Below are 60948 nucleotides of genomic sequence, written 5' to 3' on the forward strand. Positions count from 1 at the left end.
CAAAACAGATGCTTTTATGAGATACTAAGTTTCTGTTAAAGATGAAGTTGTATGTAAACTTTATCTCTCTCTCTCTCTTTTTTTTTTTTTTTTTTTTTTTTTTTTTTTTTAAAGTTGAGTCTCAACTCAAACGTCACCTCCTCAGAGAGCCCTTTCCAAACTACCTGGGCTTTAATAAAACAGCCCTCGGCCCTGTGCCAGCTACTCTCTCTCACAACTGACTGCACTTCCTCACAGCATTTTCCCTTACCTATTTTCTGCTCTTAATTGTTTGCTGTCTGACTTCCTCCACTAGAAGGGCAGCTCTGTGAGAGCAGGGATCTTGCCTATACTGTTACCCTGAATCTCCTGTGGCTTGAACAGTGCCTGGCCCTTGTCAGTGGCTGTATTCGTTTCCAAGGGCTGTCTTCTCCAAGTACCACAAACCAGGGGGCTTAAAACAACAGAAATGTATTCTTTCTCCTTCCTGGAGACCAGCAGTCCTAAGTCAAGATGTTGGCAGGACTAAGCTCTCTCCAGCAGTTTCCTTGTTTCTCCTTCCGTCTGGTAGTGGCCAGCAATCTTTGAGCCTTGGATTATAGCCACATCACCCCAGTCTCTGCTTCCGGGGTCTTCCTCCTTGTGTCCATCTCTCCTGTGTCTGTTTCTAAAATCTCTCTCTTTATAAGGGCACTGGCCATTGGCTTTAGGGCCCACCCTAAGGCAATATGATCTCATCTTGACTTGATTACATTTACCAAGACCCTGTTTTCAAATAAGATCCCATTCATCAGCACCAGGGGTTAGGATGTCAACATATTTTTTTTTTGGGGGGGACACACAATTCAACCTACAACAGTTGCCAATAAACATATTGAACAAATGAGGTAATGTTATCTGAAAAACTGGTATAACATGATGAATTCTCAGATGGGTTCAGGCAAAGGCTCTGGAAGGCATTGTTTCCTTCAGGTTTCGCTAATGATCAAATAGTACATAAAATGTCTTTTTGCTGGTTGTAGTAACCAAAGCAGAGTGTCCAGGTCAAGAAAAATAATGGCTCCAATGTTCTAGGCACAGATGTGACCTCGGGTGGGATATCAAGGGATAGATGTCATTTTCTCAATGTTCTTATATATTTAATTTAGAAGAGTAATTTAATGACATTATGAATAAAGTGTAGAAAACAGAGAAAAGAAAATCAACCATAATCCTAATTCCCTAATGTACTTTGGAGGAAATGTAGGAGCATTATTTCAGATAGTGGGAACAGCGAGTACAAGAGCCTTGAGGCATAAATGAGCTTTGGTGTGTTCAAGGAGCAGAGAAGGCAGTTTAGCTGGAGTATTGATGTCACACTGGGTCTCATTCTGGACATCAGCTCCCCAACCAACAGCCTTCCTTCTTCTGGTAATCCTCCCCCAAACACACTACCTTCCACACCCACTCCCCAAACACACTGACCCAGGAGGGGGCTGTGGTGTGGACCTGGTGTGTGTGTGAGGAGTGGCAGGGGTGATAGGTACAACTGGATCCTCTCTCCATGGCATCTGGAATTGGGACGGATAAAGGTCAGGCAGTCCCTGTGAAGCTCTGTGACCCGGGAAGCTATGGGGAAGGTGATGTGTTCTCCACTTCAGCCAGATACAAAGGAGGCAGGTCAGCAAGGGCAGCAGCAGGGATTCAGAGCTGAGTCCTGCAAGTTAGCTTCCTGGTCCATCCATCACGGAAGCCAGCTGCATTCCATCCTCGGGCTCCAGGAAACTTTCCTGTGTCCCTATCATACATTCTATTCCTTTAGCTCAAGCTGACCTGGGTCACTAGAGAATGCGTTGAGGAAAGGACTTCTATGGCCAAATAATTTGGGAAACAGTGGGTTAAATAAAATCTTACAGCTTTTTATCTTTAGGACGTCCTTTAATAGGATTATGTACATTCAAAAAGGAACTCTCCAAAAAGGAACTCAAGAGAGACACATTTTCTGCATTAATGTCCCAGGTTACACCGGGAAATGTGGTGCAACAGAATGCTAAGCTGGGAGGTTTCGGCTTCCACTTTTTAGCTGAGTCCTGAAAGACCAAGAACAACAGAGGACAGTACAGCTATTTTGACCACCAGGAACACATGTGCTGTTGAAAAACTCATCACAGCCAGTAATTTCATCCAAGAGAGAGGAAGGAAGAAAGAGATACCTGAAGATAGAGGGGAAGGAATACAGTTGCCTGTGCTTCCTGTCCATAGGGTCTCGCCTTTCAGTAAAACTATTGAAAGAATGTAGAATCATTCTGAATCATTTGTCAACTCCAAAAATCACATTCCAGTCATTCATGTGCCCATTCAGGTGAGCCGCCTTGTAATCAAAAGATGATTTACTCTCTGAACTTGGAGATTCAGACCTCCACCTGCTCTAATCATTCAGAAAAGATTAGATTTGGAAACCATGGGCTTCACGACTGACCCCCAAGCGTCCCAGAGCTTGCTCATCATTTTTGTCATGCACCATCACCTGCTGTACTGGGCGCCCTGAGATGAGCAGGACTGGCCTGGCCCAGGAAACTCCCCGCATCTTAGGATGCAGGGAATGGAGATCCTAACTTACACCTGGCAGAGTCCCAGAGCTTGACCAGGTGAGGGGAGCAGGGGGAGTGGGGTTAGGTCTAAGCTTTATAGAAGCAAGAGGAGGGGGGCAGCGATACAGGGCTCTGGGGTCCACCTAGAGGTCTCAGATACAGGATCAGGCCCATCTGATTAATTACACCCACCTGCATATTGCAGTCTGAGTGTAAGAAACAGGTTTTAGGTGATGTTTACCCATGACAAGCCGTTTGTCTACATGCCTTGGTGAGTCATAAACTGCCTAGGGCAGCAGCCTATCCGGGTTCCACTTGGGTGTTACAACTGCAACCTCCGCGGACGCCTGCGCGGGACGTTCAGGTCCGAGGGCGCCCTACACACCTCGTTTCTTTTCGGACGGGTGCTGGCTCCAGCCAGGCAGCCTGACCCCGCCCACTTCTGCCTGGGGCCGCCCCCGGGGCGGAGACACCCGAAGCTGCAGGCTGGGCGGGGAGAGAAGCGCTGCGGCTACGGCTGCGCCGCGCATTCCCAGGCGTGGCGCTCCGTGCGCGACTGGGAATCCCGAGTTCGCGGCTCTGGAACTGCGCGGGCGAGTCCGCCAGGGTTGGTGAGGCGCAGAGAGCTGGTCTCGCGCTCGAAGGACAGATGTGCCGGGGCGTCAGGGCGCGCGGACCCGAGCTCAGGTGAAGCTCTTGGAAAGGACAGACGGAGACGACCAGATGCCAGCAGAGGAGCCCTGCACTCCCGGCGCCCCGGGTGCCCAGCGGAGCGAGCGCGCGCCGGGCCGCGAACCGCGCGTGCCCAGCCAGCTGCTGCCGGAGCTCTACACCTTCGTGGCGCGCGTGCTGTTCTACCTGGCCCCTGTCTATCTCGCCGGCTACCTGGGGCTCAGCATCACCTGGCTGCTGCTCGGCGCCCTGCTGTGGATGTGGTGGCGCAGGAACCGCCGCGGGAAGCTCGGGCGCCTGGCGGCCGCCTTCGAATTCCTAGAGAACGAACGCCAGTTCATCAGCCGCGAGCTGCGGGGCCAGCACCTGCCCGCCTGGGTAATACGGGCCGAGTGGAGCGGGGGTCGGAATCTATTCTTGGAGGTTCGGAAAGAACCTGCGGCCGGCCGGGGAGCTGGGGCGCGCAGATCCAAGGGAGGGCGGGAGCCTGGGTATCAGCACATCTGGTCCCCCGAGGGGCTAGATGCACAGACTGTGGGGGCCGTGGCGCCCCTCATGCTCATCCCCATCTCTGGTCCGCCTGTGCTAGGAGCAGGAACCTAGGTTTCACCAGAGGGCCCAGAACCTGGGAGAAAAGTCACGGGTGGGCCACACCCAGGAGAAAAACAAGGGCTGCTGGGACTCAGCAAAGTTACTCGTGAGGGAAGCAGAAGACATTTCTTCCACCCGCCTGTTGATTCAAAGAAAAAACGGGTGCGACACTGACAAATAGAGCAGTGACAGAAACTGCAGACTTGTTGCCTTCCGCAGAGATCCGAACTGAGAGAGGGGGCCGGGCTAGAGAAGGGAGTGCGCGGATGGGGCTGCGAGCCAGCAGGCAGGGGAGAGGCCCAGCCGCCGCCACACTGGGTCTCAGGCTTCTCTCCCTCCCTCGCCTCCTAGAGGTACTCAGGCACAGCCAGACACACAAACACACAGACTTCAGCTACATAACCATCTCCTGGTGTGGAATGGCTTGGACTATGGCTTCTCAGACGCTTCTGGTCCTGAGAATCACTGGCCCGCTTAACAAGCAAGTTCTAGGCCTCACCTCATAACCTCCAGGTGGGACCTAAGGGGCCCAGGTGAGTCTTATGATCAGAGGAGTTTGGGAAACACTGATGCGGGAAGGAATTCAGCTCAAGATTTGGTCTACGGCAAACCTCCACCTCTGGGTGATGAACTGGTGTGAGTTGTCCCTGATTTCTTCCAGATATGTTCAGGCACTCTAGAGGTGAGACCCCTTCTTTCTTCTGGCTTGAAGCAGATGCATAGCAGGTAATTGCCAGAGAGGTCTTAGGAAAGCTGGAGCCGAAGTCCTGTCAGGATCCAGTCTTGGGCAAAGGCCTTGAGTGAAGGACACCCTACCTCATTTCCTGGATCAGATGGTCCCCAGACCACAGCCTCCCACCTCCTTGGCAGGGTCCTGGGAAGGGCCTGGCCTCAGCCTGCATTCTCCAGACCCTCCTGGCTGGCTTGGCTGGCCAGTTTGGGAGGCCAGGGCCTGGATGACCTTTTGGACTGAGGCTGTGGTACTGCAAAGGGCAGTGCAAGCAGAGTGGGCTCGAGAGCACACGTGGAGGCGGGTGTGGCCAGTATCTGAGGAAGCACTGTGCAGTTTGGCCAGGCTGACGGGTGCAGTATGGGCTGAAGGATAGGGCAGGTTTTGATGGAGGTTGGGGCTGATTCTTAAGGCTGAAAGGAGCCTGCGGAAGGTTTTGGAAAGGCCCTGTGAAAAGCAGCATGGAGGGAGAAATAAAGCTAGAGGAAAGACATCAGGTGAGAAGTTGACTTGAGCTGAGATGGAGATGGTTGTAGTGGGAACCAAGAGGAATGGCTGAGAGCTGGGAGTCTAGGTGCTTGGCGGCCCCCAGAGTGAGGGATCAGGGTCTTCCAGGATGCTGACTGGGGAGCTGGGTGCCCAGAATGAGAAGCAGGTCTGGGGAGGTTGATTGTCAGTGTGAACATCTGTGAAGAGCATGCAAATAGATGTAAATATGGGTTTTTGGACCCACCTTCCAAGCCCGGGGCTGCTGTGGAAAACCTGGAACCTACTTGGTTAAACATCCTTCTCCCAGTCTCTCCCAGCCTCCTGAAGACACACACTGTTTCTTTCAATTTTTATTGCAATATAGTTGATTTACAATGTTGTTTTAGTTTCAGGTGTACTGCAAAGTGATTTGCTTATACACATGCACACATATGTATTCTTTTTTAGATTCTTTTCCATTGTCGGTTATACGTATACATGAAATCAGAGAGAAGTGGTTCCTGTGTGGTGAGGACAGTGACCCTTGCACACAATTTTGGAGCATGGGTGTCTTTATCTTATACGTGGACCTTTTAGCATGCCTTCTTCCCTGTTTTGAGAATTGATTTTCTTGCAAGGAAGGGAGTTGATGGCTTATGACTTTGGTACCGGGAAATACTTTTTACAAATTCATAGATGGCAAACCAGTAGCTGGGGGGTTGAAAAAAACGTCCTGAGGGCCTTCCAGCCATTCAGGTGGTCCCCCACCACCTAGTGAGTGGGGGTAGATCCTGGCCCCCCTGCTGCTTGTTTGGCTTTGTGCGTCCTTTGCTCTAACTTGCACCAAGTCCCTGTGAGGGGACGGAGGCCAAGACCAGGCTGAGCCTGAGCAGACAAGTCATCACCCTCCCCTGCAGGCCACAGGGGCACTCTCAGTCATCCTTTCCTGCCCTTTTAGGCTCCTTCTCAACACTTAGCTCGAAGCTACTGCCTCCAGGTGATCAGAGAAGTTGCTTACCTTCGCTGGGTCCCCTTGCCTCCCCGCCCACGTAAAAGGAGGTTGTTTCTGGTCCAACCTCAGACAGACTGGCTCCTACCCTGATTCCCTTTCGTGGACAGTACAGCTGGAGGAAAGGATTCTTCTGCTTTAGAAGGAGTCTCGAGTGAAGATGCTGGACGTGGCCCAGCCCCATGGAGGGAAGGCAGGGATGTGGAAGAACACGGGTGTGGCTGCTGCCCGCTGTTCACGCACCAAAGTTCCTCATCCTCAGCTTTTAGATGTATTTTTCAAGGAATTAAGAGCCTTTGTGGTCTGCCCACCTTGCCAGGCCTGGGGGCTGTGGGCAGCACAGTGACAAAACTGGAATCCTTGATCCCACAGAGCTGGTGACACCCCAGCTCCACCAGTTATAGTGCTGTCACCTTTGAAGGCTCGATTTCTACACATGGTTGTGATGAGCTGAGTGTCCGAAAAGCTGCTTGTTTAGAGCAAGGCACAAGTGAGTGCTTAGCAGGCTGTCACTGCATCCTCCTCATTCTCTCAGGCCTCCAGAACCTCCCTTTTTCTGATAGGAAACTCATTACCCAGTGGCCCAGCAGCAAACATCGCTTTGGAGCTGGACGGCACAGTGGGCAGGGCATGTCAGAGGCTCCGGCCTGGCCCAGGCCATTCCTGGGGTTATGCTCATGGAATTCCCACTCTGCTGCTCCAGAAACTTCCCGCCTGGTCTTCCCAGCTGGCCCCTCATGATCTGAGGTCCTTAAGACCCTTCCTGGGGTAACTTTTGCCGTTTACTGCCCCCACCCCCTCTGAGGTCCCTGGCAGCTGGCTGGAGCTCTGTGGGAGCCTCCTGGATCCAGACACGACCGGCTCTTGGCTGCTCCATGGTTTACAGGTTGTTGATCGAGCCCTTGACCAGGCTCAAGTGGATGATTGGTTTGTTGATGAGGTATTTGTTGTGCCCCTGCCACAGGTGGTGTGAGGAGGAAAGTGTGGTGAGAGCCTCACCTGCTTCCAGGCCAAGCCAGATACGTTTGGGGTGAGGGCCTGGTAGACAAGGGAAGAACTGTCAGAATCCTTGCAGTCTGTCTGTCTGGTCTTAGGCCTGACCGTGCTCAGTCTCCTGCCAGCTGATAGCAATCAGCTGGCAGCTTCGTTAGAGATGATTAACTCTGTATCTGCTGGGGTGGAGGTGTGGACTTACAGTCTGAGGTTCATTCCCTGGGGGACCTTGAGACAGTCCACGGTCTTCTCTGGGTCTCTGATTCCCCCCTCCCCCCCAAAATATGGAGGTTCTAGGAGACGATCTAGAGCTTGTTTTTTGGGGGGTTTTTGGCTGCCCCTCAACATGTGGCGTTCCTGGGCCAGGGATCAGATCTGAGGCGCAGTTGTGACCTAGCTGTGGCAACACCGAATCCTTAACCCACCCACTGTACCGGGCTGGGGATCAAACCTGTGTTCCAGATCCAAAGATACAAGCAATCCTGTTGTGCCAAAGCAGGAGCTCTTAGAGCTTTTTTAGCTGTTAAGAATGTGCCATCATCGATTGGCCTCAACCTGGTTTTTCTTAGGGCCACACACCCGCAGGACCCTGTTCACCAACCTTTCTTGCCTCCCCACCACCTAACTGGTTGTGCCCTGGGGGTGCCCGCTGAGACAAGCACCGGGGAGAGGTGAACCATTCCCCCAAAGCAATGAGCGGTCCAGAGCTCACAGAAGCATCCCTAGGATGCTGGTCCCCTCGGATGGTTCCTTCTAAGCTCCAGGCCAGCTGTCAGGCTGACAGCCATGTGCTTTGCTTTCCTGGGGCTGAGTCTGACATACCTTCTGTGGGTGGAGTAGCAGTCTTCCAGAGCCCAGGCTCTCATAGTCTATCCTGTATTGATACTATTGTTAATTAGGGGAGTAAACACAGTGATAGCTCTGAGCTAGGCTGGACACTTGCAAATTAGATCCTAAAGCTCAAGTCTCAGAGTCAGTGCCATGGAACCTGTTTTTCAGCATTAGGACTGGTCGGGGGCTTCTTGAAGCCCAGCGGACTTCTTCCCCGAGAGGCCTCTCCAGTCCCGAGAGTTCATTGATAAGGCTTGGAGTTGGGCCTGTCCTCAGGAAGGAAGAGGCACAGCAGTTTTTAGTCAGGCCCCTTGGGTCTCTGCCCCACGCTTTTTTTTTTTTTTTTTTTTTTTTTTAGAGCTGCGCTTGCAGCCTATGGCAGTTCCCAGACTAGGGGTCAAATCAGAGCTGCATCTGCCAGGCTACGCCACAGCCACAACAAAGCAGGATCGAAGCCTCATCTGTAACCTATGCCACAACTGTGGCAATGCCAGATCCTTAACCCACTGAGCGAGGCCAGGGATTGAACTTGCATTCTCGTGGATACTAGTCAGGTTCTTAACTCGCTGAGCCACAGCGGGAACTCCCTCTGCCCCACATCTTAGTGATGCTTCATGGACTTATGTCCTAGGCTGGGATTGGGTAATAAGAGGAACAGAATGTGGGCCCAGCAAAGGGATCTTAAGCATCCATCCTTGTGTTCATTCCTTTACTCAGTCAATAAGCATCTATCGAGGGCTTGCAGTGTGTCAGGCACAGTGCTGCAGGCTGGCCCACAACATGAGTGACACATGGTCCCTGGCATCAAGGAACCCCTGGGCTGAATGGGCATTTTCTTATTTTTTTTTCTTAATTTAAAAACATTTTTTAAAATTAAAATGTAGTTGTTTACAGTGTTGTGGCAATTTCTGCTGTACAGCAAAGTGACCCAGGCATACATATATATATGTTCCCTTTTTTATATTATCTTCCATCATGGTCTGTCCCAAGAGCCTGGGTATAGTTTCCTATGCTGTGCAGTAGGACCTTGTGGTGTAGCCATTCTAAATAGCTGGCATCTACTAACCCCAAACTCCCACTCCCTCCTCCTCCCTCTTGGCAGCCACAAGTCTGAGAACGGCCTTTTCTGATGCAGTGTGCTCAGTCTTACAAGGTGGAGTCCAAGGCTTGGGCAGACATGGGGGAGGGGACCAACCCAGGCTGGAAGAGACCCAGGTGGCCTCCTTGGATAGAGGAAGAGGCACCCTGGTGTCACTGGTAGTTGGGCTGGGGGCACCCCAGGCACCAAGTGTCCCTCACGCTTGGTCACCTGAGCTCATCATCTCATCTTGGGGTGAGCAGATTCTGGACAGTAATTAATGACACCCAGACTCACAGGAAATGGCCAGGTACTTAATATACAGGGGGCTGAATGTTTCTAAGACAAGGATGTCCACAGCAGCCTTTTATCCTGGTCAAGGACCTGAGTCATTGGGAGGTCACTTGGTGGCTGAGGATTGGGGGCCAAGGGTGGGACAGCCCTGTTCTTCTCCTCTGCCCTGGACCCCTCTCCAGTGGGCAGAAAGGTGCAGAGAGTGGATCCCCAGCTTCCATTGGCCTCCTGGCCCAGAGCCTTGACAGCAGGAAGAGACGGTCCCTCTGTGGGAAGGTCCCCAGTGAGTTTGGGGAAGGGGACACCGGCAGGTATGAGCTACCCCGAACCCCCCAAGACCTGTGAAGGCCACAGCCCAGCTACAGAGAGGAGCAGGGGACCAGGGCCTCACCTTCCCTTCCTCCTGCCCCTACCTTCCAGACCTCTGTTCAGGGTTTCGTCTCCTGGCAGAGTCCCAGGGATTTTTAAATCTCAGAAAACCTGGAGCCCAAAGCCTCAAAGTGCTCCCACGTGCTGGAGGAAAGTATTTTCCCTCCTCCTCCTCTTCCACTGCAAATAGCAGAGAAACAGTTGTGTCCTGCCCCAGTGGGAGTGATTAAAGGGACAAAGCCCCATTCTCTTTACATACCTTGTCCTTTCAAGCCCAGAGCAGGAGACTTGAGTCCCTCAGGCCACAACGGGCCAGGGCTCAGCTCCTGCGCACCCCCTCTTTAGGTAAGCACAGGGGAGCTGAGAAGCCCTTCCCAGTGTGCCCGGGTCCCTAGTCCTCCAAACGCTCTGAGTGAAAAGCCAGCGAGCTCTTCCAGCACATGGAATATTTCAAGACCTCAGATTTGCCCATGCTGTTTACGTTTTAACATTAACTGGCTAAAAATCTCGTTTTTCTGGTTATCAAAGTACAACTATCCTCGTGGTAGAATATTTGGAAATGAGCTACAAGGAAATATTAGAGGAAGCATTTACAATCCCTTATTTACAAACATTCTTAAGGATTATGACATCCTTTGTATAAATAGACCATAAGTTACTTAACCATTTCGCTAGCCTCAGCTATTTTGGTCCTGTCCAAGTTTGCCCTATTTCTGCGGCTGTCGAGGTGGGTGGTGTTTCCTCTGTCTGGAATTTCTCCCTCTGATCTGCCAGTCTGGCTCCCTTGACTCCTCCTTCAAGTCCAAGCTCAGGCACCCACTCTGGGACCTGAGCGTGTCTCTGACACTTCACTTCCAATGTCCCTGTGCACCTACTTATTTTTATGTCTGATTTTTTCCTCCAGACCAAATGTTCTTTTAGGGAAGGTATGTTTCTTATCCTTCCAGTACACTCAGCTCCCTGATCAGTACTCCACCCATGTAGGCTCTCAGTAAAAATCTGGATGGGAGTTTCCTGGTGGTGCAGTGGATTAAGGACCTAGCATTGTCACTGCTGTTGGTGCAGGTCTCAGCTGTGGCACACGTTGGATCCCTGGCCCTGGAACTTCCATGTGCCGTGGGAACAGCCAAAAAAATTAACAAAATCTGTGGCATGAATGCTGCAGGGCACATCTGCCATGTAAATCTTAGTCCCTGTTTGTCACATTCCTACACATTAAACTGATCTGTCAAAACTTATGAACTTTAGGGAGTTCCTGTCATGGCTCAGCGGTTAACAATCCGACTAGGAACCATGAGGTTGCAGGTTCAATCCCTGGCCTCACTCAGTGAGTTAAGGATCTGGCGTTGCTGTGAGCTGTGGTGTAGGTCACAGACATGGCTCAGATCCCGCATGGCTGTGGCTGTGGCTGTGGCTGTGGCTGGCGGCTATAGCTCCGATTAGACCCCTAGCCTGGGAACCTCCATATGCCGTGGGTATGGCCCTAGGAAAAAAAGACCAAAAAAAAAAAAAAAAAAAAAGACAAAACTTAGAAACCTTAAAGATCTTTATTCCCATCTCACTGTGGCCTCCTCAGCATTGAGGAGGAAGAGGAGGAGAATCAGTAGTTTGATAAGCAAGAGGATAAGATATTTACCCTCCAAGTGATACCAAACCTAACTGGATCACTGAACTCTCAGCAACTCAGTGTTACATTCAGGTCTTCTTAAAATGATGACTCTGGAGTTCCCGTCGTGGCGCAGAGGTTAACAAATCCAACTAGGAACCATGAGGTTGCGGGTTCGGTCCCTGCCCTTGCTCAGTGGGTTAACCATCCGGCGTTGCCCTGAGCTGTGGTGTAGGTTGCAGATGCGGCTCGGATCCTGCGTTGCTGTGGCTCTGGCGTAGGCCAGTGGCTACAGCTCCGATTCAACCCCTAGCCTGGGAACCTCCATATGCCGCGGGAGCGGCCCAAGAAATAGCTAAAAAGACAAAAAAAAAAAAAAAATGATGACTCTGTGGACAGCTCAGACCTTATTCCTCAGGAAGGGTGACAGGCTCCTGGCACCTGCCTTCTGACCAATGACTGCCTTGGGAGTGTGAGCTTGCTCTGTCATCCTGCTGGGTCCAGCCAACCTAGGCCAGTTTGCAGGCTGGGTGTGCCTGTGGATTCTAGCACAGCGCTAGACAGAATCCCAAGCTGGCAAAGCAGTTATTTCCTTCCAGCACTTTTTAACAGGGTGGTTTTAAGCAGAAGAGTGGGCAGATTTAAAAGCAGTTTTCATGGTTAAATGTTTACCTCCCAAGAACAGAGGGAAAAAAGGACGAACGTCTGTTTCATCAGGAGAAGAGTGGGTGAAATGAGGGACCATTTTCTGGTAGAGGAGGAACCACCACAGAGGCACCCACAGAGCAGAGTCTGTCTCAGGAGGATGGGAGCCTAATGCAGCCTCCTTGTGGAGGGCATCCCCTCCCTGCAGGACACCAGGAAGAGGGCCTTCTCTCTTCTTTGAGGGAGGGGAGGGGTGGGTTGCAACAGCTGAGTCATCAGGAGTGCGTGTTTAAGAATGCCCTTTGGGAAGTTCCTGTCATGGCTCAGTGGAAGCTAATATGACTCGCATCCATGAGAATGCAGGTTCGATCCCTTGCCTCGCGCAGTGGGTTAAGGATCCGGTGTTGCTGTGAGCTGTGGTGTGGGTTGCAGATTCGGCTTGAATGGATCTGATGTTGCTGTGGCTGTGGTGTAGGCCAGCAGCTACAGCTCCACTTCAACCTCTAGGCTGGGAACCTCCATATGCTGTGGGTGTGGCCCTAAAAAGACAAAAAAAAAAAAAAATGCCCTTTGGGAGATCCCATTGTGGCTCAGTGGGTTAAGAACCCGACATAGACTCCATGAGGATGCGGGTTCAATCCCTGGCCTTGCTCAGTAGGTTAAAGATCCGGTGTTGCCGTGAGCTGTCGTGTAGGTCGCAGATGTGGCTTGGAGCCCACGTTGTAGTGGCTGTGGTGTAGGCCAGCAGCTGCAGCTCTGATTTGACCCCCAGCCTGGGAACTTTCATATGAGGAGGGTTCGTTCGGCCCTAGAAAGATAAAAAAAAAAAAAAAAAAAATGCCCTTTGGGCCAGAGCCATGAGGTGGTTTTGTTTTGGTTTTTTTTCCCCCTAGTAAAGAGGATATGTACCTAGTTCTTTGTGTATACCTGTGATTCTATGGATGTGTCTGTATAGTTCTGGGTGTGTGTCTCTGTGTGTACATGGTCTTTGTGTGTTTGTATATATCTTGATGTGTATTATGTATGTGTGTGTCCACCTACCTCTGTATGTGTGTCTCCTGTCACTCCCCCTGCCTCCAGAGGGTTTGGTGGCCAGAAGCTCCTGTCCAGGCGTCTCATCTCAACCCCAGCCCATCCATGGGCTCCCCCTACCCCCATGGGATGCAGCCATCACTCTGGCTCCATTTTCTCACTGCTGTGGAATCATTTTTCCTAAAGTGCTTAGAGCATAAAGCTAAAGACCACCTAAGGATGAAGTATCATCATGGGCCATTGTGGGTGGCCTCTGCTGGCCTGGAATTCACACTCATACTTGGTTTGATTTAGTCTATCTCTCCTCTATAAGCTCTCATTACCACCAGTCCCTTGACAATGTTTTAAAATCTGCTCTCATCAAACGATGAGCCCACTCTGCCCAGAAGGCTTTGGCCCAAGTGCACAAACAGCAGCGCGTCTGTGTTAGTTTAGGGAGGCCTCAGGTGGGGTGGGGGCCCAGACCCCATATGTTGAAACTTCCTCCAGGGCTTCAGCAGGGAGCATAGCAGGCATCTGAGATCCTGTTGACTTGACTCTGGACCTGGGGCAACTTTCACATTTTCCAGGCCAGCTTTGGGGAAATGCTTACACCTGTAATGTGTCTGTTGGGAGAGTGTTCATGTTTCCATGGAGACAAGCCTTCAAGAGCTCTGAATTTGTCTCCATCTGAGCAGCACAGGAATGCCCAGCTTCACGCCTCTCAGTCAGGAGAAACCTAAGGTCACAGGAAGGGAGCTGGGATCAGACACTTTTTAGAGGCAAGGGCAGTGGCTTTGTGTTTCTCAGCTACCTGTTAGCTCTAGCCTCCCTTTGCTCTTTGTGCTGCGAAATTTATTCCCTTTGTAAAAGAACTGAGGTCCTTAGGCAGCTGTTAAGAATTTGATGACAGGGGAGTTTCCGTCTTGGCGCAGCAGAAATGAATCCGACTAGGAACCATGAGGTTGCAGGTTCGATCTCTGGCCTTGATTAGTGGGTTGAGGATCCAGCGTTGCCATGAGTTGTGGTGTAGGTCACAGATGCTGCTCGGATCTGGCGTTGCTGCCGCTGTAGTGTAGGCTGGCAGCTGTAGCTCCAATTAGACCCCTATCCTGGGAACCCCCATATGCTATGGGTATAGCCCTAAAAAAAAAAAAAAAAGAATTTGATGACAAAGAGGTGTTCTCCCAGGAGTGACAGCTGGAGACACAGGCTGTGACTGGAGCCCTGGTCAGGAACCCCAGGGGACAGAAAAACCACTTTGCTCCAGGGCTCCTCCTGCCTTGGGGACCTGTGCCTTTGCGCTTCTACACCCTTCACTGCCAGGATTAGAACTAGCTGGTGAGCTTGTTAAAGATACAAGTTTCCAGGCCTTTCCCCCATACTCCTGAATCAAAATCTTATAGGGTCCTGACCAGGAACCCATCTTTCAATCAGATTTCAGGTAGTGTTTCATACAGAAGAGTTTGAGAACTGCTCAAACTGAAGAGTCTAGCCTTTTGCATTGACTGGTGGTGTCAGTGTCTCTCCTAGCTGGTCCCAGAGACTCCTGGCTACTCCCATCCTCATGGGGTTTGGAAAAGTGACTTTAGGACTCAGTCTGAGAGTGAGCCACTTGGCTTCTTTTTCTGCCTTCCTTTGTTTACCTATAAGGGAAAGACAGAGGCTCTGATTGGGCCCCTTTGCCCCGCCTAACTATGGGGTGCCCCCACTGGGCAGAGTTTCCCATGAGGCCCAGCTTGGGCGCAAATCTCTCAGCCATTCAGCGGAGACCAGGGAACCAACAATAGACTGTGGTCTTTCCACTTTGGCCACAGCCGCTCTCACTGTGCTATCTTGTCCTCATTTTCTGGTCTCCCTTCTCACTGGTCTCCCAAAGTACAAAGCTGCAGGCACTAGGAGACCCGGTAGGGGATTTGCTGAGCTTTTCAGTGGGACAGACCTAGACACACAGTACATCTTGTTCTCAGCATGTACCTGAGGTCAGGGCTGTCGGTGTTGGTACCTCTGAGGTTTAAACAGCTTCCATTGAGAGTCGCCATTTCTGGACATTTACACTGAGCCAGAAAGGGTACTGAGCATCTTATTTGCATTGTTTGCTCGGGAAACTCTATGAGGTTGGTAGTAGTGTCCCCATCTTGTGGATGAGAAAACTGAGTAACAGAGGTAGAATTTTATTTTATTTTATTTTTTTGTCTTTTTGCCATTTCTTGGGCCGCTCCCTCGGCATATGGAGGTTCCCAGGCTAGGGGTTGAATCGCAGCTGTAGCTGCCAGCCTACACCAGAGCCACAGCAACGCAGGATCCGAGCCATGTCTGTGACCTACACCACAGCTCATGGCAACGCCGGATCATTAACCCACTGAGCAAGGGCAGGGATCGAACCCGCAACCTCATGGTTCCTAGTCAGATTCGTTAACCACTGCGCCACCACGGGAATTCCCAGAGGTGGAATTTTAAATGCACAAGGAATAGATTAGAAAAGCCCTAAGAAATGGACTTCACATGCTGACATTGCAGTTGGAGGAGGGGGAGGAGAAGTGGAGGAGAAAAAGATTTGAAGGCTGAGCTCAGGTGAGAGGATCCAAGTTCTGGTCACCTGAGTGATCTTGGTAGATACTAGCCTCTGAGTCTCTCCCCACGTGTAAAATGGGGATAATTGCATCTTTGCTGTTCACTTTATACGACATGAGGAGGATCAAGTGAAAATGTCTGTGGGATGCCCTTTGTGATCTAGAAAGCATGGCCTCCTGATGAGGGCTCAGGTCCCATGAGGGCGGTCCTCTACCAAGTTAGAGTTTCCCTAAGAGAGGAAGACAGTGCTATGTAATGTTTCCTTCCTCTCTTTCTGTCTTTCTGTTTTTTCCTAAGGCCTCACCCATAGCATGTGGAGGTTCCCAGGCGAGGGGTCTAATTGGAGCTGTAGCCACCAGACTGTGCCGCAGCCACAGCAACTCGGGGTCCAAGCCTCGTCTGTGACCTACACCACAGCTCACAACAATGCCAGATCCATTAACCCACTGAGCGAGGCCAGGGATCGAACCCGCAACTTCACGGTTCCTAGTTGGATTCATTAACCACTGAGCCACGACGGGAACTCCTGTAATGTTTTCTTTTTTTTTTTTTTTGTCTCTTTGTCTTTTGTTGTTGTTGTTTTTGTTGCTATTTCTTGAGCCGCTCCCGCGGCATATGGAGGTTCCCAGGCTAGGGGTTGAATCGGAGCTGTAGCCACCGGCCTACGCCAGAGGCACAGCAACGCAGGATCCGAGCCGCGTCTGCAACCTACACCACAGCTCACGGCAACGCCGGATCGTTAACCCACTGAGCAAGGGCAGGGACCGAACCCGCAACCTCATGGTTCCCAGTCGGATTCGTTAACCACTGCGCCACGACGGGAACTCCCCCTGTAATGTTTTCTTAAGAGGAATGGGTGTGGTGGTATGGAAAAGCACAGACGCACCTGAGTCTGGTCCCAGCTCTAGCACTCCACAGCTGGTGATTGTAAGTAACCTCTGAGCCTTAGTTTCCTTATCTGTAGAATGAGGGCTAGTAAGGGAATAAGGTGAATATGCAATGATATGAGATAACATGAGCTCAAAAAGGCTGAAAATAGGATAGAAAACGATACAACTGGGCAACTTTGAAACAAAAGAAAGCTGTAATACCAATTTTCATATTAGACAAAATAGAATATACCTCAGATATGTCTTAATGACAGATGTTATATGCTCATAAAAGGAGCCATAATTAAGATGATATAATAATCATGGACATATGTGTACTACATAATATAAACTTGAAATATAAACCAACAACTGTCAGAACTGCATGGATACATCAGCATTTGGGCTTGACATTTTTCATATATTTCTCTCTGAAAATGGAAAATCAAGTAGACAGCAAGGATGAAAACTGTTAAAAGGAAATGATTAATAACTGGATCATACATGGAACAGTCATAGAAATTAATCATGTACCAGGTCACAAAGGAATTATCAGTATATTCCAATGAATTGCCATCCTACAGACTGTTCTGACATGAAGGAATGAAATTAGAAAACGATAATAAATAGCTGTAGGTATCTCATATGTCTGGCTATTTTTTAACATTACTATTTTAAAAAGTCATTGTTTAAGAGGAAGTCATAATGGAAATTACTAAAACTGTGACCTGAATAATGGTGAAAAAACTTTGTCAAAATAGTAAGGGAATTTATAACCAAATTTATCATAAAGCAAGAAAAATAGAAAATAAATGATTCAACTCTAAAACTCATAGACTTCGACTCTAAGAACATAAAAGAACAACAGATGTAGATCAAAGAAATACAAAGGAAGGAAATGATAACTATAAGGATGGAAATAAATAATTTATAATGTTAAAGGAGAAAGAAAACAACAAGTGAAGCTAGTTCTCTAAAAAGATTAATATGATAGGCAAGACTTAATCAAGCTTGATCATGAAAAAATAGAAAAAGATGAAAATAATATCAAATGAAAAAGGCAGAGAACTATAAATATAACAGATTAAAATAATAAAACAACTCTATATCAAAACATTTAAAAACCTAAGTGAACTAGATACATATCTAGAAAAATACAAATGCCAAAATTTCCATAAATAAGAGATCAGTAGACCTTGACTACAACATTAACCCCTAAAGAGAGACATGGTAATTTACCACCCCAAAAAGTCTCAGGCTCAGGTAGTTTTATAGATAAGATATGCTAAATTTCATTGATCAGATAATTCCTATATTTAGAAGTTTGTTTCAGAAACAAGGAGATAAGGAAAGCTGTCCTAGTCACTTTACCATTTATTGTAAAATCCTTATACCAAAACCAAATGTGAACTGTACAAGACCAACTATTACAAATATCACTTTGAATTATTAGTGTATAAAACCTAAAGGGCATATCAGGCTAGCTAAATATCTCAAGTGGGGTATATACCGAGAACGAGAGGTGGTTCTGTTTTAGAAAGAAACATCCGTTAAGGTGACCACACCAATGGATGAAAGGGGAAAAAATTACACAGTTATCTCAATAGATATGAGGAAGTACTGAATACAGTCCAATTCCCATTTCTAATAAAAGCGCTTGGAAATTGAGGAATTGGAAAGAAATTCCTCAACCTGATAGAGGCTGTCCTCCAAAAATCTGTAGCAAAAATTGAGCTTCGTGGAGAAACTTCCTTTGGTGGTCAGGAACCAGGTAGAGTTGCTTGGTATTGTTACTACTGCCTGGGAATAGCAGGGGATTGGCCAGTGAAGTCAGTCAAGAGAAACAAGGAAGGATAAGGATGGGGAGCAGAAAGACAAAAAAATGTTATTAATTGAAGATTATAAATGTATATAAATTACCTGTGAGAATTAACAAACAATTAGAAGTAACAAATTTTAACAAAAATTGCCCAGAAAATGAAATACCATTTTAAATAACTGCAAAACCCACAAAGTAATCTAACAAAAAATGTGCAGGACTTTTGTGGAAAAAAAGTTTTGTTTTTGTCTTTTTAGGGCCGCACCTGTGGCATATGGAGGTTCCCGATCTGGGGGTCAAATTGGAGCTGTAGCCACCGACCTACACCACAACCACAGCAACACTGGATCTGAGCTGTGTCTGTGACCTGCACCACAGCTCATGGCAATGTGAGATCCTTAACCCGCTGAGCGAGGCCAGGGGTCTAATCAGTGTCCTCATGGATGCTAGTCAGGTTTGTTACCACTGAGCCACAACAGAACTCTTAGAAAAAAAGTTTATCATCCTAAATGTCAAAACCATCAAATGCAAATAAATACAGGGAAGTATTCTCTTTGTGGATACAAAATGTAATATTGTAAAAAGGTCAGTTCTTCCACAAATTAATCTATACATTCAGAAATATAACAATCTAAGTCCAGGAAGTTTTGAGGGGGAAGATTAACAAGATGATTCAGAAATTTCATATGGAAACATATATACCTACTATTATCTATATTAGTTTGAAAAAGAAAAGTAAAAAGAACTCATCCTACCACAGATCATACTGTGAAGCCACAGAAATTAAAACAGTGTGTGGTCCTTGTGCAGAAACAAGCCAACAGACCACAAAGTTCAGTGCCAAGTCTCGAAACACAACAAAGTGCACCTGAAAAGCTGATGTATGAAGGAAGTAGGTTCACTAGTTAGAATGAAAGATGGACTACTACTTTTTTTTTTCACATATGTAATATTAGAAAATTGCCTTAGAGAGTGGGGAGAAATGAAATTATACACCATCTCACCCACAATAAAAAAATGCTAGACAGATCGAAGACCTTAAATGCAAAAGCTGAAATCCAAACCCAATAGATAAAGACATAGAGTAACTTTGAGAATTTGGAGTAGGGAAAAGCCCAGATTACAACGGGGAGAGCAGACTGTTTGCCTAAGTGGAAGTGAGGAAGTACTGGATGTGAGCAGTTGCTCTATATATGTCAGCCTGTCCGAGTCCTTCCCTGGTCCAGAACTTGCTCAGGGGATGGCCCAGCTCCTGGGGCAGATCCTGCGGGTGCCTAAGGAAGAACAGGGTATCTTGACATTTCTCTCATTTTCTTTGCCTGAATTGCTCTTGTTAGGGGTTCAGACTCTCTCTGGGGGAATCTCAGGCAGGAGCCTCACATACAGGCGTGGGTGATCAGGAGTGACCATGACAATGTACTTGGTTGGTGCGGGCCCCAGGCGTCCCACGGCTGTCCTCACCATCAGGGTGAGTGTGGGTCACTCTAAGGCAAGAGGTGGACCGGTCCCTGAGAACCTCACAGCCAGCCCTGACCGAACTCCAGACTCACGCCAGGAACTTGTGAAAAATAAATTAGAAGGCCCCACTTATACACCCTGATTCGGTAGGTGTGAGGCAGCCAGGGAACCGCCTGACTGGATTCCAGGTGTGGATGAGGTTGGACCCACCAAACTGAATTACCTTTCCAAGGCTCAGCAGATCAGAACATCTCAGCTTCCAGAGGTACAGAGCCACCTGAGGATCAGTGCAGGAGGTTGGGAGGGGTGTGCACAGAGGGATGGGAAATGCAGCGTTAGGAAAGGAGGCGAGTGAGGGCTCCAGCCAGCAGGCTTGGGAGAACCAGGAGCAGAGGCTCCAGAGACAGCTTCATGGTAACCAGACTCTGCCCTTTGTGGGGGTCCCCTCCCCCTCCCTGGGTGCTGATCCTGTCCTGGAGTGGTCTGTAATCATGTGCTTCCTTCCCCAGCCTGGGAAGCTCCTTGAGGGCAAGAACCTTGCGTGCATTCATTCATACATCCATTCATTCATTTCACAAATAGTTATTAAGCCATTCATACGCTAGGGACAGGCGCTAATAGGAAACACGGCTGAGTCAGGCCACTAGAGCTTCCAGTCTGATCAGAGGTGGATGAGGTAGGACTAAGCGGCTTTAATAAGGTGTGTCAAATGCTGTGATGGAGAACCAGCAACACCCAGTAGGAACACCTAGCCCCAGCTTGAGAGATCTGGAAAGGCTGCCTGGAAGGGGAAAGAGGGAAGTTTGAGGGGTGTCCTCCAAGGGGAGGAGGGAGGTCTGTTTCAGACCCACATGCTGGAGTTTTTACTTCAGTGCAGCTGTGAGTGTGCTCGGGAGCCATGGAAGGGCCTCACCCTGCTCGCGCCTGGTGCCCAGCTCGGGACCTGACCCAGAGCTGCCCCAGCTACCCCCCTCCCCCAGATCCTTCCCCATCATTCCCTCTGTTCCCAGGGACGGAACCAGCTCCCTCTCTGGGAACAGGCAGGACTTTTCTGTCAGTATCTGGGAATATTAGATGCTCCTCCAGGTTGGTGTGGACCACTGTCCAGAGCTGGGAAAATGGGCTGGGAGAATGGCATGATGTCCTAGGAGTCTCAGAAGCACTGAGTTTCTCTGACCTCTCACGGCTATTGAAAACTACTCCTAAGGGAATGAAATCAATTTCTACTCTTCTTTGGTTTTTTTGGGTTTTGTTTGTTTGTTTGTTTGTCTTGCTTTTTAAGGTTGTACCCAAGGCATATGGAAGTTCCCAGGCTAGGGGTCAAATCTGAGCTGCAGCTGCCCACCTATGCAGGCATACCAGTCACCAGATCCCAGCTGCATCTGCAACCTACACCCCATGGCAACGCTTAACCCACTGAGCGAAGCTAGGGATCCAGCCCACATCCTCATGGGTACTGGTCGGGTTCTTAACCCACTGAGCCACCATGGGAACCTCCCTCTCCTGTCCTTTGGGGAATGGCTCTCCTCCTGGGCCAGTGGCCTAGGTCCACATTTGGGCCCTCGGGGCATCCCAGGAGCCAGCGCAGGGCCTGACCCTTGGCAGGGCTGCATTAGGTGTTCGCTTAGTCACACGTTCACTCAGTCCCTGGACAGTGTGCCTCTGAGCCCCAAGATGGGAAGGGTGGGCCCTTTCTCCATCTGGGGAGGTCCCAGGCCCACCATGAGTCTCACCTGGAGCTGGCTTTGTGCTCGGGGGACTTGGAGCAGGATGGCAGTGATGGGCATCACTACCATTTTACTGATTCATGTTCTGTGCCAGGTGCCTGTACGTATACCCTTACTCTGTCCACTGCAGAAGACCTTGATGACGCTGGGGGGTATGGATGCAGGGTGGGTATGAAATTCAGGAGACATATTCTGAGACTGGTACTCTTGTGGGGAGGGGGTTCTGTACCTTCAGAATCAGGTCACAGGAAGGTTAGGCAACAGGATCATCACTTCTCCTTGGGGACCCCTCCTCCAGCGATGTGGCAGGACTCACCCAGCAGACCCTGTGGCTGGAGGCTGTGACCCGGAGGAAGTTCTGTGACCGTAGGACCTGGCCTGAGGGGCCTTCCTGCTGAGGAGGGGAAGGCTTTGGGGGGTGGGGTGCTGGGAGCTGAGGAGGGGCGTCCCCACTTGCCAGTTGCCAGTAGGGTGCCCTTTTTGGCCTGTCAAATTGGCAAGTTACCTTTGGAGTCAGCAGAATCACAGTATATATTATTAAGTGAAAAACAGGCTACCAAACCCGGTGACCTCAGTGTCTGTGAAAACGACACATACTTGTAGAGACTGGAAGGAAATGTAGCAACCTGATGTCTTTTTCCTTTTGCTTGGCTACCTTTTCTAATTTTTCTGCAGAAGCTGTGATTGCTTGTGTCATTTAAAGGAATAAGGGGGATGGAATTTGCAAGGAGTGAACTCCAGTGTCCCCCCAGGGGAGGCCCAGAATGGGGCTCTGCTTCCCCGGGGAAGGTGGGCCGGGGGCAGAGGGGAGGTGAGGGTCTCATGGAACCCCGCCACCCCAACCGCCATGTGTCTCTGTGCCCAGAGTTTGTGGCCATGGTCTGCTCAGTGTCAGGCTGCATGTGGGCGCTCCTTGAGGGTAGATCCATCACGGTGGGTCTCAGCGCCTGGTTCTTCTCGAGTCTAACTCCCCTCGGGGCTTCTGTTCTCTAGATCCACTTCCCGGATGTGGAGCGGGTCGAATGGGCCAACAAGGTAAGGCCGGTGGGGGGGGGGGGCATCACTCCAGGTGTGAACCTCCCCCGAGGCCCCAGCTGAGTCCCCCTCACCCTGAACAGGGCTGGCGGCAGATGGACAAGGTGGTCCTGGTGGGAACCTTGCCCAGGAGGGGCAGAGATGGCCCTTAGCTGCTGGGGTGATGGTCTTCTGCGTGTGTCGCTGGCTCTTCTCACCCTCAGGGTTCTTGTTATCACTAGACGATGACTTTCTTTTCTTCAAAAAAATTTTTTGGAAGTTCCTGTCATGGCTCAGCGGCAAGCAAACCCAACTAGCATCCATGAGGATGTGAGTTTGATCCCTGGCCTCGCTCAGGGGGTTAAGGATCTGGCGTTGCCGTGAGCTGTGGTGTAGGTTGCAGACGAGGCTCAGATCCCACGTTGCTGCACCTGTGGTGTAGACCGGGGGCTACAGCTCCAATTGGACCCCTGGCCTGGGAACCTCCATATGCCACGGATACAGCTCCCCCCCAAAAAAAAATTTTTTTAATTGTGAAATTAATGCACGGCCACCGCAGAAAAGTTCAAAAGTACAGAGACTTACAGAGTAAACTACAAGCCTCTAGTGGCCCACCAGGAAGATGGGCACATCCTGGGGAGAGGAAGGCAGTGATAAGGGATTTGACAGCAGCTGCTGGGTTTATACAACCAGACCTGGCTGCACTGGCTGTACCATCTCAGACACATTGCCTAACATCTTGGAGCTGGTTTCCTCCTCTGTGCAATGGGGATAATTATGGTCTCTGCTTCGTGCAGTTGTTGTGAGGATTAATGAGGTAATTGAGGCACCACAATGCCTGGCTCATCCCTTATCAAGGCCCCTGAGAGATGGAGGTATTCAGCTCTGAAATCTCTCTGCCTTCAGGCTCCTCCAATTAGGGTTTGCAAAGGGGAAGCTGCATCTTTAAACTAAGACCTGAGGCCCAAAGAAGGAAGAGGGAGGAGTCTTTGCCCTGAACAGTGCTATCCACCCCCCATCACCGTCTCCTGGCATCAGGTTCCATCTTCACCCACCTCCCTCTACTTGGGTCCCACACTTGGTTCCCCCGCGCCCACCCATGAATCATTCTGCTGCGGAAATCAGCCACAGGCAGCCTTTTCTGATTGCTAGCAAAAAAAATTAAATCCACAGGAAACAATTTGTTTCTCTTCTAGGTTTTTTTTTTTTTTTTTTAAGCCGCTAGCATTTGCTCCTTCTTGTTTACACCACAGAGTTGATTCAGATCGCTTCTGTTTTAGCACAGAGCTAGAGTGCTTCATCATATTAAGTTTAGTGAATGACTCATGGGGGGCTGCATCAGATCTTGGGGTCCCACTGTAAGAGTGAGAACTGTGGCTGTAGTTATCTGATGTTTGATGGACAGATAAGTAGGTAGATGGGGTGGGGAGCTGCAGTGTAAGAGCCACAGGACCCCAACCCTGGGCGGCCGTGGGTCTGGGCCTGGGCTGGGTGCGTGCAGGGCACAGACCTGACTACCAAGGGCCTCCTCCTGTCCGCGCAGATCATATCCCAGATCTGGCCCTACCTAAGCATGATCATGGAAAACAAGTTCCGGGAGAAGCTCGAGCCCAAGATCCGGGAGAAAAGCACCCATCTGAGGACCTTCACCTTCACCAAACTCTACTTCGGACAGAAGGTAGGTGCTGCCTGGGGAAGGGTAGCCACCCTGCTGTGCAGGCAAGGCCCCGCCCCCACGTGCCCTGGCCGCCAGCCTCCGGGCTTCAGGATAAGCCCCTCAGCCCCTAGTCCCAGCACCACTGTCCCTGCAGGTTTAGGGAAGCCTGGCTCTGAGAGAATGAAAAGGTGGGGTGGGAAATAATTCCACTCTTCTTAGATAGAATCGTGAAGACATGCCATGCGATGGAAGCCAGCCAGATGCAAAGGTGTGCAAGTCCTGGTGCTTGCTAACCTCAGCATCAGCTGGGAGCGCTGGCCTTCCGACTTCATGGAGTGGGGGTAATCAGTGCTCAAAGCAGTGTCCAGTCCTCTGCTAACTGACTGACGCTGGCAGTCTATGTTACAAGCCCACGCCAGTTCTGGGAAGGTACTGGGTAACCCAGAATCTTGAAGTTTGTGTGGCCAGCTCTGCCCCCCTAACCCCTAAGTGGGGCAGACCAGGCTTGCTCAAGCCCTGGAGGTTCTGGTTGATGCCCCTCAGACTCTGCCAGGACTGGCTTGTCCCGGCATCTCTTGGTTCATTTGTTCTTTCCCTGTTTCACTCACGGATAACTTATTGAGCACGGCTGTGTGCAAGGCACAATAGATAGAGATGATGTGGCTGTGCCCCTGTCTTCAGGATGGTCTCTGTCCTGTTGTGGAAGCAGGCATATAAAGTGGTGGATGACAGATGACAGCACGGCAGTGTATGCGCAACAGTGGAGAAATGCAGGAATTCAGGAGTGGAGGGGTGTGGGCCTATGGCAGTCAGGGAGGACTTCCGAGAGGGGGTGATGTCTGAGTTGGCATGTGAAGAACAGAGGGAGTGAAGAGTCAGGAAGTCTGGAGACTGCTGTGTTTATAGCAGAGCTTGTACAGTCAGGCTGCTCATTGTAGAGATGCCTGTGGGCTAACGTGCTACTGGAAAGCAGTCCCTTGCCAGCAGCAGAAGCAGGCCGAAGGGTGCTGATCCTGAGGGATGGTTTTCACCCTGTCAGGAGAACCAGGCATGGGACCTGCAGGCTGACCAGATGCCCCAGTTATGAGGGAGCAATCGGTGACTCACGGTCCTGGCATTCAAAGCTCATCATGTCCTGGCTCCTCCCACCCATCTTGGCCTTCCCTCCCCTTTCCTCTCCCCTCCTCTCCATGGGACCCCGTCATGACAGACACCTCAGTGACCTTCCTAGACTCGACCAGGCCCAGTGCATTCACTACACCCACTTCCTTCTTGCTCGTGACTGTTTCCTCCTTCCTCTGATTCCTATGTCCATACCCAACTCTGTGCTGTGATAACCCTGGACCAGTGACTTAACCTCTCTGAGCTCCAGTTGCCTCATCTGTAAAAGGAAAGGACCCACTTCTAAGGGTGGTTGTGATGCATGATTAACAGGTCGGCTCACTCTGCGTGGCTGGATGAGCAGTGCTCTGTGGGGCACCCGCCCAAGAGGGCCAGTAGAGGCCAGATTCTAGCCTGGCACCCACACCTCACTGTGAGCCCTAGGCCAGGGCTGCCCTGCCAGGCACAGAACAGATGCTCAAACAGTGGTTATCCGTCTTCTGTGGTGGGGCCTCCAGATGGGCAGCTTTCTTTGGGACGGATCTCTGCAGACCTGTCTTGGGGCCGGCTGAGCTTTCAGAGGTGCCTGTGAACCAGCCCCAACCCAGGAGCAGACTCCAGGCTGGGGCAAGTCGATGACGGGCTCCTGCTGGCTTCTGCTGACTTTTCTGGGCTTTTAGTATCAAGCCAGGAGCTGTGCAGCCTGAAGCTTTGACAATTCTGAGGGCCCTCTTAACAAAAAACAATTTAAAATTAAAAATGTAAAACCAGGACAAAAATGGATGTTGAATAAATATGAGATCAGATGAGAAAATAAATTATAGCAAGTTAGACATTTTAGAAATCCGACATATGTATCACAAGCTGGGAAAACGTATGTAATAATTTAAACGAACTGCTCAGCACATCTCTGTAATACATTTTCCCCGAATTTTGACTCCTGACTCTTTGGTATCTTTTTCATGCAAGAATGCATTTGCTTTTTGTTTTCTTTGTGTTTTTATTTTTATTTTTTATTTTTTAATTTTTTTGTCTTTTTAGGGCTGCACCCGCAGCATATGGAGGTTCCCAGGCTAGGGGTCCAATCGGAGCTGTTGCTGCCAGCCTACACCAGAGCCACAGCAACGCGGGATCCAAGCCGTGTCTGCAACCTACACCATGGCTCACGGCAATGCCAGATCCTTAACCCATTGAGCAAGGCCAGGAATCAAACCTGCAACCTCATGGTTCCTAGTTGGATTCGTTAACCACTGCTCCAGGAAGGGAACTCCCTATTTTTTTTAATTACAATTGATTTATAATGTTTTGTCAATTTCTGCTGTACAGCAAAGTGACCCAGTCATTCATATCTATATTCTCTTTCTCACATTATCCTCCATCATGTTCCATCACAAGCGACTAGATGTAGTTCCCTGTGCTATGCAGCAGGATCTCATTGCTTATCCACTCATCCACTCCAAATGCAATAACTTGCATCTACTAACCCCAGATTCCCAATCCATCCCACTCCCTCCCCCTCCCCCCGGCAACCACAAGTCTGTTCTCCTTGTCCATGAGTTTGTTTCTCTTCTGTGGATAGGTTCATTTGTGCCATGTATTAGATTCCAGATATAAGGGATATCACATGGCATTTGTCTTTCTCTTTCTGACTGACTTCACTCAGTATGAGAGTCATTATTTTGTTCTTTTCTATGGCTGAGTAGTATTCCATTGTGTATGTATACAGTGTTTTCTTAAATCATCTGCTGATGGGCATTTAGGTTGTTTCCATGTCTTGGCTATTGTGCATAGTGCTTCAATGAACATGCAGGTGCATGTGTCTTTTTCAAGGAAAGTCTTGTCCGGATATATGGCCAGGAGTGAGATTGCTGGGTCACATGGTAGTTCTATATTTAGTCTTCTGAGGATCCTCCATACTGTTTTCCATAGTGGTTGTACCACTTTACATTCCCACCAAAATGTATGAGGGTTCCCTTTTCTCCACACCTTTTCCAGCATTTGTTATTTGTAGACTTACAAATAACATTGGCCATTCTGGCCATTCTGACCAGTGTGAAGTGCATTTGCCTAGTGCTTAGTGATGTCAAACATTTTTCATGTGCCTGTTGGCCGTTCCTATGTCTTCTTTGGAAAAAGGTCTCTTCTGATCTTCTGCCCATTTTTCAACTGGGTTGGGTTTTTTGCTGTTGAGTTGTATGAGTTGTTTGTATATTTTAGAGATTAAGCTCTTGTCCATTGCATCATTTGAAACTGTTTTGTCCCGTTCCATAGGCTGTCTCTTTTTTGTGTCTGGTTTCCTTTCCTGTGCAAAAGCTTGTAAGTTTGATTGGGTCCCATTGGTTTATTTTTGTTTTTCTTTCTATTATTTTGGGAGACCGACCTAAGAAAACATTTGATATCGGAGAATGTTTTGCCTATGTTCTCTTCTAGGAGTTTGATGGTGTCTTGTCTTATGTTTAAAGGCCATTTTGAGTTTATATTTGTGCATGGTGTGAGGGTGTGTTCCAGTTTCACTGATTTACATGCAGCTGTCCAGTTTTCCTAGCATCACTTGCTGAAGACTTTTTCCCATTTTATGTTTTTGCCTCTTCTGTTGAAGATTAATGGACCATAGGTTTATTTCTGGGTTCTCTATTCTGTCTCATTGGTCTGCATGTCTGTTTTTGTACCAGTACCACACTGTCTCGATTACTGTGGCTTTGTAATATTGCCTGAAGTCTGGGAGAGTTATGCCTCCTGCTTGGTTTTTGTTCCTCAGGATTGCCTTGGCAATGCTGGGTCTTTTATTGTTCCATATAAATTTTTGGATTGTTTGTTCTATTCTGTGAAAAATGTCATAGATAATTTGATAGAAATTGCATTGAATCTGTAGATTGCTTTGGGTAGTTTGGCCATTTTGAGAATATTAATTCTTCCGATTCAGGAGCATGGACTATTGGACTATCTTTCCATTTCTTTGAATCGTCTTTGATTTCCTTGATTACTGTTTTACACTTCTAAGCATATAAGTCTTTCACCTCCTTGGTCAGGTTTATTCCTAGGTATTAATAATTTTAATTATTAAATTATTTACTAATTTAAACATTTTTAAATTTTAATTATTTAATTTTAATTATTAAATTATTTACTAATTTAAACATTTTTAAATTTTAATTATTTAATTTTAATTATTAAATTATTTAATTTGGGGGTGCAATGATAAAAGGTGTTGTATTTTTGTATTCCTTTTCTAATATTTCATTGTTAGTATACAGAAATGCAACCAATTTCTGAATGTTAATCTTGTATCCTGCTGCTTTGCTGAATTCATTGATCAGTTTGAGTAGTTTTTGTGTGGAGTCCTTAGGGTTTTCTCTATATAGTATCATGTCATCTGCATACAGTGACAATTTTACCTCTTCTCTTCCAATTTGGATACCTTTTATTTCTTTAGTTTGTCTGATTGCTATGGCTAGGTCTTCCAATACTATGTTGAATGAAAGTGGTGAGAGTGGGCATCCTAGTCTTGTTCCAGAAGCAGGAAGGCTTTCAGCTTTTCTCTGGTGATTATTATATTGGCTATGGGTTTGTCATAAATGACTTTTATTCTGTTATGTTCCCTCTATATCCACTTTGGTAAGAGTTTTTATCATGAATGGATGTTGGATTTTGTCAAATGTTTTTTCTGCCATCTATTGAGATGATCATGTGGTTTTTGACTTTTCTTTTGTTATTGTGGTGTATGATGTTGATTGATTTGTCTATGTCGAACTATCCTTGTGAACTTGGGAGGAGTCCCACTTAGCCGTGGTGTATAATCTTTTTTATATGTTGTTGGATTCAGTTGGCTAAAATTTTGTCAAGAATCGTTGCATCTATTTTCATCAAATGTATTGGCCTGTAATTTTCTTTTTTGATAGTATATTTGTCTGGTTTTGGTATTAGGGTGATGGTGGCTTCATGGACTGTGTTTGGAAGTGTTCCTTCTTCTTCAGCCTTTTGGAAAAGTTTAAGAAGGATGGGTATAAATTCTTCTTTGTATGTTTGGTAGAATTTGCCTGTGGAGCCATCTGGTTCTGGACTTTTGTTTGTAGAGAGTGTTTTTACTACATATTCTCTTTCATTTTTAGTGATAAGTTCAGTTGATCCATTTCTTCTTGATTCAGTTTTGACAGGCTGTATGTCTTTAGAAAATTGCCCATTTCTTCTAGGTTGTCAAATTTGTTGGCATATAATTGTCCATAATATTCTCTTCTGGTTTTTTGTATTAGAATGCATTTGTAAATATCACTTTACATGGAGAGGATAGGAAATTGATAGAAACTTTCCTCTACTATGGTTGATTGAATTTTTTTCTCCAATATCTTATGAAAAAATTCAAACATACAAAAAAAATTGAGAATTTTGCAGTGAAACATCTGGATTGTACAGTCGTTAACCTTTTAATATAGTTGCTTGAGTACATATCCATCCATCTACCCCTCTTACCATCTTTTTTTTTTTTTGCATTTCAAACTAAATTGCAGACATCAATGAACTTCATGCCTAACCTTCAGCTGCATATATACCACTAACTCAAATTCAAACGAATTTCATTTATCTATCTTATTCAGCCACACTTGCACCATATGGAAGTTCCCAGGCCAGGGATCAAATCTGGATCAAATTTATTTATTTTACTCTTTGCAAAATATTTAATAAATTTAAAAACATGACTTTTATCTTGGCTAAAGATACAAACAAAAACTCCATAAACAATTATTTCTTCATGTAAGAATGGGCAATGGCTAGAAACTTTGCATTCTTCTGATTTAATACCCAACTCCAAGCTCTCCTAAACAACCATTCATGAGACAGCTTTGAGCAGCACTGGCTAAGCTTTCATAAGAGGGCCTCTGACTCCCATGGTGTCTCTTTTGAAGTGAGCATTGAAGTAGGTGTGATCCTGGCTCTACAGTCACTTGTCAATATCACATGAGATCCCTGCCACTTACACAGTGCCTGCCATGTGCAATCTTCTTGACTGCAGAGTCCTTTAAGATGTTTGCTTCAAACAGTCAAACCACGTGCTATGGGCTGGGTGCAGCATGCACTTTGGCTGCCAAGCCTCAATACCTAGAGCGTATACTTCCCACATTGCCACAGATAACCACCTAAAAAAGGCTTTCGTCGCACTGTGCTGTATTTGTCTGAACTACTCAAGGGCGATAGAGCCAACACGTGCCAGAGAAATTAATTAATGGCCGTAAGTAACCATTACCAGTCACCATCAGAGAATGCTTTAGTTTTGGTTCCTTTATACTGTCTGTTAAAATCATATGACAGTGATTTTTAATTGTAGAATTCAATATAAAATGTACTTGATCTACTACTTACATGTAAGAGAAATCTATATTCCACAATTAAAATGCCACCATTCATTTTTCTATTAAAGTTCTGAAAGTAATTGTTTTACCTTTTTTTTTTTTTGGTCTTTTTTCTAGGGCTGCTCCTGCAGCATATGGAGGTTCCCAGGCTAGGGGTCTAATCAGAGCTGTAGCCGCCAGCCTACGCCAGAGCCACAGCAATGCGGGATCCGAGCTGCGTCTGTGACCTACACCACAGCTCACGGCAACGCCAGATCCTTAACCCACTGAGCGAGGCCAGGAATTGAACCCGCAACCTCATGGTTCCTAGTCAGATTCATTAACCACTGCGCCACAACGGGAACTCCTGTTTTACTCTTGATAGATAATAATCAGACCCACTCCAGCGCCGCCTGATGGAAAAATCTGTGCAGAGCGGGGAGAAACAATTTCTTAAGAACTCAGCCCTCAGCTCTGGAGGCTGGACTGTGATTTATTTAGAGGGTTAGCTCCTTCATCCAGGGGCCCTGCCCTCTTCCCTTGTCCTTTGGAGGCCAATCCTATTCATCTGCTACAGTGTAAATACAGTAAATGTAAATACAGTGTAAATGCCGCCACCTCCAGGAAGCCTTCACTAACCTCCACTCACCCCAAGCTGGGCTGGAAGGTGCTCCTGAAATCTCCAGAGCCCCATGTGACAGCACAGGTTGCACCTCATCACTCCGCCCCCTGCCCTGTCCCCTTACCCCACCTGGCTCCTTGCCTTCTCCCAGTCCGGTGCCTGGCACAGAGCGGGGACTCAGTAAATACCTTTGGTAGGAGACTGAGAGCGAGACAGAAGGTGCACATTCTAGGGAGGGAGTTATCAGGGTGCCAAGGATGGGCAGGGGCCACAGGGTGGGTTTCTGTATTTGTGCCTTATCCCGGGAGTGCAGTGGTCACATCGGTTGTTGTGGACCAAGCCTAGTGCTGGGCAGGGAGCCAGCAGACATCCCCACTGCAAGACCCCTGCTGACCTAGCCCTCTGGCATCTCTTCCAGTGCCCCAGGGTCAATGGTGTCAAGGCACACACTAACCAGTGCAACCGGAGACAGGTGGTCCTGGACCTGCAGATCTGGTGAGCCCTTGCGCCTGTGGGGCTGGGTGTGGGGGATGGGGAGCACCATGAAAACAGCCAGGTTGAAGATGGACTCGCAGATAGGCACTCTGATTTGGGGTCTGAAAGCCCCTTATTCTCCCTGGGCAGGAGAGCAAGGTCCCTGCTGGGATGGGGGTGGGGAGAGTCAGGAGAATGGATGGTTCCCAGGGATCCCCTGCTGTCTGAGCCCTCCGCCCAGGCCTGGCTTCAGGGGTGCCCTGGGAACCAAGGCCCAGGCAGCCGATCTTTCTTGGAGGCCAGGGCCAGGTCACCTGGAGTGTCAGGCCAGCTGCCTCAGAGAGGAGGGTGCAAGGAGGAGCATGTGTGACAAGAAAATGTAGGGACTTGTGGTGTGCAGCCCAGGGAGCCCCGAGCATAGGCTATGAGAGACCAGCTGGAGAACTGGCTTCTGCGGAGACTCAGAGAAACTAAAGGATGCAAAGAGACATGAGTGACTAGTTGAGTGAGTTGGGCAGGGACATCTTTTTTGAATGAGGTTGGTAATAGGCTTGAGTCAGAGAGAATGGAGATTCAATCCAGGAAGTCTTCCTGGAGGTGGTGGGGTTTGAATTGTGTTTAAAGGACCAAGGATCCTGAGGTTCCAGAATGTTGTCATTCCTTTCTGGTACCTCCTATTTCCTGTACTCATCCCAGAGGCTGGTGCTGAGAGTGCATTGGGAAGATAAGAGTCAGCTCTGGGAACACGCATCCCTGTATGGAGCTTGGTCTCAAGTGTGTTGAGACAGTGATGGCAGTTGTGTATTCCTGGCCCCAAAGTTCTACCACAGATCCTTCCATGGATAGTTGGGGCACGTCAAGGTCATCTGGCCCACATACCCAGCTTCCCAGTCAGCTCAGGGAGGTCCTGGAGTCCCCTGGGGCCCCTGCCCTTCCAGGGAACCTTCAGCATTTCTGTGATGTCTGGCTTCTATGCCTGTGTCCTACAGATATTTGATGGTCACCCTCTCCCTCAGCTTAGTCTTCTGCTTTATTCCCATGATGGGGTCTCTGCCCTTACCCTTAAGGGCACCCATCCTGGGATCCCTGTGCCCATCGTTGGGTAGGAGCCACCAGCTGGACTCAGGCTCCTGAGATCTTGTTTCTTTTCCCACCTCACCACCCCCAGCAACACCGTGCATGAATGGCTGGATAGAGGCAGCAGGGCTGCTCTGTGTCCTTGGGGAAGAGACTGGGCAGAGACGGGGCAGGAGCACAGCAGTGTGTGCACCCAGACCCCCTCCTTTGCATCTGTGGGGATGTCATGGGGTGAAGTAGTGCCCAGAGTCACTAGCCTCATGGGCAGAAGTGGGGACACACCTGGGACACTTGAGTGAGGGGACCCAGGGGCTGCCTCTGGGGGTCTGGCCAGTGTCTGCATGGAGCTGAGAAAAGCCGAGGCTGTCAGGGAATCCACATCCGGGTGATGCAGGGCTCAGGCTTGGTCTCCTGGGCTTAGGCTGGGCTGCAATGAACAATATTCCCCACTTCTCCGAGTTGTGGACCTGTCCTTCTTCCCAAACTTGCTTCCCCTTCCCTACTTTCAGCTACATCGGGGACTGTGAGATCAGTGTGGAGCTGCAGAAGATACAGGCTGGTGTGAACGGGATCCAGGTGGGTGGAGCCTGGAGTGATTGCCTCTGGGGCAGGCAGGGGGGCTGGTTAGGGTCTGGGAAGTAGGCTCATGCTGGAGCAGATTGCAGAAGGGAGTGATAACATCAGACACAGAGGCTGGTACCAATCAAGGCGGAGTGGTCACACAGCCAGAAAGTGGTGGCTGGGCTTCACCACCGTGCTGCTCAGGACAGCCCCATGCCTGCCTCTGTCATATCCCCACCAGAATATCCCTGCCCAGGGAAGTGAGAGGCTCTCTTTATGGAGCCATGCAGAACTGGTGCAGAGAAACTAAGACGGATGGAAGAGATGGAGTGATCTTACGGCAGGGGTAGAGAGAGCTGAGTTGGAGCTGGAAAGCACAGCTAGGTCCTGCTGCCATGGGCGAGGCTGCAGGTTGCCCAGGCAGCAGGGACTAGCTGAAGGCCCTTGGTAGCCAGCAGAGGGGTGGCAGCTGTGTGCAGGCGTCTTCTCCCCTAGTGTGGTCCCTGCTGTGATGGCAGGTGGCCCTGACATGAATGAGCCTGTATTGGCCTAGCTGAGCATAGCAGGTGCAGGAAGAGGGGATGTTGAGGTCCTTCCCAGCCCTCTGTTCTGTCCAGTTGCAGGGCACACTGCGTGTCATCCTGGAGCCCCTCCTGGTGGACAAGCCCTTTGTGGGAGCTGTAACTGTGTTCTTCCTTCAGAAGCCGGTGAGTCCCAGGGATGAGGCAGGCCTGCTGTTCCCTGTGAGTCAGCGGTTGCCCACTGGGCCCAGACCCTGGGTTTGAGCCTAAGAACAGATGCTGCCAAAGCCCACCTAGTTGCCTCATCTCGTGTGCTTCTTAAGGCAGCCTGAGGTGCTGTACTCTGCTCTCCCCAAGACTAGGAGACAGCCTGGAGAAGTGGCCAGCCAAGGTCACCCAGCTATCTGAGGCTGAGAGGAGGCTGTAACTCAGACCCTCTGATGCCAGGCCAGCCTGTGGCCATGTGCCCTGGTCCTGAGCAGGACTGGGAGGTGCCCTTACCTGCCTGGCATCCCTGGAAAGGGCACCCTCCCCCTCAACAGGCAGGCTGAATCCTCCATGGGGGTGAGGGTAAGGCCCTTGACAGAGGGTTCCCAGCCTAACAGCCTCCCTCTGCCCCAGCAGCACCTGCAGATCAACTGGACAGGCCTGACCAACCTGCTGGATGCACCTGGAATCAAGTAAGTGCCTGTGCGAACCGCTAGGCAGAGGTGGGGCCTCCGGGGCTGTGCAGTCAGTGACAGGAGCCGCATCATGGCTGGGCCCTCCCTCCTGCTTTCTGCAGGGGGAAAGCAGTGTGTGTTTGGAGTGCACACCATCAGGCAAGACATCCTAGAGGAGCCCACATGGGCTGAGAGGCAAGCGTAGGCTCTGGAGCAAGACTCATAGCCCTGTCCCCTAGCCTCTGTGTGCCTTTGGACAAGCTACTTCACCTCTCTGGGCTCATCCTCAATAAATGAAGAGCCTGGTCCCTCTGTCCTGAGTCCCTGGGAGGACACCCAAGTGTGTGTGGTGCTGGCACAGTGGACGAGTGTCCTCCTTGTCCACTCCCTTCCTGACCCGAGTGTGAGTCCACATGGCTCCCCCAACTCATGGTGACCACACTGCAGACACAGGCATGGGAGGGAGTGGTTGTCACAGCTGAGGCCAGTAGGGGGAGCTGGTCTGGGCACCCCACCTTCTTGGGGCTGGGGTAGTGCTGTGCCCAGTGCCTCAGGCTCCCAAGAGGAGCAGAGAAGGACTCCAGCCCCAAGCCCAGCAGCTGCCCCCACCACCTGCAGGAAGGACCAGTCGCGGGCTCTCTGAGGACATTCCCACTGATCTCTGGCCCTTGGGTGCAGAGAATCCAGTCCATCCATTCAGAAGATATTTCCTGAGCACCTAGTGTGTGCCAGCCCTGTTCTCAGCACTGCCCACCTCCCTATACTAGGGAAACGGAGTCAGGCAGTAGAGAAAGAGGATTTCAGTGTGATGTCAGGGAGTGGAAGGGCTGCTTACCAGGACTTGGCATTGTTGTCAGCACTTTCCACATATTAACTTATCCTCATAACAACCCCAGGAGGCAGACATAATGATCCCCATTTTAGAGTTAAACTTGAGGTTCAGAGATTAGCAGCTCTACAAGGTCACACAGCTTGTAGTTGGTGGAGCCAAGATTCTAACACAGGATCCAGGTCCTTGCTCTTGGCTACCATGCTGTGGTGCCTCAGAGCAGAACACAGCAGGATTGGGATGAGGGGGCTGAGGGGCTGTCAAAATGTATACCCTACACTGGAGTTCCATCGTGGCACAGCGGAAACGAATCCGACTAGGAACCATGAGGTTGCAGGTTTGATCCCTGGCCTTGCTCAGTGGGTTAAGGATCCAGCGTTGCCGTAAGCTGTGGTGTAGGTTGCGGACACGGCTTGGATCTGGCATTACTGTAGCTGTGGTGTAGGCTAGCAGCTGTAGCTCCAGTTAGACCCCTAGCCTGGGAAACCTCCATATGCCATGGGTGTGGCCCTAAAAGGCAAAAAAAAAAAAAAAGTATACCCTACATCCTCCCCCTGACCTTTCATCCAGGCAGGCTGGGGTCAGGGCTGCTCTTTCCTGGGAAGGGCCCACCTGCCTCCAAGTTCAGCTCCAGGGACGGGCAGAAGGGCAGGTGGCCTGGGGGAGGTGGTGCCACCCTCCATAGCTGGGCATGCCCCCTCTCCCCAGCGAGGTGACAGACAGTCTGCTGGAGGACCTCATCGCTGCCCACCTGGTGTTGCCCAACCGTGTGACTGTGCCCGTGAAGAAGGGGCTGGACTTGACCAACTTGCGCTTCCCTCTGCCCTGCGTGAGTATGCACACTGGCCTCAGAGAGCTGGCTCAGAGCTGAGGGACCAGTGGGCTGGGGATGCATCCTTATATGCTAATGCTTCTACCAGGGCCCAGCATCCCATTTTGCGGAGTGAAGACTCCGTCTTGGGAAGGCTGAATGACTTGGGAGGGACAAAGCCTAGGGGGCATTCCTTCTCAGATCCCTGTCCCCCCATGCATTCCAGGCTGGGGACTGTGGGCAGTCCCACTCACCTCCAAGAAACTCCAGAAGCCTCCCATCCTCCTTCAGGGACAGGAGGCTCCCACTCCATCCTCTGGTGGTGGGAAGAATCCTGGGGTCATCTGGAAAGAAGGTTGGGTGGGGCCAGGACATGGGGCTTCCTTGGGTGCTGAGCCCCACTGCCCCGCCTGTCCTAGACCCAGCTCAGGAGTCCTCTGAGGACAGCCAAGTGGCTTCCCTGCATAAGGTGCCCTGGCTTTAGGGTTGGGAGTCGGAAAAGGGGAATGTACTGGTTTTTACCATCAGGGCCAGATAGGAGGCATCAGCCTACTCAGACCAGGCAGGGCAGGGGTGACATGTGGCCCTTATCCCACACTGCGTGTTTAGCAGTCTCAGAATAACAACATAGCACCGTCACCTACTACTACTAAATTCGCATAAGTACTGTGAATTTAGGGCAAATCCCACTAGAGGTGTACTGTCAAGTTGCTACAATTTAAACTCACTTGGACTAGTTCCTTTCTGTGTGTTCTGTGGATATTTACACTGATTTGTTTCCTTCTTTTTTTAGGGTTTAATTTTTACCTTAACTTCCTTTTACAATCATGTAAAACATTTGCACACTTCTAAAGTCAAATATGAAAAACAAACTGTATTTTAAGGAGTCTGGCTCTTATCTCTGTTCACCCCGGTCCCTTCCTCCCCTGTAATAGTTTATCCTTCTGGTATTTTTCATTATGTTTTCTAATCTGAGCAGATACCTGCATGTGGTTGTATGTACACATCTGATTATATGCATGGTCCCCCTTTCTTAAATGGGTGGCAGCACGCTATAGCCCTCCTCACCTCGCTGTCATTACTCATGTGTCATGAGGGTCACCCCATGACAGTGTGGCTCATGGAACTCCACTCTGTGAACATGCTGCATCTACTTATGCATGACTGACTCATGTCAGGTCTTCTGCTGTTTCGAATAGTGGGGCCATGAAGAGCCTTATACATGTCTTTTTGTACATATATATTTTTTGGTAGTTGCCAGGACTAGGGAAAATTTTTAATTATACAAGATGAATAAAATCCAGAGCGAGTGTAAAACATGTGCTTATAGTTAACATTATTCTGTTGTGTAATTTAAAGTTTGTTAAAAGGGTGTTTCTCCTGTTATGTGTTTTTATTACAATAAACACTTTTTAAAATTTTTTATTAGAGTATGGTACAATGGTACAATATTGTGCCAATTTCTAATGTACAGCATAGTATATATATTACTCTTTTTCTCAGACTCTCTCCATCATGGTCTGTCCCAAGAGACTGGATATAGTTCCCTGTGCTGTACAGGGACCCTCATTGATTATCCATTCTACCGTGTCTTTTTATATTTTTGCCAGTATGCCTTTAGGATAGATTTCTAGAGGTGGGATTCCTGGGTCAAAGGGCAAATGCATATGTATTTACTGATATTAAAAAAAAATAGTTCTAGGCAGGAGACTACCAGCTCCTTGAACTGTTTTTCCTCATTCTTGTGCTCTTTTCTGACTTATGGCATAGCCCAGAGTGTTAGGAGTGGGGTGACTCAGTCCTGGGCCTTAATGAGCGCAAGGATCCACTGCCAGCAGCAGGCAGTGCCCACAGAGGTCATCTTGAGTATTGGGAAGAAATGACCTGGGACCTCGGTCTGCATGTAGGTTAGAGAGGAGGCTGGAACACAGGAAGAAACCTGCGCAGTGGCATGAAGTGGTGGTTGGCACAGGAGGAGGAAAGGGCTGCAGTTGAGGAAAGAGCAGGTTGGAGGCAGGAAGGGTCAGGAAGACAGGCAGTGGAGCAGACAGAGCCTGGGCCCTGCCATCACTTGCTGTGTGGCCTTGGCCAAGAGGCTGCCACCTCTGGCTTCTGTCTCCCAGTTTAGACATGGAGAGGGTGATATGGGGCTGGGGTGCTTATCTAATGGCTTTGGCTATGATATTGGGGCTTTGAGAGCCCTGGAAACAGCTGTGAGCCCTGGGCATCTTCCAGGGGGTGATCAGAGTCCACTTGCTGGAGGCAGAAAAGCTGGCCCAGAAGGACAATTTCCTAGGAATCCGAGGCAAGTCAGACCCCTATGCCAAGATGAGCATTGGCCTGCAACATTTTCGGAGCAAGACCATCTACAAGAATCTGAACCCCACCTGGAATGAAGTATTTGAGGTAAGGGTCTCCTTGGTGGCTCCCAGCCACTCTCCATGTCCTCCAGGGCTCCACCCTGGCTGACGCAAAATAAGGGAGTATCTTGCCTTTATGGTGTTCACATACCCATGGGGCAATGGTGGGCCAGAGCCATGACCCTTGGGGCAGGCAGGCCCACCTCCCATGTCCCCAGGCTTTCAGAAGTGGGCTGCTCTGGCTCCACTGGAGGGCCAGCTTACAGAGGGATTCCTGCTTCCCCTTCCTGATTAGAGTCAGCTTTGTTGGAAGTTTTCAAATCAAAGAACCTCAGGAATTCATCTGTGGTGCAGCAGGTTAAGGATCTGGTTTTGCCCCTGCAGCGGCTTGGGACGATGCTGTGGCACAGGTTTGATCCCTGGCCCAGGAACTTCTACATGCTGTGGGCATAGCCAAAGGCATTGGGGCTGTTCTGCCCCAATCTGGTCAGCCTCCCCTGCCAGAGTCAGACTTCCTTAAAGTTCAAACACAATCCCTACTGTGTGAAGAGTAGACCCCCCCAGCCTGTTGAGCGCTGGAAGCACAAGCCCTAAGCAGAACACACAGCAGCCACCGTCCCGAGTACCCACCCTGGCATGGCCTTGCACAAGCTGCCTCTAATCCCCCTCACCCCCCAGGAGAAGGCATCATTCTTATGGCAGGGGGTGGGGGGCGGTTCTCCAAGCACTGAGAAGCCCAGGAACCTATCCAGGGCTCTGAGCTGAGAGGTGGCAGAGCTGGAACCTGGCTGCCCTGGGGTCATGCTTGAGGTCTGCGTCATCAGCTCTTGTGGTCTATAGGTCAAGTCCCCTGTCTTTCTTTTCTAGTTCATCGTGTATGAAGTCCCTGGGCAGGACCTGGAGGTAGACCTGTACGACGAGGATCCTGACAGGGATGACTTCTTGGGCAGGTGAGGAGGAGGGCCGAGCTGGGTTTGGGGACATGGGGCTTCTAGGCTTTGGGGCACAGATACCCCTGCTTCCACCGCTTAGGGACCTGCAATCTTCGCTGGTCATTCTGACGTCATGACCGTGCCAGGCAACAGGCCCCATCATTCCATCCTGCCACAGACTCCTCCCTAGCTTTCTCCTGAGTGCCCAGCCCTGAGCCCCATCCCTCTGGGGGTACAGAGAGAACCCTGAGGTTTGTGTGCTGTGGGCTCTGTTTTCTATGCTTCTCATAATGTATCCAGAGACCCCATTTGGAGTAACAGGCAGGGCTAAGGCTGGCATGGATGGCCAGGCCCGTGGTGCCAAGGAACTGTCTGCTCACCCTGGGGTGGAACCCAGAGCCCCACGGGCTGAGAGGACTGAAATGACCAGGGTGGGGCTGGCTATCAAAACTCCAGATTTACAGTGTTTTGATCTGGATGTCCCCATTCCAGGACTCTCCTCTAAAAACATTATACCTGAAATGTTGCAGCCCTGTTAGGGGCGAAACAAAAAAAGCTGGAAACATGAATGTCTAGACTCAAGAGGACACTGGCTGAGTGTTTGATGAGTAGGATCTATGGATGTTGACCTTGAGGACTTTTCTTATGTCTAAGGAAGTGGGGGAAACGGTTGCGAGTGACCTGAGAAGTTGATTCCTCTTTCCAGGAAGGACAGTGGTGTAGGTGTGTGCACATTCATGTGTGGCAGCTACACCGCTACTCATCTCAGAGGCTGGGATTAGGAGGCAGCAGAAAAGAGTTTTACCCCAGTCTTCATACTCCTAAATCGTTTAGCTCGTTTCTATGAACATGTGATTTTTTTTTTTTTTTTTTCGGCTGTACCTGGGGCATATGGAAGTTCCCGGGCCAGGGGTCAAACCTCTGCCACAGAGCAACCTCAGGCACCACAGTGACAATGCCAGATCCTTAACCCGCTTTGCCACAGGGCACTCCCATGAACATGTGGTTTTTAAAAGCAGAAAAACAGTGGGAAGGGCACAATCTGACAGCCTAAGAACTAGCTTACCACTAGATGTTGTTATTTACCATTTTTAATTTTTCATCTTAATGAAAGAAATTGTGATTTTTGTAATGTTGCAGATTAGAAGTGTGTCTTGTGGTTCATGTTTTACATAACTGATTTCTGATTTCTACTGTATTTTGAGCTCAAGCATATTTCTAAGTTACTTGGAATTAATTTCCCCTCTTATCAGGACCTTCCAGTTGGGTTGGGGTTGGGGTAGGTAAGAGGCATGCTTTGAATGTGTTACCTCCTCTCACATGCATGCCAACTATACTTGGCCCCTGGAGGGCATCCAGGGCAGTTTTGGAAATGGAGGGGGTGGGGGTGCTTTTGGATTACTACAATGACTGCGGGAGGTGGTCACTGGCATTTAGAGGGCACAGGATAGGGAAGCTAAATTCCTACAATGCATGGGCAGTTTTGCACAATGAAGAATCATCCCAGCCAGAATGCCAGTAGCACCATCATTGAGAAATCAGAGCCAGTGTGTCCAGCGGCGTCTGCCTGTTCCCCTCTGGGGATCACAGCTGCCTGCCTCCCCAGGCAGCTTGCCCAGTGGACACAGCCCTGATGGTTAGACAGTCCTTCCTTCCTTTTTTTTTTTTTTTTTTTTTGTCTTTTTGGGGCAGCACCGTGACATATGGAGGTTCCCAGGCTAGGGGTCTAATCGGAGCAGTAGCTGCTGGCCTACGCCACAGCCACAGCAACGCCAGATCTGAGCCGCATCTGCGACCTGCACTACAGCTCACCGCAACGCCAGATCCTTAACCCCACCGGGCAAGGCCAGGGATCGAACCCACAACCTCATGGTTCCTAGTCAGGTTCGTTAACCAGAGCCACGACGGGAACCCCAGTCTTTCCTTTCTTGAGTGCAATGTGGTCTTCCATTTACTCTGGCTTGCGGGCCCCGCTCATATATTTGAAACTGGATTTCTGGGTGGGCCTCTTCGCCTGCTGCTTCTCGCCACCCCTGAACTGGGCTGACCTCCCACTCCCCATGTGTTCCAGCCTGCAGATCTGCCTTGGTGATGTCATGACGAACAGAGTGGTGGATGAGGTAGAGTTGGTGCCTGCAACCCCCTCCCTATGGACAGCATGGTTTCCATCCCAAAGCATAGCACTTCTGTCCATCCATAATCACCTCTCCCAGTCCTCTGAGCCCAGAGCCCCCAACCTGACTGGACTGGTTCACCTCTCCTCTGAAGTCCCTACAGGACCCTGCCAGGTCCCAGAACTGAGCTTCCTGAACAGAGTGTCTCACTGGCCCTTCCCCAAGCTTTCCTCCCCTCCTTCCCCTCCCCCTGCAGTGGTTTGCCCTGAAGGACACAACCAGTGGGCGGCTACACCTGCGGCTGGAGTGGCTTTCATTGATTGCAGACCCAGATGCTCTGATTGAGGTGACTGTGGGGTGTCAGGGCTCCCTGTTAGAAAGGTGGCAGGGGTATTTGTGGCAGGACTGGTCCATGTACGAGCTGTGTGTGTGGCGGGAGGGTGGGAGGGAGGGAGCTGGAGCCCCCAGATCTTGCTCAGTGTTCCCCGGCCAGCCCCACCTTCTGGAGGGCACATCCCTTAGCCCTCATCTCCACGCAGGGCAGATGGGTCCTTAAAAACCTTGCTAGTGCCTGTCAGCCCAGTTCATAGGGAAAGTCCACATGTTCTGACTTGAATCTGCCATGCTGCGGTTGTATTTATAGTCTCAACAAAAAGCTAGGCTGTGAGGGAAAGTATGCCCAGTCGAGGGTGCAAGGGCTGGCTCTTCAGCCATGAATAAGCTTCCTAAAACCAGTCTGTGTCTCCTGCTGCTGGGGGCACCTGGCGAGGGTCTGTGTCTGCTTGTAGGACCATGGTAGCTCTTCCACTGCCATCCTCGTGGTCTTCTTGGAGAGCGCCTGCAACCTGCCGGTGAGTGGTGACATGGCTAGAGTGTCATATACCCTGCCTTGTGCCCATCACTTTCAAATGTCCACATGTTGCTCATTCACCCTATTCTTCTCATGCTTCAGAGAAATCCTTTTGACTACCTAAATGGTGAATATCAAGCCAAAAAGCTCTCCAGATCTGCCAGGGTAAGTGTGTGAAAGCAAGTCACAGCCCCATGTCTTCTGGGTGACGCCCCGCACACACAGCCTGGGATGATGAGGGCTGCCCTTCACTGAGTCTGTGTGCCAGCTTGGCAGCTCATCCCCACATTCATTATGCCTGCGTCCCACAGTGACTGTGAGTCCATTTTTACTGCCATTTAAAAATAAGACTCAGAAGACTGGTCACACAGCCAAGGGGGAGCCAGAACTCAGCTCCACCCTGTCTGTCTCCACAGCTCTAGGGAACAAGAGCCAGGCCTCCCGTCCTTAACGTGGAAGAGCCTCCTTGGGGTCATCAGCTCTGATGAGGTGCTGGCACAGTGATGGCAGTCTGAGAGCTGAGAAGGGAAGCTGTTGGGTGGTCTCAGGTCCCACTGATGCTTCTGGGGGTTGAGAGGCAAGGTTTCAAGTTGACACTAAGGGTTCCATCTCCATTTTGTGGGTTTGCTCCCTCACAGAATAAAGTCAGCAGAGACCCTTCTTCCTATGTCAAGCTATCTGTAGGCAAGAAGACATACCTGAGCAAGGTAAGCCAGCTTGGCATGGAGCCAAGGACTGAAAAAATGGGGGGCCAACACTTTTCTGGGAGAGAAGCAAAAGAGAAGGGAATTAGCTTACAAAGAATGCCTGGTAGGTGCCAGCAAACAGTAGCTATTTTACATTATTTTGTCTTCAAAATAACCTCACAAAATAGTTTTATTTCAAGAATCTGAGAATCTGACATCAGTGACTCGCTTAAGGGCACATGGCAGAAAGCAGCTGGACTAGGATTCAAGCTTAGGCATGGCTCTAAGCCCGTTGTCCTTTACACCACCCCAGCACCAGCAGCAACCCGGTTGGCCCCCTTCCCTTGGAAGCGAGTGCTAATGCTGGTATGATTTCAGCCCCTGTGAGGCTTCGTGGCAAACTCTCTTTGAGGTTGACTGCCCTGCCCTGGCACCTCCTACAAGCTGCAGCATGCCTGGGTCTATCCCTGGGCGGACACGAGAAAGCTCCCAAGGGCACTGGTGGCCAGAGGCAGAGCAGAGGGTGCTGGTTGCCTGCTCTGCCGAACTTGACCCTTCAGTGATCTCTCCCTCTCCTCTCCCCAGACCTGTCCACGCAGCAAGGACCCTGTGTGGAGCCAGGTGTTCTCCTTCTTTGTGCACAGTGTGGCGGCCGAACAACTGCATCTGAAGGTTTGCTTGAAATTAGCTCCTGGAACAGAGCTAAGAGGTGTCTCAGCCAGGGTGGGTAGGGAGCCCGAGCAGGTTCCCTGGCAGTAAAGTCCGTTCCCTGGGTATTGGAGCGGATACATGGGCTGGGGCCCAAGAGCCAGAGACTCTCTAGTTGGTTACAGTAGCTCCCACTGTGGCCTGGGTTGGAATCTACCCAGAGCATTAATGATGCTGGACTTCTTTTAAAAAATATTTAATCTTCACAAAATATCTGTGGAAGAAAGCTGTCTTCTTCACACCTAAGCAAATAGAGGCTCAAACAATGAGTCCAAGATCGCATGACCCACAAGTGGCAGAACTGGGATCTCTGGGGGCCCTTAGCCCTGTCTGGAGGTCCCATCGTGGAGCAGCACAGCTCTTCAGTCCCTAAAGCCCTGATAGCCCCAGACATTTGACAGACTTGCCTCAGACAGATCATAGTTGCCTCTTCCCTGAGTCACTCTCTTGCCCTGACTGAAGGGAAGGACCGGGCCTGGTCCCATTTCCAGTTCACAGAACAGGATGAGAGGTCAAGAGAAAGCAGCACAGTACATACTTACTGACGTGAACTCAGATTTGGATGAAGCCCAGAGCACGGTGCTGGTGAGGGTGGGACTTAGTTATCCTCTCGTTTTGTGACTGGCCCACTGCCCAGGTGCTCGATGATGACCAGGAGTGTGCCCTAGGAGTGCTGGAGTTCCCCCTGTGTCAGCTTCTTCCCTACGCAGACCTTACCCTCGAGCAGCGCTTTCAGCTGGACCACTCAGGCCTAGACAGCCTCATCTCCATGAGGCTGGTGCTTCGGGTAAATCTCTTCCCCTTTCCCCCAGGGCAGACGGGAGTGGACTGCGCTAGTACTGAGTTATCTGCATGGTGTTGGGAAGAAGCTAGGAGATGGATTCATGTTTTTTAAATCAATTTCAGAATATCGTCAGCCACTTTCTTTTCAAATATTGCCTCTCCCAATCTTTTAATCCCTCCTTCTACAGCTCCTTCTGTTATGCTGGGCTTTACTCATCTCCATGGCCTGACCTCACCTTCATATTTTCCATCTCTTTATTTCTTGGCACCACATTCTGATTTCCTCAGACTTATCTTAGAGATCATGAATTCTTTTCTTTGGCTATGCCTAATCTGCTGTTTAACCTATTCACAGTGTTTCAAATTCAAAGGATATTTTCAATTTCAATTTCTTTTCAATTTCAAAGGATATTTTTTTTCATTTTATCTTTTCCAAAGCTACAGTGTCTTTTTTTGGGTTGTATTTTATTATCTTCTTATGTTTCCATTCTATCTTAAATCATTTGAAAATACTTCATGTTTGTCAATTCTATTATCTGAAGATCTTGGGAGTTAAATTCTGATAACCTGTTTGTTGATACTTTTTCAAGGTGACTCATTTCTACATTTGATAACTTGGGTTGCAGATATATGTTCAGTGTTACCTTTATGACCTGGGTTGAAGTTGTTCACTTCTAAGGAAGTTCTGCTTTAGCTGCAACCAAGCACCTCAGGGATATTACAAACCTGGGTACATTTTTTTTTTTTTTTTTGGCCATGCCAGCAGCATATGGAAGTTCTGGGCCAGGGATTGAACCTGAGCCATAGCAGTGACCCAAGCTGCTGCAGTGACGCCAGATCCTAAATCTGCTGCGCCACAAGAGAACTGCCCTGGGTATACTTTTATGTTAACTTTTAAACTTTGGGTTTCAAGACCCCATAGGTAGTATAAATATGTACCCAAAATTTATAGGAGACAGGCCAATGAGTTTCTATAATCTCAGGAAAGACTCTATTTCCCTCCCACCCCCCAACCAGAGTATAGGGTGAGAAAGATATATTTCTTGGCATCAGTCTTTGCTGGTGAGTGAAATGTTTATCACAGACTACTTTTTCACTAATGATATCCCGCCTTCATGGGTCCTACATTGACCCAAGTCCTCTTCTCCTTAACTGCATGGATTCCAAGGTTGATAAATGATCCTGGGAAAGTTAACCTTTATTTTTCAACTTTCTCTCTCTCTCTCTCTCATTTATTTATTTTGCGGCATATGGAAGTTCCCAGGCTAGGGGTCGAATTGGAGCTACAGCTGCTGGCCTATACCACAGCCACAGCAATGTAGGATCTGAGCCGTGTCTGCCTACACCACAGCTCACAGCAACGCCAGATCCTTAACCCACTGAGTGAGGCCAGGGATGGAACCCACAACCTCATGGATGCTAATTGGATTCGTTTCTGCTCTGCCACGGTTGGAACGCCTTTAAATTTATTTATTTTCTCCCTCTCATTTTTTAAACCTAGGGATTTTCCTTTTTTGTAAATTTGGCAATGCATTTAAAATACTGACATTCCTAACGAGGTTTTTATGAATATTTTGATCACCATATTGCTGGAAGTGGAATTTTTATTAAGAGTCTTAGTGACTGGGAAAAAGGGAAGGAGAAACACGATGGCTGAGGTTTGAAATTTTGGTGCTAGGATCACAGGGGTGTGTGTGGGTAGGAAACACATTTTAGGGAAAGCAATGGTGAATAAGGTGACAGCCAGAAATGACCACATCCGGAGGGCAGCTGGTGATATATGTGACGGTTAAGGTGAAGGCAAGACTGGAGGTATAGATGGGAGTCCTCTGCACAGAGGGGAAGTGTGTACTGTGAGAATGGGCCAGGTCTCCAGCAGCTAGTAGGAGTGTAGAGAGAGAAGGGGGTCAGTACTCAATCTTCATGAAGATGAGTGAGGCAAGAGGAAGAGAAAAGGCAGAAGGTCTGACTAGAGGGAGCCAGAGACAGAGCTTAAGGAAGACACAGTTTGGGAGTAAAAGTCCATTGAACTGAATGAATAGGAAGGAACTGAGTTTTGAGAAAGCTGTTCTTTCCAGAAAAGAGAGAGGAACCACTTCTCAGAGGTTAAGATAAGAGCAGAGGCTAGAAAGTGGAAGTGGTGGGCCCAGCCCATAAACAACCCTGTCATCTGCCTGCAGTTTCTGCGCATGGAAGAGCGAGAGCTGAGAAGCCCATATACAGGACCTGAAGCCCTAAAGAAAGGCCCTCTGTTTGTTAAGAAGATGGCCACCAACCAGGACCCAAGAGCCCCACCCCAGGAAGGCCCTGCAGATTTGCCGTGCCCCTCAGACCCTGCTTCTGATACCAAGCAAGCCTCCAAGAGCACCACAGCCACCACTGCTGCCACCACTGCTGCCACCAAGCCCACACCTCAAGAGATGGGCCCAGAGCCCAAAGGCAAGGACAGTGCCAGAGGGTTCTGTGAACCCATGGGGGAGAAGAAGAGTTTGGCCACCATCTTCCTGACTGTCCCAGGCCCCCACTCTCCAGGGCCCATCAAGTCACCCAGACCCATGAAATGCCCTGCCTCCCCATTCGCATGGCCGCCCCAGAGGCTGGCTCCCAGCATGTCCTCGCTCAACTCCCTGGCCTCTTCCTGCTTTGACCTGACAGATAGCAGCCTCAACATTGAGTATGCACCTCTCTGCTTAGTCTTTTCTACAATCACCTGCATGAAAAAAATCTGCCTGGATGGAAAAGTAGATATGAACTTACTTTTCTTTGAAAGTTATAGTTTTTCACAAAATGGCTTCATGAGTGGCAGCATGGTGGGATAGAAAGAACATAAGACGGGGGGAGAGAAAGCACGTGTGCACGCACCAAAAAGTCCATTGTAGCTCTAGCTACATACTAATCGTAAAACAGATGCTGGATTTCGGTTGTCAAGGTTCCTTACAGCAGAAACATTCCTGACTTCTAAAGAGATATACTAGGATCATATGGAAAGCTCAGAATTTGGAATTATATAATTGATGGCTGCCATTTATTAAGTTTTTATTGGGCTTAGCATGTTATTTCATTCAATCTTCACAATAACCCCACAAGGAAGCGCTTACTATCAGAAAGGTCAAATAACCCACCCAAGGTTCAACAAGAAATCACAGTATAAAGGCAGATACCACTCCGGGATTCAAGCTCTTCCTTCTGTGAAGTAGGGTAATTATACATGAATGTTGGATAGAACTGACTTCTAACTAAAAGGAACCTTGCTGAAAATTATTAACTGATGTGCTTCTGTCGTGGGGGTGGGGGGTGGCCAGCACTTGTAATGGCAAGAGAAATGATAAGCCCTTTCTTTACAGAGGCGGGGATCTCAGGCATCGGGGGCTGGGTGAGATTCAGCTCACAGTGCGCTATGTGTGTCTGCGGCGCTGTCTCAGCGTACTAATCAACGGCTGCAGGTAAAGGGATGCTAGAGTCAGGGAAGGTCTTTTGAGAGCATCAGGTGACCAAAAATTAGAGTGGGCGGCACTTGGAGCAATGGCAGGGGCAGGCAGCCCCAAAGTTGACAAGGTAGACATTTGGAAGGAATGAGGTTTGAAGGCCTGCATGCTGCACATGCTCTAACTAGATCCTCGGTGGTGTTGGTGGGCCCCAGAGCCAAGGACTTTGCTCAGACAGGACCACTGCAAAAATGTCTGGGGTGGCTTGGAGCCAGGACATTTTCTCAAGTGAGAATCATCAACTTCCTCTAGATGGAAGGTACTTGGCTCTACTATAAACTTTACCAAAATACGTTTTTAAAACCACAAGTCTAATGTTTCGTCCTCCAAATTCTGCAGACTTTTGCTTTTCTGATCATCTAGACTACAGGGCATTTTATCCTCAAGGCCATCTAAAGCTGTATGGCTAGTACAGCTTTCTCCAAATGAGCATTTTCAGTATATCAAAACCAGGGGCCTTTTTTCTTTAATGTCTTTGAAACCAAATCAGAAACCTGACACCCTGTACCAGCAGTGGAGCTGATCCCTACGTCCGTGTCTACTTGTTGCCAGAAAGGAGGTGGGCAAGTCGTAAGAAGACCTCAGTGAAGCGGAAGACCCTGGAGCCCCTATTTGATGAGACGTAAGTGGCCCAGGTAGCCTGACTGGAGTGCCTCAGCCATTCGAGTTACTTGCTGAGCACTTCTTGTGTGCCTGGCAGCTGCCAGATTCTGGGAAAGGCTGGGGTTGAATAGGATGACATAGTCCATGCCTTAAGTTTTTATACTTTAGTGGGAGAAAAGGACTCCCAGCAAAGTTTAGCAAAACAGCTACCTACTTTTCTTGCCAATAGGGGCTAAAAGTGTTCCTGATTATGAAATGTTTCATATTTCTCTTTAAATGAAACCTCTTTGGCAGTAAAAGGATTTGAATCTGGTCTAATAGGTTTTCTTTCAATCAAAAATAAAGATACCTTGAACCTAAAGACCTAAAATTTCCTCCATAGCTCTAAGCTCTTTGGCCTGTCTTCCCTCCTGCAACAAAGCATAGGTGGCAGGTAAAACAGATACCCTCCCCTAGCTTGTCCACCCATGTCCTTGGGGTCAAAACTAGTAGATTCTAATCACTGCTTTTGATGCTTCTGTAGTGGCAAGTCTTACCCTAAATATTCTTGATTTCAAGTTGACCACAAGATACAGAAGTCTAAATCTCATCATTGCTTCCTTTTGCTTTGGGTTCCTAAGAAAAGACATTGCTAAGTAGTCTAGGAAGATAGATTCAATAACTACACATTTTTAAAAGAATTTTACTGAGTCCTTTTTGGGTCATGTCTAAGGACTAATATGTTCCTTCAGAAGCTACATTTTTAGTTCATCAATATCAAGAAAGAGTATGAGGAGAGAGAATTTATTCATTTAGTATTCACTAAACACTTTATATCAGACACCATCCTGTATTCTACAGCCACACAAAGTGAATGATGTTGCCTTCATAGAGAGCTCTGACACAATTATAAGACAATGTCAGAGAGTTCCCGTCATGGCGCAGTGGTTAACGAATCCAACTAGGAACCATAAGGTTGTGGGTTCGATCCCTGGCCTTGCTCAGTGGGTTAAGGATCCAGTGTTGCTGTTGCCTTGAGCTGTGGTGTAGGTCCCAGACGTGGCTTAGATCCCATGTTGCTGTGGCTGTGGCTGTGGCTGTGGGGTAGGCTGGTGGCTACAGCTCCGATTTGACCCCTACCCTGGGAACCTCCATATGCCGTGGGAGCGGCCCTAGAAATGGCAAAAAAGACCAAAAAAAAAAAAAGGGGGCAGAGCCGCTGAATAGACATTTTTTTCCAAAGAAGACATACAGATGGTCAGCAGGTACATGAAAAGATGTTCAGCATCATTAATCATCAGAGAAATGACAACAAAACCACAGCGAGATACCACCTCAGACCTGTCAGACTGGCTATTATCAAAAAAACAAGACATAACAAGTGTTAGAATGTGGAGAAAAGAGAACCCTTAAGCACTCTTGCTAGGAACATAAATTGGGGCAGCTGCTATGGAAACAATATGGAGGTTCCTCAAAAAAAAAAAAAAAACAGAACTACTATATAATCCAGCAATTCCACTTCTGTGTATTTATCAAAATGAAACAACACTAATTCAAAAAGATTATGCATCCCCATGTCTACCATGCCATTATTTACAGACATGGAAACAATCTAAATATCCTTTGATAGATGAATGGATTAAAAAATGTGTATATATACCATAGAATATTATTCAGCTATGAAAAAGAATAAAATCTTGCCATTTATGACATGGATAGACATTGAGAGCATTATGTTAAGCAAAACAAATCAGAAAAAGATACTTATGATTTCATTTATATGTGGAATCTAAAAATACCAAAAACCAAACCAAAAAAACCAAGCTCATGTATACTGAGAACAGTTTGGTGGTTGCCAGAGGTGTGAGGTGGGGAATGTTTAAAATAGGTGACAGGGGTCAAAAGGTACAAATTTCCAATTATAAAATGAGTAATTTATGGGAATGTAATATACAGCATGGTGACTGTAGTTAATAATACTGTATTACATATTTGAAAGTAGCAAGAAGAGTAGATCTTTAAAGTTTTCATCACAAGAAAAAAATTTTTTTGAACAATGTATGGTGATAGATGTTAACTAGATTGATTGTTTCATAATATATACAACAACAAATATATACAAATTGCATCATTATGAAACTATGCTGTCACATACTTCAATTTAAAAAATGAAAAGATTATGGGATTACATGAAATCACGTGGATCAAGCTTTTGAAAATTGTAAAGCACTACAGAATTTAAAGAATATTTCAAGAATTGGAAGACTGAAAAAAAAACTAGTAGTAAGTTTAGAGGCCTCTTGTGAGTATAAGACAAAGCTTGCATACTGAGATTCCTCTACCTCACTCTACAGGCAGAAATGGGAAGAGGCCACTATTTTCCGTGCAATTCCAAAAAACTTGATTATTCAGCATCCTAGCCCTTAGCTGATCCAAAGAAACAACCTAGAAAGGGGTTTCATTCAGATGGTCCTATGAGCAGGCAGTGTTCAGAGAGAGGGGGAGCTGAAAGAGTGGAACCAAGGTAGAATCAAAGAAAGAGGCAAACCTCAAAGCACAATAGTCCAAGGAACTTCTCAGAGAGGCAAATAGCCTCTTGCTGCTTCCAAGGTTTGTGAATAACATAGAATAGTGATTATCTATAGTAATGATGCATTGAGTATCTGCTGTAAGCCAATACTGTTCTAGATGCTCCTCTCAATAGTCTGTATTTTCAGTTTTAAAGGGAAGAAAATGGAAACACTTGAGATTTTCAATAAACATGACTAAAATATATAAATCTCACTTCCTGACTTTTTTGCTTCTTGAAGATTTGAATTTTTTGTTCCCATGGATGAAGTAAAGAAGAGGTCACTAGACGTTGCAGTGAAAAACAGCAGGCCACTTGGCTCACACAGAAGGAAGGAGCTAGGAAAAGTAAGTACAAGAGGGACTCTTGGTACTCTTTTCCTCCTGGTGGCCAACTGGAGTTCACTGGTGGAACACACCCTTGCAAAATTTCTGAACATTACCAGAACTGACTTCAAGGAAGGTACAGCCTCATTGGTGGTTTTTTGTTTTGTGTCTTAAAAATATTCTTAAAACTCAAGTAATTAATATGGTAAACCCTATTTTAACAAACTTGAAAATATCCAAGTTTGGCATTGCACAAGTATTTGAACCTGTACTATAGTATTAAGTATTGTTCTGATCAGTACAGCACTGTGTGTCACTTGGGTCTCACATCAGGATTTTTGTGGTGAATGGGATTTTACTTAAGTAGAAAGTAGAAAAAATATAATCTTCAGGAAGATGCGGAGAAGAGACAAAAATATACACTTTATACTCATTTTTAAAACCCGCTTCTGTGAGGTAGGTGATGATATCCTCATTTTTACAGTTGAAGAAATGATGGTGTCTTGCTTAAAATTCTGGATCAGTTAGTGAGTAAAGGCATGTTGTTCCCTCTCTCTAAAACATTCATAAATAAATTCCTGGGGTACAGCTGCAAAGAACAATTCACCTTTTTCCAGGACACTGAGGTCAGTGTCAGTACTGTCCTTTTGGGAAGGTTCCATATTGAAAGCCGAAGGAAAAAGAGCTCCTGCTCAAAACCCAAGAAGGTTCTTTTTATGATCAATGTCGTTCTCACAATTTGTTTCCATTTCATCAGCTGTGGGGAAGGGAACTGATTATGTGTGTTTGTTTAGGTACTGATTGATTTATCAAAAGAAGATCTGATTAAGGGCTTCTCACAGTGGTAAGTGAGCCCTGTCATTTCATCACATTAATCTGCTATTCAAGACATTTGTTTCAGTTGACCACATTCAGGTTCTTCCCTTTTCAGTACATTTTAGCCCCTTTATCAAGGAGGGAGAAGTTATCATCTTTATTTAAAGCTTTACTGCCTGCAGATTTCACTTCCCTAAAGGACCTCTGTAAGCTCTGGTTTTAACCCTTGCTGACCAACTTACAAAGAGATGGGTTCTGCTGGTCCCACAGAGGCCCAGGTAGGACAGAGTAGGCACTTGCCTGATGCCACCACAACACACTCTCGATACTAACACAAGTCCAATCCAAATGTCTTACAGGTATGAACTGACTCCAGATGGACAGCCCAGGAGTTGATGATGAACAACATTATCATCTTTATTTTAAAATGTGTACATATGTATATTTTGTACTTTAAATCAGAACAGCCATTTGAAAAAAAATTTATATATACACATTATTGTGTACAGTATAACTGCATGACTGGATACTATTAGGAGGAGCAGTAAACACATGTAAAAGCAAGAACTACTCTGGGTTTTTTTGTTTGTTTTTGGCCACAATCATGGCATATGGAAGTTCCCAGGCCAGAGATCGAATCTGAGCTTATGACCTATACCACAGCTGTGGCAATGCCAGATCCTTAACCCACTGTGCCAGTCCAGGGATCATACCCAAGCTGCCACAGAGACAACACTGGATCCTTAACCTTCTGCGCCACAGCAGGAAGTCCAAGAACTATTCTTTCTTGGTTGGGTTTGTTTAAATCCAGAAAGAAGTAGGGTATTCGTGCCTGACAAATTATCAGAACCTTGGGGTGAATTTGCACCTTTGGAAAAATTATAGGCCACTTGACTGAGGATTTGCCTGAATGTATGCATCAAAAGCATCCTGTCTCAGACACAGAGGGTGCGGGAGGTCTGTTCATGGAGCAGCTACCAGTATTCCTGGCAGTAACTGACCAAGGGAGGAAGCTGCTTTTATGGGACTAAAAAGTAACCCACTCAAAAGTGCTAAGAGCTAACCCTACCTAAGTTTTGCTGGCTGCTACCTCTGGTACTTCTCTGCCTGAAGAATCTTTTTTTTTTTTCTTTTTGGTCTTTTTAAGGCCACACCCAGGCATATGGAGGTACCCAGGCTAGGGTTCTAATAGGAGCTGTTGCTGCCAGCCTACACTAGAGCCACAGCAATGCCAGATCTGTGCCATGTCTGCAATGCTGGATCCTTAACCCACTGAGCGAGGCCAGGGATCGAACCCTCAACCTCATGGTTCCTAGTCAGATTTGTTTCCACAGCACCATGATGGGAATTTGTTTGTCTTTTCTGCCTGAAAAATCTCATTTGGAACTCAAATATGCTTTACCAATGGCAGCAATGTTACAGTGATAAATACCCCAAGTACTCCAGCGTGGGCTGGCCCAGGACCAAACTCCAGCATGTGGTATTACTTCCATAGGAAAATGCAAGTTGAATTCCAAACCCAGGTCTCCGCCTGCATGCCCACAGCAGAGCACTGGAGACTGCTGCTGAGTGTCAGTGCCAGAGAGAAAAGTGGGCTTTCTATATCTCTCTGACAGGTTTGGGAATTCTGCTCCAAGTTTCTAAGATACAGCTGGTTCGCCTAAACATGTTAAAAACAAAATACATAAACTGTATATTTAAACAAGTGCCTCTTTTGCATTTCAGAATACAAAGCCAACTATTCTTGTCCTCTCTCACGTTCCTAGAGCTGCTGTCAAGGTCACATCCTCTTTTCTCTTACCTACTCAGGCAATACCCCCTACCATCAGTTTCCTCTCCCCACTACCTTCACTGCCACTTCTCTGAAGAATGGCAACATCTTAAAGATTTTGTCATGTTACTCTCAATTTTTATCTATTTCTTTTTTCTATGAGATTAAAGCCTACACTTTGGGTTTCAGACCTAACATAATCAGGTCTCCAGTTTTTTGCTTCTTTATTCATGTGCAGATGCTCTATTCCAGAATAGTCCAAGTATATCCTGCCTACTAATCCTACTCACCTCTTAGAGGCCTATCTCAAATAGACTTCCTCCGTTAAGCTACTCCACAGTGAAAGGGCCTCTCCCAAGCCCCAATCCCCCACTGCCCTGTAGCATCTATCATCAACACTGTACATTTTTCATTTTAACAATCCCCTGCCTTGTAACATTTCATTTTTGAAAATATTAAATATCCACTGAGGTCACATGCTAAGCAACTACTGCATTTGGTATTTAATGTTTCTGTTTACTCTCCAATTGTGCTATAAGCTACTTAAACTGATTTTCACCCCCATCATCTAAGAGCATGCTAAAGTACATAACACATGTAATAAAATTTGTTTCTGCTTTTTGAGTGACAAATTCTCATAATAAAATGGGACAATTGATGCCTCTCCTATCTACCTCACAATGGCATTGTACTGTTCAATAAACAGACAAGTGCCTTGAAAATGATCAAAGTGCCAGAGGAGATATAAGGGAATCTATCAGATATGACAGCCTGAATATTAGCAACCCTAAAACAAACATATTACTGAGCAAGATGGCGGACACACCAGACAAGTGAAAACCTATCCTTCCTCTTCCAAACACATAGAAAACCTAGTTAAACCATAACATTAATTTTAACATGGTTAATTAAAAAGTAACACAGGTAAAGTTCCAATGATGGTCCCAAAAGGAAATCTAAAGCAGAGTATAGGAGTTGAAGGGGCTGTTTTGAAGAGAACCAGGATTTTAGCACACAGGACCAGAAGGCAAGGCTACTATGTAAGGGACAAGAAGCCTAAAAAGCTTTGTCATCAGAAAATGCCATGGCTGCCAGTGAGGGCAAGGAATTGGTCAGCAATGGGTGGAAATAATCAGGCAATCTCTCCTACAGGAACACAGGGTCTGAAGCTCCACACAAGTAACTTGATGTAGAAATACCCACACCTTGAAACTAATGTGAAAATTGGTTTAGAACCTGGAACCTCATAAGGCTCTGATGGAGGCAACCACAAAATTGGCCCTTGGGGTTGCCATTCCCATCTAGAGCACATGTGGGACCACCGCAGCAGATGATTTCCAATAAAGAAAGCTCACAGGCAAAAGTTACAAAATTTTAAAAGTATGAAGCACATGGGAATATCAAACTGAAAATGGCCGTATATATTTCGGTAAGAAGAAAATATAACATTAGGCAGAAGTGGCATGTGGAAAACAAGGGAGAACATAGCAATCTGTAAAATATGTTGGTAAACCTAAGTTAAGTCCTGATTGTTTAAAAAATATAAACAAGCAAGCAACCAAAAATGTTTGCAAAAACTATGTTCAAAAACACAGTGGCAGAGTTCCCGTCATGTCTCAGTGGTTAATGAATCCAACTAGGAACCATGAGGTTGTGGATTTGATCCCTGGCCTTGCTCAGTGGGTTAGGGATCCGGCGTTGCCGTGAGCTGTGGTGTAGGTTGCAGACGTGGCTCGGATCCCGCGTTGCTGTGGCTGTGGCAGTGGTGGTGGCTGTGGCGTAGGCCAGCAGCTGCAGCTCCGATTGGACCCCTAGCCTAGGAACCCCATATGCCACAGGAGGGGCCCAAGAAATGGCAAAAGACAAAAAACAAAACAAAACAACACAGTGGCACTGAAATGCTAGTAGTGACATCTAAGAAGGGCCATGAAGCTGGTTAAGAGAAATATTAGTGTTCAAGTCCTTATTTAAGAAAAAGATAGTTATAACTCATGAAGCTAAGTATGTGTCAATTATTGGTTTATCACCATTCATCTCCAAATTAACTCATCTTTGCCCTGCTTTGACATTAGAGAGACCACAGCCTCCTCTCCTTTGCCAGGGGGTTTGATGTTGGGCTTGCCAATTGAGGGCACTGTGGTATGTGTAGTTAGACAAGAAAAAAACAGGTATATCTCCAAAGGAATAAAATACCTAGGAGTAAACCTACCTAAAGAGACAAAAGACCTGTACTCTGAAAACTGCAAAACACTGATGAAAGAAATCAAAGATGACACAAATAGATGGAAAGACACACCATGCTCATGGATTGGAAGAGTTAATATTATCAAAATGACTATACTACCTAAGGCAATCTACAGATTCAATGCAACCCCTATCAAATTACCAAGGACATTTTTCACAGAACTCAAACAAAATATTTTAAAGTTTGTTTGGAAGCACAAAAGAACCAGAATAGCCAAAGACATCCTGAAAAAGAAAAATGGATCTGGAGGAATCAGGCTGCCAGACTTCACACTATACTACAAAGCAACAGTCATCAAAACTGCATGGTGCTGGCACAAAGACAGACATATAGATCAGTGGAACAGGATAGAAGGCACCTACAGCCAACTCATCTATGACAAAGGAGGCAAGGATATACAATGGAGAAAGGACAGCTTGTTCAATAAGTGGTGCTGGGAAAACTGGACAGCCACATGGAAAAGAATGAAATTAGAACACTCCCTAACACCATACACAAAAATAAACTCCAAATGGATTAAAGACCTAGATATAAGACCAGACACTATCAAACTCCTAGAGGAAAACAGAGGCCAAACACCCTCTGACATAAACCACAGCAACATCTTCTCAGATCCACCTCTTAGAGTAATATGTAAAAACAAAAACAAACAAATGGGACCTCATCAAACTTCAAAGTTTCTGCACAGCAAAGGAAACCCTAAACAACACAAAAAGACAACCCACAGAATGGGAGAAAATCTTTGCAAGTGAATCCACTGACAAGGGATTCAGCTCCAAAATTTATAAACACCTTCTGCAGCTCCATACCCAAAAAACAAACAACCCCATCCAAAAATGGGCTGAAGATCTAAACAGACACTTCTCCAAAGAAGACATACAGATGGCCGAGAAACACACGAAAAGATGTTCAACATCACTCATCATTAGAGAAATGCAAATCAAAACCACTCTGAGGTACCATCTTACACCAGCCAGAATGGCCATCATCCAAAAGTCTACAAACAAAAAGTGCTGGAGAGGGTGTGGAGAAAAAGGAACCCTATTACACTGCTGGTGGGATTGTACATTGGTGCAACCACTGTGGAAAACAGTATTGAGATGCCTCAGAAAACTCAAAATAGAACTACCATTTGATCCAGCAATCCCATTCCTGGGCATATACCCAGAGAAAACCATGACTCGCAAAGACACATGTACTCCGATGTTCATCGCAGCACTATTTACAATAGCCAAGACATGGAACCAACCTAAATGTCCATTGACAGAGGCGTGGATCAAGAAGATGTGGTACATATACAGAATGGAATATGACTCAGCCATTAAAAAGAACGAAATACCAGCATTTTTTGCAACATGGATGGACCTAGAAACTATCATGCTAAGTGAAGTCAGCCATACAATGAGATACCAACATCAAATGCTTTCACTGACATGTGGAATCTGAAAAAAGGACAGACTGAACTTTGCAGAACAGATGCTGACTCACAGCCATTGAAAAACTTATGGTCTCCGGAGGAGACAGTTTGGGGGGTGAGGGGACGTGCTTGGGCTGTGGGATGGAAATCCTGGGAAAACAGACTGTTATGATCATTATACAACTACAGATGTGATAAATTCATCTGAGCAATAAAAAATAAAAAAATTTAAAAAACAGGTATATTTGATGTTATATGCAGATGATACAATCATGAGCATAAAAATCCAAAATAATCTAAGGATTAAACAGTTAATCAGGATTAACAACCTTTTACAAGGTTGCTAAATACAAAGTAAATATTTATTTATTTATTTATTTATTTTGTCTTTTTGCTATTTCTTTGGGCCGCTCCCGCGGCATATGGAGGTTCCCAGGCTAGGGGTCTAATCGGAGCTGAGGCACAGGCCTACGCCAGAGCCACAGCAACGCAGGATCCGAGCCGCATCTGCAACCTACACCACAGCTCACGGCAACACCGGATCATTAACCCACTGAGCAAGGGCAGGGACCGAACCCACAACCTCATGTTTCCTAGTCGGATTAGTTAACCACTGCTCCACGACGGGAACTCCACAAAGTAAATATTTAAAAACTGATTTTAGTTCTCTGTTCCTGAAACAGTTATAAAATGAAAAGAGATACATTTATAAATGTACAAAAAATCAAGGATTACAAAGTACATCCAACAGCAATCCCTCTAGGAAAATTATGAAACTTCATTAAGAAATGTTAAAGTAGGAGTTCCCGTCGTGGCACAGTGGTTAACGAATCCGACTAGGAACCATGAGGTTGCGGGTTCCCTTGCTCAGTGGGTTAACAATCCAGCGTTGCCATGAGCTGTGGTGTAGGCTGCAGACACGGCTCGGATCCCATGTTGCTGTGGCTATGGTGTAGGCCGGCAGCTGCAGCTCCGATTTGATGCCTAGCCTAGGAACTTCCATATCCCCTCGCAGGGGTAGCCCTAAAAAGCAAAAACAAAAAGCAAAACAAAACAAAAAAATCCATAAGAGCACTATATATATAGTCACAAAGAAAGTCTAAATGAATTCCAAAGATTTAATACCAAAAAGTCCATGTTCTCTGACTACAATGGAATACAATTAGGAAAAGAAAAAAAAAAAAAAAAAAAACATAAGAAACTCTACGTGTTTTCAGACAAGACTTCTATACTTCCACTTTTAACCAGGACAGTATAACCCAGAAGCAAATATTTACTTCCACTTGTACCAACCAAAACCAAAATCAAAACAAAACAAAACAAAAATATGAAACCATAGTTTTCAAGACAGTGGATATCAGGTATATGTCGATACAAAGACCTGTGCGTGAATGTTCACAGCAGTTTTATTTGTAGTAGTTCAAACTGGAAATAACCTAAATTTCCATCAACAGGTGAATGGATAGACACATTGAGGTATATTCACGCAATGGAATACAAAATAGCAATAAAAATGGACTGTTAATACATGCAATAACATGCAAAAAATAGTGAAATAACTATGCCGAGTGGAAGAAGTTAATAAAAGAGAGAATATATTTTATGGTTCCACTTATATAAAATCCCATGAAAGTTCTTTCATGGCTCAGTGGGCTAGGGATCTAGCATTGCTGTAGCAGCAGCATGGGTCCCAGCTGTGGTGCAGGCTCCATCCCTGGCCCAGGAAATTCTGCATGTTGTGGGTGCAGCCAAAAATAAAAAAGTAAAATCCCATAACAGGCAAACTAGTCTATGACAATGGAAGGGAGATCAGCTGTTGCCTAGGAATGGGATGGAATGGGGTGGAATTACAAAGGGGAAAAAAATAACTTTAGGAGTGATGTTCCAAATGTGTATATGTATGTATATCAGAAATGTATACTTTATTTTATTTATTTATTTAGTCTTTTTAAGGCTGCACCCATGGCATACGGAGGGTCCCAGGCTAGAGGTCCAATCATAGCTATAGCCGCCAGCCTATGCCACAGCAACGCGGAATCCGAGCCGTGTCTGTGACCTACACCATAGCTCACAGCATTGCCGGATCCTTAACCCACTGAGGGAGGCCAGGGATTGAACCCATGTCTTCATGGATGCTAGTCAGGTTTGTTAACCCCTGAGCCACAATGGGACCTCCTCAAATTGTATACTTTAAATATGCACAATTATATGTCAACTATACATCAATAAAACTAAAAAAAAATCAAGAGCTAAATAATTGCAGTACTTATATTTTAATAACTAAAATTGGATAAAGTAGATCTGATAGAGCCTAATGTTCTTCCTATTAGTGGTACTACTGCTCTCAGTGGCCCTCCAAAAAATTCCAAGATCTCTGAGGAAGAGCTTGTAAATTTATTTTTTATTTTATTTTTATTATAGTTGATTTACAGTGTTCTATTTATGCTGTACAGCAATGTGACCCAGTCATACACATATACACATTCTTTTTCTCATATTATCTTCTATCATGATCTATCCCAAGAGATATATAATAGGACCTCATTGCTCATCCATTCTAAATGAAACAGTGTCCATCTACCAACACCAAAGTCTCAGTCATCCCACTCCCTCACTCCCCCTTGGCAACCACAAGTCTGTTGTCTATATCCATGGGTCTGTTTCTGTTCTATAGACAGGTTCATTTGTGCCCTATTTTACAAGTGATATCAAATTGAAAACCTCTGTTTTAAACTAAGAGTTAACCAGAGGCTTTTAAATTAGCAGACAAATTTAGATTAACTTAATTTTTACATTATATTTCTTTCATGTAAATGAAAACTATAATGAGGTCCACCTTACACTGGTCCGAATGTCCATTATTTAAAAATCTAGGAGTTCCCGTCGTGGCGCAGTGGTTAACGAATCCGACTAGGAACCATGAGGTTGAGGGTTCGATCCCTGCCCTTGCTCAGTGGGTTAACGATCCAGCGTTGCCGTGAGCTGTGGTGTAGGTTGTAGACGCGGCTCGGATCCCGAGTTGCTGTGGCTCTGGCGTAGGCTGGCAGCTACAGCTCCGATTAGACCCCTAGCCTGGGAACCTCCATATGCCATGGGAGCGGCCCAAGAAATAGCAAAAAGCCAAAAAAAAAAAAAAAAAATCTACAAATAACAAATGCGAGAGAGAATATGCAGAAAAAGGGAACTCTTCTACACTGTTGGTGGGAATGTAAATTGGTGCAGCCACTATGGAAAACAGTATGGAGGTTCCTTAAACAACTAAAAACAGAGTTGCCATATGATCCAGCAATCCCACTCTTGGGCATATATCTGGACAAAACTATAATTCAAAAAGATACATGAACCGCTATGTTCATAG

General features: G+C 47.4%; 1 protein-coding gene across 6 annotated transcripts; it reads left to right on the forward strand.

Moving 5' to 3' along the window:
- The first annotated feature begins 3075 nt into the window (after nt 1-3075).
- Nucleotides 3076-54560, forward strand: ESYT3 (extended synaptotagmin 3). 6 transcript variants are annotated; one of them, XR_002337696.2, is made up of 23 exons: nt 3076-3599; nt 22287-22328; nt 23851-23985; nt 31430-31506; nt 33072-33138; nt 33741-33830; nt 34269-34324; nt 35844-35964; nt 38182-38352; nt 39174-39256; nt 41310-41358; nt 41609-41698; nt 42141-42203; nt 42305-42367; nt 42841-42909; nt 43474-43560; nt 44234-44383; nt 46560-47577; nt 47724-47822; nt 48355-48486; nt 51257-51362; nt 52136-52185; nt 52517-52721. XR_002337696.2 is itself a non-coding variant. In XM_003358571.6 (23 exons), the coding sequence occupies exons 1-23, from the start codon at nt 3273-3275 to the stop codon at nt 52551-52553; spliced, it is 2658 nt and encodes an 885-aa protein (XP_003358619.4). In that variant the 5' UTR covers nt 3076-3272; the 3' UTR covers nt 52554-54560. The 6 variants fall into 6 exon arrangements, 1 of the variants encoding a protein (XP_003358619.4); XR_014823983.1 differs by having other exon boundaries at nt 48417-48486; XR_014823984.1 differs by having other exon boundaries at nt 46560-47053; nt 48417-48486.
- Nucleotides 54561-60948: the final 6388 nt, after the last annotated feature.

This window comes from Sus scrofa, chromosome 13 (assembly GCF_054392235.1).
Source record: "Sus scrofa isolate SSC_HxYL_T2T_F1_AM1 chromosome 13, Sscrofa_HxYL_maternal_Yorkshire_Landrace_v2.0, whole genome shotgun sequence".
In the NCBI taxonomy this organism is placed as follows: Eukaryota; Metazoa; Chordata; class Mammalia; order Artiodactyla; family Suidae; genus Sus; species Sus scrofa.

What these genes read in the sequence shown, in the direction of transcription:
- ESYT3 (XM_003358571.6), top strand. Translation starts at nt 3,273, where the DNA reads ATGCCAGCAGAGGAGCCCTGCACTCCCGGCGCCCCGGGTGCCCAGCGG. An exon ending in CTGGTGTGAACGGGATCCAG is followed by an intron (nt 33,139 to 33,740) that starts GTGGGTGGAGCC and finishes TGTTCTGTCCAG; the next exon opens with TTGCAGGGCACACTGCGTGT. An exon ending in GAGCCCCTATTTGATGAGAC is followed by an intron (nt 48,487 to 51,256) that starts GTAAGTGGCCCA and finishes TGCTTCTTGAAG; the next exon opens with ATTTGAATTTTTTGTTCCCA.